At 39.4% G+C, this 72089-nt stretch overlaps 1 non-coding gene and 1 pseudogene across 1 annotated transcript; both read right to left on the bottom strand.

Moving 5' to 3' along the window:
- Positions 1 to 47075: 47075 nt before the first annotated feature.
- Positions 47076 to 47255, bottom strand: LOC141415799 (U2 spliceosomal RNA; annotated as a pseudogene).
- Positions 47256 to 59559: 12304 nt separating this feature from the next.
- LOC141415759 (U1 spliceosomal RNA) lies at positions 59560 to 59722 on the bottom strand. The gene has a single exon (XR_012440718.1). It is a non-coding gene; the product is annotated as a U1 spliceosomal RNA (small nuclear RNA).
- Positions 59723 to 72089: the final 12367 nt, after the last annotated feature.

Raw genomic sequence — 72089 nt, 5'->3', positions numbered from 1 at the left:
TACTATGTTTCAACTGAAAAGGAAGAAAGTATATTGTGCTGACATGTACTATGCACATAGGCCTGGGTCCTTGTGTCTGCACAGGACATGTATGGACTAGGTATTGTCATCATTGTTCCCTAAAAAACACAGTAAAACTAGGGTTTGTGTGGACATAACAGTGTGTTAGGTAATATGAGCAGTCAAGAGATGACTTCAAGTTCCTAGGTTGTGTGCAAACATTATACCACTGGGGTACAGGAGACTTGAATATTAGGAGGTTACACATCTGCAGGTGTCCTGAACCTAACTTGTGCTGGCATAGAAGAAAGGTGACTGCCATTTAAACTTGAGCTCAGTTCAACTGGCTTCACTCAGCTCTCCAAGTCAATGTTAGCCACTCTCCTTCATCACTGCAACTTTTCCCACAAATAGACAATGAGATTATTATCAAGAGGAGGATGGCTAGGAGTACAAAGCGATGAAATACCAAGTACCACAGAACCACATTTACAGTGCTTCTGTCTTTGAAATAACCCATTATCCAAGTCATGAGTCATTACACCAAGCCTACTTCTGCTGGGTGAGATCAGCCTTTCTTGTACATTGCCCTCAGCCATCCAATCAGAAACCTAACTATTGTTTTAGATAAAACAAAAAAACCCCACATAGTTGAATCTCAGAGTGTGTTTGTAGTGTCTCATAATTCTAGTAATCAACTTAAATTAAATACTACAATATTCAAAATTATGTGTAAAATTATATATGTAACTTCAATAAGATAAAGATGCAGGTAGATATTTCCTTTTTTATGAATGTATTATACACTGTCCCTAGGAAAACTTCTAAGATCTAAGTGAATTTGCAGCCTCGTTCACCTGGAATGTGTTTCTTTTGAATTCCATTATTTTCTCTCTCCTCTTGTAAGCATGTTTCAAGAACACCATGCCTACACAGCATTACCACTGAAATTTTCTCATGATTTCAGTCTTGTTTACTGTATTGTTGCCATTCTAGTCAAAGCTGTAGCTACTCACACTTTGTGTCTGAGTTAAAAGGAACTGGGTAAGCAATCCAAATATCCTTTTAGAATTCAATTAAAAAGAGAAGACACGGCATAAAGTGTGAACAACAGACAGAATGTTTTCATTTCATAAAATTGAAGCAGATGTATAAACTTAAGAACAAACTTTGATAAATCACACAAGCAATATTCTGGAAACAAAACGGTGAAGTTAAATTCCATCATGGGGTTGGAGGTCAGCATTGCTGACACATGTGGTCAGGTGACTGCTCTGTCCCTGATGAGGGCTGAAAGGAAAGGAAAGGTCTGAGAGGGGAGGAGAAGACAAGTGAGGAGAGGCTACAGGTGAGGGAACTACTGGTCTCATTGACAGAGCTCACCCTGCCAACCTCATAATCCAGAAATACCCCTACTTGGCCTAGAGGCCTTTCCACATACTGAGGTAACAGTGGAGAAGAGGTATAGAGATGCCATTCTTCATCCTCTTTCATACAAAAGAGTAGAAAAACTCCCTCAGAGTGAAGCAGCAAGTCATTCCCCACTGTCAAGAATCATTACAAAACCCCAATAGCACAGTTCTCACAGCCCCCCATGACTACCTCCCAGTAACACCAGCCAAAAGCTAATGGCTGCCTTCCCCATTTGATGAGTCTCAGAGATCTTGTTGGATTCTGGATGACTTGGAGATGACTGGGGCCAGGGGGCAGATGTCTCCGGTCTTCAAACAGGTGGATGTGAGAAGTCTCTATTTCATTACTGCAGGACATATTCACTGCAAAAGAAGAAAATAGTTGTGGTAAATAGTATTCCAAAGTTCTGATGGACCAAGCATTAGAAGTTCTAGGTACCCTAGGTTAACACTGAAAACATGGGTCAAGGCAGCAAAGGATTCTAGAAATTTAATAACAGTCAAGGAGGCAGTAGTCCAAATTCCTAAAAGCAAGTCCTTAACCAGGCAAATGGAAGAGACCCATTCATTATCTTGGAATATACGAAGAACAGGGATTTGCCAAACCTGTAACATGTGGTGGAATGTGTTAACTGTGAGATTATTGCAATTCAAAGTCCTTAACAAAACCAGTTTACCATCCTGCTTGGAAAATTAATGACTAGTATCCAAGCATCTGAAAATCCAGCAATAACCACACTCAAATGAAAATTCTGAATGTTCTAAATGTAGAGAGGGAACTACACGCTACGTAACATTAACACTGTATCTCAGAATGCTGCAAATCATGAAGTATTTTCATCTACAATATTCTCTCTCTCTCTCTCTCTCTCTCTCCCCACCTCCACAATATGTAGCTTTTCTAAAGGTTTCAGGAATTTTTTTCACATTACCTTTCAAAAAATTTAAATTTGGTTATAGACGTTCTCAGCAAAGAAACAATGGATTGGAAAAGCACTATGGAGATTCCTCAAAAAGCTAAAGATAGAACTGCCATATGATCCAGGGATACCACTCTTGGGCATCTACCCAAAAGAATGTAAGTTGGGATACAATAGAGACACCGGTACACAAATATTCATCACAGCACTATTCACAATAGCCAAGCTTGGAAACAACCCAGGTGCCCTACAACTGATGAATGGATTAAGAAAATTTGGTATGTATACACAATGGAGCCATGTGTATATATACACATTCAGCCATAAGGAATAATGACATGTGTGTCATTTGAAGGCAAATGGATGCAACTGTAGGACATCATGTAAATGAAGTAAACTATGCTCAGAGAGACAAAGGATGCATATTTTCTCTCATGTGTGGAAGACAAATCCAAAGATAAATATAGGTACAAAACCAAGCATAATCATATACAAACTAGATGTAGAACAAGTTATAACAGTGGAATGACTCTATGGAACTCGGGAAAAGAGGAAAAGGAAAGAGAATGATAGAGCATCAGTAATATTGTAAAACATTACATCTGTGAAGATAGAGGATATAAGGATGTGTACTGAAAGATTTTGAAAAGTGGAGAGTAGGAGGCAAAGGGGTAAGAAAGAGTAATAGAGGGGGTTAAATGGACCGAAGGAAAGCACACTCACAGCAGGGATACATTGAGATACCCCTTTGAACAGCAATGTAATATTAACAAAAGATAGGACTGTAAAATGGGTACAGTGTGGGGTTGGGTACTAGTGGAGGGGTACTAGTGGGAGCGGGGAGGGTGAAGGAAGGAGATTAAGGTGACGGTATATGGTTGATGGACTTCATATACCTGTATGAAATAGAACAAAGCAATCTCTTGCAAGTGCTTTAACTGGGGTGGGGAGGGGGTTGAGGGGAGAGATGATGGGGCCAATGTCAATAGTGAACAATATAAGCCTAATCAGAATTGCCACTATGAATGTCCCCTGTACAACAAATATATACTAATAAATTTTTTTAAAAAAGAAACAATGGATTGAGCATAGAAGGAGAACATCAGTGGATCAGAATTTAAGGTGTCAGTCAAAGAACTCCAGTCTACTTCGGAATTGGTTGAGCATGTCCGTCAGTCCTGTGATGGGCCAGGCGTGAGCTAAGACTTCACAGGCTGGGGCATGTGCAGAAGCATACACTCACTCCTGCAAAGAGGAAGACTCCATTACTCCTTCTGAACTCAAAGTTTTCATCAGCAGATCACATTCCTGTCCCTCAGAGGATGCTTCACGAAAATCCTCACATTAGATTCAGGAGTGTGAACAAAATCCACACACTGGGGAACACAGCAAATGCCCCTGTACTTATGGAAATCAAGTTTAACCCACTCAACCACATCTTAACACATGCATCCTGGAATCTAGTCCCAACAATCATATTATCCTTTTCCCAGTCACAGGACTGCGCAAGATGACATCCAGAAGAACATTCAAGAGGACTCTTGGATCTTTAGGATTCTAGTCCCCTGTTACTCAGTGTCTATGATCACTTTCCAGGGCCAGAGGCACTCAGCTAGGGCTGGGTCTTACTTTCTAGGACCCAGGTCCCCATACAGTCTTTGCATTTGAGGTTGGAGTCAGTGTGTGCTGCACCTGGAATCTCCAAACCTTAACCATCCTTTGTTTATGTCCTGCCTGCACTTCATAATTGTCTGAAACACTTAATTTTTTTCACAGATGTCCTGACATAACTACAAGTCTTTATACACTGAAACGGTAATCAACTTGATTCTAATCTCCACAGTGCTTTGTCATTAATAGCCCTGCCCAACACCACCTTAGCTGGAAAATTAAATCTCTTTGTACATTTTGAGGGAAGGAAGGTTAAACATCCTATAAAATATACACTAACTTAATAAATATATTGTGCTCAGATAAGAGTGGTGGAGCACATCTGTGATACCAGCACTCAGAAGGCTGATGTAGAACTATGGTGAGTTTCAGTTCACCCTGAACTACATATGAGATTATACCTCAAACAAAGCAAAATATATAAAAAGAAAGAGGGATACAGAGGCAAAAAAAGGAGAGGGGGGGGAGGAGAGGTGGGAGGGAAGGAGGAGAGGGATAGAGACAGAGATTATGCCACCTACCATACTGATCACTGTTAGAATTCTCAATCCTGGAATATATGGGTCAGCTTATAGTTTACATATGCTTTCAAAATTCTGTAAAGAGAAAACAGATGTCTTAGTATTAATCACATTATTCATAGTGGAAACCTAATTGTTTTCCATTGTTTTATAGGCTTTCGCTATGTTGCCCTGGCTGATAAAGAACTCTTGACTCAAGTGATCTTCCTCTCTCAGCCTCTCAAGTAGCTGGCTCTACAGTTATGTGCCACCATGCCCAGGTGAAAACAAATTACCTACTAATAAAGATGGGTGAGCCAAAGTTCATAGCAATTGGTTTGAGGGACATAGAAATAGGAAGAGGAAATACATTTCATGTATTTCTCAAACTTACAAATTTTCAAATATCTTTGAAAAACCTTCTCTGTTGTAATTTTCAATAATCAAATTCTTAGGAGAAAATGTTCTCTTGGGTGGTTGGTTCAATTTTCCAACAAAGTTTCTTGTTTGTTTGCTCATGGGTAAGGAGAAACTGACTTGTTCACTCTTACAACATCATAAGAAAGCTTTTTTAACCAACTGGATGGAAGTCACAGAGAGTGAGGTCACTATGTCCAAGTCACACCTGGACTCCCCTTCCTCAGGCCTTCCCTGGAGCAGCTCCATGTCTGGCTTAGACACAGCTCCTTCAGTTCATCAGATATTTTTCTCAGCAGCCTCCCTGTCAGCACCATCCTGTATTCACTCAACTCGAGCTTCTGGAAAATCTCTTTGTCTTTCCTTCTCCAGTCTGTCTACATGATGCTGCTCCTCCTTATCCAGTGGTTGACACAACCTCCAGGATCACTGCAGACGGTCTTCCTACAAGAGTCACGTAATCCTGGCACGGCAAGGGAATAGCTGACACACGTGCTCAGGAGGCTCCTGTCCATGACTTCTCATCTACTGCTGTGTCTTCTCATGTTTACTAATACGATACATTCATTGAACAATAAAAGTCAGGCTTTTTTGTCCCTTCTTTTTCAGTCTTACACCTCCACTTATTTAGTGCATTGCTACAGAAGTCAAAATCCTATCTCCAAATTCTTCTCCTTAAACATCCACATTAAATCATATCAGTAACTTAGAATTTAATAATTCTTTTTTCTATTATATTGGATTGCTTATCACTAAATTCCTTTAATCTCTCCACCTTCAACCATCTTACATACTGGCTGACTCTTCATTTTCAGGAAACAATATCAAACCTTACTTTATGTGGTAAGATAAGACTTGGAAAATTTGTACATCCACACCCACACACGGCATGCTAACCAGTCTTTCCATTTAGGGAGCTAGCCTTTCATGTCCAGTCTGCACAGTCCATTTCTTACCTGACTTTTATACCTTCCTTAGGAACATTGTTCAACAACAACCACTTCTATTTTAATTCCTCTTCTTCTCTTAATTCTGATCCGTTTTAAAGCATGGCTTATTTTCTGAAACTGTTGTGGAATGAAACAGAAGTTCTTCATTCACCCAATATCTTCACTGGGCCAGAGCACAGCACATTTTACCATGTGTACACATTCCCTGAACTTCTCTGTCAATTTCGGTCTTTCAAAAATACAATATATTTAGTTGGAGATCTGTGGCATTGTAATGAACTCCTCCTCCCTTTCTTAGTTTCCATCTCAGTTTTTCAATCAGTTTAATCTCCTGCCACACCATCTAGGTATTTCACCTCCTTCCACAACTAGTGTCCAATTTAGATTAGTGAAATAATACCTCACAAATCCACATTCCGTGACTCTTCTGGCCCTTTTTTTCAGTAGTATATCTAACCCCTGCCTCTCTCACAATACATGACTTAATTCATACCAACTATGCAGAAATCTCAAGTCTCCTTGTTTCTGAATTTCTACCCTAAATTTGGCCAAAATTCCCAGCTTATAGGAACATGAATTTCAAAATCCAATTCTTTTTCAGCACTAATTGTTAGCTTAACAGAGAATCCTCTCCTAAAAATTTGGACTGCTCCACTTCGGTGAAACCCTGGGTTTTCCCTCCACACTACTGCCTTCAGTGGGGCTGGTACAGTCTCTTATGCCCATGGGTGTTTTATAGTGTGATGCAGGAAATAAAACCTTTAGGTGGTATTTTTGGTCTGTAATGAATAATAACAGAGGGTCTTGCTTGTTGGTTTTCAAACAGGTGAAATCCTGTTTCCTATTGCTCATCCTTCTTATAGAACCCCAGACAGCATGTGATTTTATTCTAAACAAATTCATACTGTATTACCACTGTGTGTACAAGCTCAGATTAAAGGAAGTTTTGTCTCTTACATTGAATTGATTGAATTATGTCTCCATGATTCAATTATGCTGGTTTCACAATCAAGATTTCTCTGATATTCTTGCAACTTATCCCACAACAACCTCATTTGCTTCACAAGTTTTGTCTGTAAATGAAAGGTAAATGTGAGAAAAAGATAAGCTAAGATGGAAAATTTTATATCCTAGCTGATGCACAGGGAGGAATCCAGGTACATGAGCACTCAGGATGGAGGAATCAGTGGATCTTCATGGGAAGGATTAGCTGTAAAATTAATAACCATAAAAATGATCCTACAGTTTGCAGGGATGACCCACAACTGAGGACACTGAACATCAAATTTTGTGCATTCAGAACAACTTTTATAAGTGAAACTTGTCTTAGAATTAAGTTGTCCTGGAATTTTTTTTTTTGGAGGTACTGGGGTTTGAACCCAAGGCCTGATGCTTGCTAGGCAGTTGCTCTACACTTGAGCCACTCCAATTAAGAAGATAAATTCAACTATATTATATTGTAAGAACTTTGATAAAAATATCACAATGTGCCCACAGTACATAAAAAGCTTAGTAAAATGAAGAACAGGGGTAAAACAAGTCTTTTCTGGGGATGGGTACCAGTGGAGGGGGGTGGGCTCAAGGAAACTGTGAATGAGAGTGAATATGGTGCATGTAGTCAGTATTTATATATGAAAATAGAAGAATGAAACCTGTGGGAATTGCTCTAAGAAGGGAGAAAGAGGGAGAATGATAGAGAAGGCAAATCTAACCAATATCTTGTAAGCACATTTATAAACACCACTTTGCGTCCTCCTTTACAACTATTATATGCTAGGAGAAAGAAAATGTTCTTTAAGAAGAGTGATATTAAAAAAAGAATTAAGTTGTCCTGATGTTCTTCCATATCTAGGTATGAAGCAGGGTTTCTATGCAGAGTTCATTAGAAAAGGCATCGTGCGCGTTGACTATAGTGCCTCAATGACTGCACTGAAGTTTACACATTTATTCTCCTTGGTCTTCCACTGCTTTACCACAATTGCAGCACCATCACCACCAACCCTACATGGAAAAACTGGGGCGTTCTTTAATAACCTATGCCAGTGCCTGACAAATAGTGCTCAGTCAATGTATGTTACACGAGTGAGTCACAATTCTCTCCATTCCCTTTTCCGTGCTGTCTCAGGTAAGGGAACACACCAAATCAGTAGCAAACTTCGCTCCCAGCCATTGCTTACCCACTCTCTGCGCAGTCCAGTCAGTGGAGCCATGGTTGTGGGCCCTGTGGTCCTCAGACTTTGAGCAAATGGAGCACATCTGCTCTTTGATAATCTCACAGAAGTAGCTCCTCTCTGACTGCATATGGACTCCACACATCTGTTCTGCAGAGCACGGGTGATGGGAGGCTTTGGCACATTTGGCAAGAAACACCCGTGTCCTCAAGACAATGATGGTTTTGCACTCTGTGTGATGAGATGTTTCCTTGCACCCAGGGCATTGAGGAGGATGCTGGGCCTCTTCCCAGGAGACACAAAGGCAAGGCCTACAAAAGCTGTCCCCACAGCACAGAGTGACTGGGTCCAAAAATAATTCTTGCAGAAAAGCATGTGAATTTATTTGGGAAGATGCTGGAATCCATGTTTCTGAGGAGAGAACAAGAGAAACGATTTTCTAGCCTGCCTTTAAAGAAGCATTTTTAAACAGCAAACACCATCTTCGTACAAATATACTAGTTCCTGTAGCAGGCAGGCCATGGATTGCATATGACAGGGACACTGAGAAAGAAAAGTCTTAAGATCCTCACCTTAATTGGTCAACTATCCCTTTCCTACCCAGTTTCCAGCTCCCTAATCAGTCCAATTTTGTCATTTATGTCCTTCCCGCTAAGTGAACATGGGAATATCAGGTCTGGTCTGATCTTTAGGAACAGAAAGAGGGTAACAATCCACCTGCACATCACATTTTACCTGGGCCTGGTGTGGCGAGCCTGTATCCCCGCACTAGGGCGTCTGAAGCATTGAGCCTTAGTTCTTGGCCAGGCTAGGGCATATAAGGAGACTGTCTTAGCAACACCAGCAGCAGCAAACAATCTTAATTGTCCTTTTAAAAATGCTTTTTATATTTGCCATTTGACCCAATTTTATCCAAGGAGACAATAAAATAACACTGTGAGGAGCCCATGACAGGATTTCTTACTTCTGCAGTAAACATAAAGAAATGACAAATTCAACTTCTTCTGTACCTACTTTGTTATAATGCTTGTAACTGTCATTAGGGTTTCCCAATGTGCACCAGCTTCAAGAAAAATAAGTATTCTGAGGATGGCAGAGAAATGAAAGAACCGCGACTCTGACACAGTCACAGAAGTAGTAAATTAGCCAAATCGGGTTCCGACAATCAAGAGTAAGTGAATCAAACTGTACCCCTACTATGTACCATACAAGAATGTATCAAAGGCCTAAGTGCAAGACCTGGAACCATGTGACTCCTAAAAGCAAATCTACAGAAAATTCCTCAGAAGTATGTTCTAGGCATGATTTTTGGAATGAGACTTAAAGCAAAGGGAAGTAAACCATGTAGGCTGGCATAGTAGATCATATCTGTAATCCCAGGTGTTTGGGATTTGGTAGCAGAAGAACCAAGGTTCCATGCTGACACAGAGAATGTTAATTAAGACACTATCTCAAAAACAAAATAAAAACAAAAGCACTGGGTGTGTGCCTCAAGTCACGCAGGTGCCTATCAAGTCTGAGTCCTTAGGTTCAATCCCAGTAAAAACAATTTTAAAAGACAAAAGAAAAATAGACAAAATTATATCTAACTAGGAACTTGTGGCATAATAAAAGCTCTGAAGAGCCGGGCGCTAGTGGCTCAGGCCTGTAATCCTTGCTACTCAGTTGGAAGAGATCAGGAGGATCATGGTTCGAAGCCAGCCTGGGAAAGAGGTTGCAGAGACCCTATCTTGAAAATACTCAGCACACAAAAAGGACTGGCAGAGTGGCTCAAGGCTTAAAACCCCTGCCTACTAAGTAGGAAGCTCTGAATTCAAACAACAGTACCACCAAAAAAAAAGGCTATGAAGAGCCAATCTGAATAGGAGAAAATATTTGCAAACTATTCATCTAATGGTGGGTTAATATTCAGAATATGTAAAGAAAAAAAATGTAAGTACTCAACAGCAGAGGAAGTAAATTGGAAAATTTCCAGTAAAAACTGGAAATGATCTGAATAGAATTGTTCAAAAGACATACCAATGACCAAGGAGTTTATGAAAAACTGCTGAACATCTATATTTATTGGGAAAGTGAAAAGCAGATCCTCAGTAAGGTATCATCTCACTCTAGTAAAAAGGGACCCAAAAGACACAATAGCAAATGCTGGCCAGGATGCACAGGAAGGGACAGTCTTCTATACTCTTGCTGGGAATATAAAGCAGCACAGTCATTATGGAAAACAGCCTGTGGTTTCCTCAAAAACACCTCAGATGAAAAGACCATTTGCTCACCATCCTACAGGAGGGTATATATCCAAAGAATGTGGACCAGGAGATCAAAGAGATTCATGCAAGCTCGTGGTTTTTGGCACATTACTCACAACAGACAAGATAAGGAATCAATTTGGGCATCCATCAATGGACAAATAAAGAAAGTGTTTTATATTCATTGTGCTATATTACTCAGCCTATAAAAGAATAAAATTCTGTTAATCCTATCACTTGTAGCACATGGGTGGAACTGGAGGGAATTAGGTTTTATGACATAACTCAGACACAGAACCATGAATTCCAAGAGTTCTCATTCATATGTGAGACCAAAAACATTGATTTTACAGAAGTAGAATAGCATCACTTGAGATTAAGAAAAGTGTAGGATGGAGGTTGGGGGAGAAGGATGTGGAATAACAGCTGAGGAGTACAGTTACACAGGAAGAATAACTTCTAACATTCTATAAGACAGTAGTGTGATTGAAGTTCACAGTGATTTCTTATCATTTTTAATGCACCAGTAGAGAGCAGTTTGAAGGTTCACAAAATAAGTAATGATCAATTTTTATTGATGGAAATGTTAATTAACCTCACTTGACAATTACAGAGGTGGCTCACCTTTTATCACCATCCTGTAATATATGAAATTTGTTTAAAGAAAGAAATAGGAAGCTTCTGTTACCATAGATGTTGACTAACATTTTCTTTTCAGTATCTAGATACTGTCTGCTACACTACTCCATTGTCTATGATATCTTGAATCCTCAACAACCCAATAAATGATTTTCTATTTTTGCTTAAACTTAATTATCTGTTTATTTAGTTCTGGGGTTTGAACTCAGGGCCTCACACTTGCAAGGCTGGCACTCTACCACTTGAGCCACTCCACGAGCCCACCTACAAATTCATTGTCTAAAAATCACACATTTATGATTTGTCCACACTTTTTTTTTTGGCAGTACAGGAGTTTTGAACTCAGGGCCTCATGCTTGCTAGGCAGACAGTCTTACAGCTTGAGCCATTCTGCCAGCCCCTGTTCACATTTCTTTAAATTTTTCTCATGTTATATTAGTTTCTATAACTTTCTCTAGCTTCCAAAATCCAATAATAAAAATTTCAAGAAACTTTGTAAACTGAAAAGCCAACTCTAAATACTGAAAATTAACATTTTAACCAATTTTTCTAAAAATGAACATTCCTTATGTGACTCAACCTCAGGCATAATACCATTTCTCATAGACAAATGTATGGCTAAACTGATATATTTAAATTGCAGAATATGACTAACCTGATAAAAATGGTTAGATGACTATGTCAAAACAGTATGATTATTGTGTTTATTGCACTAGCCAAAAATTTCAAGCTCCTTGGTGGCAGTTATGTTCTGAACTTAGTAATATGTCACCTTACACAAAAATATTTGGGCAAAAATACTATTATCATGTTAACTCTTATAATAAATTGAAAGAAGAGACTAGTATGTATATGGTAAAGTTAATTTAATATAATGGAAGAATTTCCAAACCTAAATTCTTAATTTAGAACTCCCTAAGCAGTAGATAGATGAAAGAGAAGTTAGGTGAAATCCAAGTTACTTCAGAGGCTGAGGCAGGAGGATGACATATTCCAACCCAGCCTCAGAAAATAGGGAGATATATACATTTAAGACTATACAGTCGGAATTGCTTTTTATAAATAATACACTGACCTGTGAGTACTGCTCATGGGATTTTCAATTGTTAAATAAAAATCAGCTCAAGTCAGCCAGTTGAGATGCTCACCTAGTTGTTGTAGTCAAGGTCATATGTTTCCACGTCTAGCCATAAGCAAAGGCCTACAGAAGCTCTGGTGGAGATTGATCTTGGTCTCCTACTGCATGGTGTCTTATAGTCTCCTAAGGCCACACCTATTTCCTCAAAGTAGAGAAGGTACCTAGTCTTTTCAAGTGGTGATACACAGGGTTAGATTTGCCAGCGTGGAGGTCACACCTGATGTCCATGACCTAATTAAAATACTTTCACTTACTTAGTCAAATCAGCACAGCCAATTTCTAGCAGAAAACCATCTTTTCAAATAATTATGTAAACTATGAATTTGTTATTTGTGAAATAAATGAATGCCCCAAATAAGAACTCCCTACCTGTTTTCCAGTAATCACATTCCAATCTAAATTGCTATACTCCACGATTATGTTTGGTGAGTGGGCCTCATTCCTTTCTTGATATTTCTTTGGAAAATCACCCAATTGGCCACTGAATGCTTGTGCAAGGGCACCTGGTGCATCATATTCTGGGCGTCAATAGGAATAATCCCTCCTTAACCTGTGCAATCCTGTAGTTTACAAACAACATGAAATGCCTTAGACTTAGGGTGATACAATATGTTTTCTTAAGTTCAGTGGAAGAAATTCAATTTCAGTGTAGGCATTTTGTTGAATTTCTTACTCATGCTTTATGCTGATTCCAACTTGATGGGATTAAGGAACGCCTAGGAGATTAGAGCAGGACACTGGTGGCTCACGCCTGTGATCCTAGTTGATCGGGAGGCAGAGGATCGCAGTTTCAAGCCAGCCCTGGCAAATAGTTCAAGAGATGCTATCTCATAATACCCAACACAAAAAAGGGCTGGCCAAGTCCTCCACCTGCCTAGCAAGTGAAAGTAAAGCTTACCTCTGGGGTGTGTCTGTGAGGACACCTCCAGGGCAATTAAATTAGATCATGAGTGTTCTAACGTAATCAAGGGATTAATCCCTTGGTGGATTCATTTGATGGCATTATTGGAAGGTGGTAAACAGTAGGAAGTGGGGCGTCATTGGTAGAGGGCAAACTGTCCTTGTGGCCCGTACCTTGTGCTGAGGACTTCCCACATCCCAGTTTTCTCTGCTTCCTGGTGGCCATGGTTTGAGGTCTCTAGTGAGACATGTGTTCTCTGCCATGATGGACTGAACTGTCTGAGTCTGCGAACAACATCAGTCCTTCCTCCTTTTAAGCTGCTTATTTCAGGCATTCTGTCACAGTAATGGTGAATACAGAAAATTGGAATCAGAGAAGTGAGGTCATTGCTGTGACTCAACCTGACCACATGTTTTTTTGTAAGCTTTAGGGACTGCTTTGTGGGAGGATTTTGGGATAGTTGGAGGCATGGGGGAGAGAAGCCCTAGAATGTGGTTAGAAGAGCTCACTGGGAGGTTCTAGTGGGAGCTCAGAAGGCTAGATGCTAACCTGAATGTGACAGTGAAAGACTGGGCTCCTGTGAGTCACGTGGACGTGAGGACTCTCTTGATACTGGGCTAGAGACCATTCATGTTAGATCACGAGAAGCCTTCATGTGCATCCTAAGCCTATGAACAAGGCAAAATCAAGCATAATGGACTAGGGCCTGCAGCAGACGTGGCCTCAGTCCCTGCTGCTTGTGGAGCTGAGGAGCATGAAGGGCACCATCACTGACCCTGCGCTGCCTGCAGGGCTCCAGTGTTGGCACCAGGGCATGGGTAGGGCTTTGCCTGGCTGACCCTAGTGCTGCACCAGGGCACTGGTACCGTTTTAGGTCGGAAAATCCAGGTGAGATCTCTTTTACGCAAGGCATGAGGTGCTGGGTCTGCAGTGAGCAGGGCATGGAGAACTGGCTGGAGGGGCTCAATAGCTGGGTGACCACCTACTTCTTCCTCTTCTCTGCCTCCTACTTGCAGGTGATCAGTGACCCTGACCTGGGCCTGGAGGACAAAAGTAGCACTGTGCCCCTCCCCTCAACTCACAGCCCCCAGCCTTGAGCCCCTGACCGCAGTCTGCTCCTTTCCAGCCTCTGTCAGACGCCATCTAGTCCCAGCTGTTACCCCAAAGCCCTATGGGGGTGACCAGCCCATGGCTGCCTGGAGAGCTACTTCTTCTTCAGGCACAGGAAGAACTGGGCTGGCACAGTTTGATATTCTCAAGCACTTCCTGACTTGAACCAGCAACACTAAGGAGAAGGCCTGGAAACTGGGCATAAGGTGGCCAAAGTAACAAGATGGTGGGTGCCAACTGCTTCCTGACCCTGTGCAGTGCCCACCACTGCCCTGGACCTGCAGGAGGTGGAGAGCAAGTGCTTCACCCAGGAGGTGAGCAACAGCACCCTGTGGCTCAACAGATGGTGGCCTATTTTTTTCTGCCACCAGCCTGGCCTTCTCTGTCAGCCGGGAACCATGCCATTGCCTTTACCTGAGGAGAGATGCAAATGAAACCATGGCAACAAGCAGCTCAGGCAGAACCTGGACCGAGTCATGCACCTGTGAGCGCTGGGTCATGGTCATCTGGCCAACTTTGCAGACATCATCCCCTCATCTGTGTTCTGAAACTAGCTCTTATCAAAGTCAAGGAGAACAGGGGATACGTGGAAGAAGGGAAGATGAGGTCCAAAAAGCTGATGGCATTCATGATGGATGTAACACTATTTTTCTTCCCACCTTGGCTGGAATTCACCACTTCCATCAATTAGGTTTTAAAGCACAATACAGCATTTCTCATGACAAATTTTTTTTTTCGAAAAAGTGACCTGAAGTTCAAAGAATCTCTTCACACCTGTAATCGTGGATTTTTTCAGTCCAAGGAAAATTTCTGTAACAGAATAAAACCTGCCATCAAAAAGTGTTGCCAACTATCAGTCATACAACAATGGCTTGTGTTCATTGTAACCCAAAAGAATCTATGATTATGAAGGGGATAGTGTGCATAGGAACAGTACCACGCATTGTACTTAATTGTGCTACTATGCCTACATTATCATTGGAACTGTCAAAATGACACTTTTCTCATTGCTTTCTGACATTGGGTATTTTAGTGTATATTTTGTAGACCTTAAAACCCATGAGAGTCTCAAAGAAGCTAAGAATAAAAGCCTGCTGTGGATGCCTTTTCTGTCTCATTGATTGGGATTACCTAAATTCAACCTACTCTGTTTGCAAACTCCAACTACAGCAGCTATGTGACTTTGACATTTAGACTCTTGATCTATAACCCTTCCTCTTTTAATAAAACCATAACTTTTCTGTTGTGTTTGCCACTATATAAAGAAGAGCAAGATCTGGAAAAGTGTTTTAAGAAATAAATTAATACAAAGAGAGCAAGAAAGAATGGAAAAGTTACCTGATTGCTCTCAAACACCAAAATAAGAAACTCAAGGACTGGTGTTTGTGATTATTTCAAATTCCAATTACCATATGGGTTTATGTGTGTTTCTGTGTGGACTCAATAATTGTGTGTGGTCTGTGTGTGTGTGTGTGTGTGTGTGTGTGTGTGTGTGAGAGAGAGAGAGAGAGAGAGAGACAGAGTGAGACACAGAGAGAGAGAGGAAAGAGAGAAACAGCAGACATTGTTTTGTTGGCACACACAAACTATGTTCTCTTTTTGAGACATTTAGATTTAAGAGAAACTAATTTTTTAAAGTCCTTTATTACATTATATTTATACAGAACCTTCATTAGTCTTGATAAGGAAATTACCAAACCAGTTACTTTCTTGATCATCTATTAACGTCTGTATCCATGTCTGTTTCTGTCATCTCTTCATTTTTTATCAATCCAATGGAATCCAGTAGAGAGGACCTTAATGGGCTTTGCTCATAAACTCTGAGCAGTTTTGATTATGAGAGAGAAAAATCTGTTCTCTGAGTGAGATGGGATGGCAGGGAGCATCATGCTGCTTTAACAGGCACCTAACAAATTCTGAGTCAGAGAGACCATGGAGTTGCCAGCCTAGTCCAGAGTGTGTGTATGAAAGTGCGTGTGTGTGTGTGTATTTTCCTTTCACTTGATGCCCAATCTGAGTTCCTCTTGTGACCTCCTGTGTTTGAGATTGCACTTGAATTTCATCCTTAGATGTATCCCGGCAGCTTTTCAGATTCCAAGGTAAATAAATATCATTGTCATGATCCTCATAGTGATCCTCATAGTGATCAATATCAACTGGCCAGACAGGCTGCAACAGCCCCTTCCACTGCCTAAAGAAGATGTAGAAAGCCAGAAAAGGTTACCTCCCTGCTGGAAGCTCTGGCAACCTTACCTCTTCCCCCTTGCCCTGTGCTCTCTATCTTGCATGTTCTGATCCATGTTTGGATTCAGCTTTTTGTCCTTCCTTTTTTCCCAAGTCCTGACCCAGGTACTTCTGTCTATCCCCTGTGCTCTGCATTATTGAGGGCTTCCTTTCTCCTTTTTCATTTTATTCACCCCCTAAACCCTCTGACTAATACATACTTTACCCTCCTTTACTTTGCTCCAGTATCATGATCACAAACTCTAGTCACTAGTCTGAAAGAGCTTGAGAGATGCTTACAAAAAATCTTGAAGCCAACACCAGTGGCTGTAATCCTAGCTACTTGGGAAGCTGAAGTCAGGAGGATTGTGGTTGGAAGCCAGCCAAGGCAGATAGTTTGGGAGACCTCATCTCCAAAGTAACCAGAGCAAAATGGGCTGGAGGTTTGTCTCAAGGGTAGAGTGCCTGCTTTGTAAGCACAAAGCCCTGAGCTCAAACCTCAGTCCCACCAAAAACAAAACAAAACAAAAAAGCCCTATTTCCCAGGGTCTATTTCAAGCTATCACTGCAGGCTGTTGCTCACAACCCCTGGGACTGTGTGGCTTCTTCAGGTCTGAGTACACTGTTTAGGGTGTACTTTTTCACATCTGGGAGGGGAGCAGTAGTTGGGGAACCTTGGCCACCCACGCTATTCTGTCACCTGGGGAGCTGTGGGGGTGACACACTGCACTGCACTCTTTGGCGACTAGTGAACTCTGAGTCCCAGCTTCCTCTGTTGGTCTTCTTCCTGCTTCATTTCACTTTCTTGAAAAATGCAATTTATTTCAAATACATATAACTCCTGTCAGCATTATCTCAGAAGTAGGAGCAAGACAAGAACATTTCTTGCCAACAAGAAATGTTGCTGTATATCTGTTGGATACTCCTTCCAACAGATTCAGAATAAAAAAAGAAATTAGAGGTTCAATGGTTGTAAATATTGCCATTTTTCTGAAAAATTATTTAATTGAATGAAACATAAATAATTCACTAACATATTTAGAACCATGAGTTACTATACATTTTAAAAGAGTAGAAGAAAGAATTTTGAAATTTTTCAACTTAAATAAAAAATATTTGAGGAGATAGATATATTTAACTGACTTAAACATTCTTTTTATATTTTCATTATATTATTGTTGTACTGGGGATACATTGTAACATTTACAAATGTTCTTACAATACATCATACTTGGATTCACCCCCCTCCATCATTCTTTATCTCCCCAACCCCCATTCCTGTAATAGTTTCAACAGGTCTCATTTTTCCATTTACATTGTGAGTACATACAATACACATGTCAAAACATATCATTGCACCCCACTAAAACGTGGGGTGCAATCTATCAGTCAATCTATCAGTTAAGAAATTGAAAAGTATTTTAGGAACAATTTAAGTACTCAGAACTCAATGGTTTTCACTTGAAAAGATTCAATTTCTGTGATGCTACTATTCATGAAAAATGAAAACTGCTAGGAATACTCAGGGGCAAAATTATACAAAGGCACTAAAATCTCAAGTATACTTTAAAAAATATTAGTAAACTAACATAATTAAATCACTGTGATATTGGTGCATAAACTGAAGTCAAGGCAGATAGCTTCACAGACAGGTGTATTTATCTATGTCTGTGTCTTTCTGCATTTCTATTGATACTGAATATTAAGGGGCGATTCAGTACTACCCATACCCCCAAAATACTAATACCCAAAGTAACAAGACTTTGAGTCTATGAAGGAGTTCATTCAAATGAAATAGTAGAGTTCTTTTATTTTTATGCTATTTCTAGGGTTTTTTTTTTTTATTAGTCATGCTGGGGATTGAAACCAGGACTTTACAAATGCTGGGTAACTGGATCACCAGCCCTATTTTTAAATAGGACTCAGTACAAGGGTGCTGGTGGGCAATTCCATAGAGAAGCGGGAGGGTCACAGACTCATGGGGTTCCCCTACCACACTGCAGGGCAGCACATGAGAACAAAGCTTACTTCAGGAATCCTCAGTCTAGTCCATGTGCACCCCCTCCAGCCCCATGATCTACAGCCTTCATCGATGGAAGTCCCTTCTTCCCACCCTCTGCTCCTTTGTGTTTAGAAAAGAAGGGGAAAGAGGAGGACAAAGCCAGAGTAAAGAGGTCAGGGAAGAGAGTCCCTCCCTTTGGCAGGAATGCTCTGGACTTTTGCCTGGAGGTTTTCTAAACAACCACTTGGGAATCCACAGAACTCAGACAGAGTCTAAGTCCAAGGAGTTCCCCGAGGAAGAAGAGCTAGAGTCACTGTCCTTAGGGTCACGCTCTTGATCTTCATCTCCACTGCTGGAGTCTGTGGAGCTGCTCCCCTTGTCCTCTTCCACGTCCTCCTGCACAGTCCCTTTTGATCCCTGTGAGCCATCACTCTGGACCTAAAGGGTCTCTGACAAGTCTGCCCCTGGAGGCTGCAGACCCTGTTCTTCTCTGAGCTCTTCTTGCAGACCCTTGTCATTTGGGGGCTGCACATTTCTTTGTATGAACCTAGGATTCGGGCTTGCAGTCAGGTTCAAGTTCTTTGGCTTCAATGACTAACTCGGTCAATGTGCAGTACTTCCTCAACTTGTGAGAAATTTCTAACCACTTGAGTTTGCACATTTCTTCTGAAAAAAAGATGGTTAAAAATTACTTTCCCCCAGTCCAGACACGCCTGGGTTGTTTTGAATGCTCAGCTGTCATCGGGTGGGAGATTCTTCTCCATGCGTTCCATTAACCTCAGGATGTCGTTTCTGGACCAGCAGCCCTGGTTATGAAGCGATGCCATTCCCAGACTGGTCTTGGGTTTACTGATGAAGTCCCAGTTTCCTCACTCTCACTACTCTGCAGATAACTTATTTCTAAAAGGCCTGCAGTTGGTGTGATTTTGTATTTCTGAGGAAAAAGAGAAAGACAGTTATTCTCCTTCAATGGGATTAATGAGAAAAATCACAACTCACCAGCAGTATGTCCCTTGTGTAATTCACTTACTCTGAATTATGCAAATGGAACTTGTCTGCTCTTGAAACGAAGCCTAAGCTTGCCTTCTCCATGGTGGAAGTGCACCTTCACGTCCCCACTGCAGGCTAACTTCTACTGGATGTCCACAGGCCCCCTCAATAGAACTGAATAAAATAAACTCCAGACCACTCACGCTCTCAGAAGCTGCAGAGAATAAAAAGGTACTCAGGACAGACAGTAAGAGGAAAAGGAGTTTCCATTTGTAGTACCCTGAGTGTGGCCACTGTCTGTGAAGAGCCCAGATGGCCACCACCAAAGGTGCTGATGAGGACCCAGAAGTAGATGGGAACAAGCCAATGAGCTCCCAGACAGGCCTCCACTTCTAGTCTGTTCTAGATCTGGAATATGAAGCTTCACTAGACTGAGTTAATGATTCTTCAGGACCTCCTTATGGGCATAAGTGCTTTTGAATGTACCTTCCTGCCTCTGCTTGCAAATAACAAGTTTGCGTGAGAATTATATCCACAGTTTGTTTTGGCTACCTATTCTTCATATTTAAATCTCAGTGAAAGTTTTGCCTCTTTCAAAAGAAAAAAAAGTCTGTACAAGATATCTGATACCTGCAAGTACTTGAGCACACAGCAGATCCTATGCCTACTATTCTCTTACCAATTTTATCTTTTTTAGTGTAATGTCTGGAACATGATACAATCGATCACTCCGCAGATTTCCAGAACTCTTTCAATGTTCTCTTCATGTAATCTGCTGTCACTCCCACCTAAGCCAAGTGGCATATAAATTCATACAATTTCAATAAAACTAGTTCTTGCCTGAATAGAAGGTTTATAAGAAAAGTTTAACATGTTGGGTGCTGGTGGCTCATGCCTGTATCCTAGCCTCCAATCCTGAGATCAGGAGTGTCTCTGTTCAAGTCAGTCTAGGCAAAGTGTTTGAGAAACCCCCATCTCCAAAATAACTAGAGAAAAATGGACTGGACTTGAGGCTTAAGTGATAGAGTGCCTGCTTTGCAAGCATGAAGCCCCAAGTTCAAATCCTAGTCCCACCAAAAAAAGAAAAGTATAAAATGTGTCCCAATATAATAAAGTAGTCAAGACAATTAAATCCTAAGTAAAGTCATATTTCAGATACAAGAGGGAATGAGTAGTAGCCCAGATATTAGGTGCTATGCTATGGAACAGATTTTTGGAAAATTCTTTTATAAAAAAGGACATACAATCAAAAGTAAGCAAATAAGGTTTGCAATTCAAAAAAAACTTGAAATAAACCGAGTGCAGTAGCTGAGGAGCAAGCAGGCTTGAATTTATTGAGTCTTGAATTTCAAAAGTCAGAGAAAATGCTATTTCACCTGTGTCTTTAGAAAAATGAAAATTACACAGTTACTAAAGAAGAGAGTAACAAATACAAGTAACATTCATGTAAGAAAGTAGAAAAAAAGAACAAAGAAATTCCAAATCCATCAAGGGAAAAAGTTATTTGTCTTAAATCTTCAATGGTTTTGTAAATGATTATTGTCTCAAATGAAAGTAGTATAAGATTCTTTGCAACCCAAAAAGACAAAACTACAAAACTGACATTAGAAGAGAGGTGAGAAAGAGCAATCTGTCCCCTCTCATGTCAGACTTACTGTCTACACTGGAAGATATGTGCAACACATGTTCAAAAGACAACTCTTGTCAGCCAATAGATTGGCTTTTAACACAAATGATGGAATTAACTGAAATTTTTATTTCTAGATTAAATTGAATGCATTTCCAGTACTTCACTGATTTCACCAATGTCCTCTTCCAAGGCCATCATGAGATTATGGATTGGTGTTAGGCATTTTAAAGACAAAGCCACAGGCTAAGGTCTGGGACACACAGCATTTGCACACTCTACAATGTTATCACATAAAGTTTAAATGCCATGCCAGAAATTAACAGTATGTGATATTGTTAGAAATAAGACTCAAGACTCAGTCAGCAAGCAAAAAGGTTTCCTTCTGCAGAAGGGTGCACCACTGACACAGGTCTGTTGAGCACATACACTGAACCCCCTTCACCTATTGGTAGGAGTCAGGGTTCCAGTCTTTCTCATCACCTATGGATGAGGTAAAGGGCACACAGTCTTTCTCAATTAACTATAACACTTAACATTCTGGGAAGCCAGGGGCTAAGCAAGTGTAATGGGCTGCTGCTTTAAAGTGGATTTACCTGGGTTGTTATCTCTTTAAAGGAAAAGACAAATTACTCCTCACAGTATGTAGGACTGCCTTCCATAAATTCACGGTTTATTCTCTTTCTGTTCCTTGTATATCTAAATGGTCAGTTCAACATTTGAAAACAATGGTAGAGACTGAAATTCTGTAACTCAAGAGCAAACAAATATTCTTTATGATATTCATTCACTAGACTTATTACAAGTGTTTGTGAAAGTCTTCATCAACCTCCTAGATCCAGAAGTAAATCAAGAGAAAGAATTATGAGTTCACCTAGTCTGAACTCTGATTTACCTAAAGTTTCTTTGACAAATTAGGATTGAGACAGTGAAGGTAGGATGATTAGAGTTACCTGTATTAAGTGATGGTCCCGGAACACATTTTAAGATTTCTCTCTCTCTCCCCCTCCCTCTACATCTTAATGACTGTAACAGACACAGAGACATTTACTCTCCTCGTCAAATGTCACTGCGCCTCCCAACACTCATACGTGCTCTCCTAAGGCAATCATACTTGACTAGGTTTAATGCAAGATGGTTTGATTTGGTCAGTGTTGACGTCACCTCCCACCTCCTTTTTGCTCTTTACACTAGAGTGCAGAGATACAGTTATTAGAAGCACGATCACTTCATCTTTATTCCTGCTGTTTCCCCCTAACGATCAAACTCCCTTCTTCTTGGGAACTCTATTTGAATACTTTTCAAATATAGTTCACCTTTTTTTTTTGTTTTGTTTTGTTTTGTTTTATTTTTCTTTCATTTTTTTTCTCTCAACCAAGAGCTTTACAGGACAGCAAATGGACTTCTGTATTAAGGGTTTCCTGGGAAAACCTACACATTAAACTTTTACATCAATGTGAATAAAGATGCATATAATGCATTGAACATTATAAGCACTTCATGGTTTCCATAATTGATAAAAACTGCAGAGACATTTTGTTTAAGACCTATAGAATTTTACATAACACACAAAAGAATAAGAATTATTCAACACAAATCAATATATTAAAATATATTTTAAATATTATAGTATTGAAATAGCCAGGGAATAGCCTCGTTTACTTAGACAACAACCAAGTGACCTGAAAAGTAAATTTAAAGCATCTTTTTATAAGACAAAGTAGACAAAGCTTTCACTCACCAGTCAGAAGTTGAAGCATCTGTCAATATTGAGGTTTGCAGTACCCCAGTTCTGCAAAACTCGCCAGCTGCTGCTCCGGTCTTCTCTGGAGAAGAGTTCTTTGGACAAGAGAGCTCTTTATGTAACTAGACTCACTGAAGACCACACCTTCCTTCCTGCCTTATGAAACGAGTGGAAATGGCTGGTTGGATTAGACTAATTAGGACCATGAAAGATGGCAAACAGAACTAGATGAGATTTGGGGTAAGATGCAAGAAAGTTAACACAACACAGTTTGCTTAAAGAGATATTTTAACTCAAGCAATTATTTCATTAAATTGTTTTTTATTCTACAAAGCAATTATCTCCTTGCTTTCTTTTATATTTTTGGGAAAGAGTGTCTACGTAGTCTAGGCTGAACTCAAACTTGCAATCCTCTTGTCTCTGCCTCCTGAGTGCTGGGATGACAGACCTGAGTTGTCAAGCCAGGCTTGAAATTCGCTTTCTTATTCTAAGTTTCTAAGTTTTTGAAACTTTAAAATCTCTGATTTATTATTATATTTTAGATTTTTCATTTATCTTCAATAATCAATTAAATATTTTCATAACATGTTCAGCTCCATTATTCACAGCATTGAAAACACATTTCCAGACTGAAAGCAGAGATTCTCAGTGGTGTCATCACTAGCTCAAGTGTCCTTGTCCCATGTATCTGATCATGTGGTGATTACAGTGAACCCTATGTAACTCTTGGACCAGAAGTATATCACTCCCATTATTAATCTTATATAGAAATTACTAGAGGACACATTTTGTTCTAAGCTCTTATATTAGGTCCACAGGTTGAACATCAAAATGGGAGTCAGCCCTGTGAGTGAAAGTGCCCGAATCCCTGCACTGTGGAGGCTGGGACAGGAAGATCTGAAGCTGCAGAAACCCTAGGCTGCAGAGGGGGAGCCTATCTCAGAAAAAAGTGGAGCTGGAGGTAAGTTGGTGCCCGGCTAGCACACAGAAGACCTTGGGTTCTATTCCCAGCACTGAAAAAGAAAAAAGAGAACAAAATCAAAATCAAAATGGAGAGGCTGGGTATGTAGCCCAGAGGGTGAGTGCTTGAGGTCCTGGTTTAGAACCTGTGAAGGTGAAACTGAAAATAGTCTAAGGATTAAAAGGGAAAGGGACAAATTTCCCAAAAGACCAACTCCAATCAGCCTGATAGTGAAACTCCCTAGGCCTTAATCCTTCCACAGAAAGGCAAGCTAAGTACCCTGCTATTAACACATCCTGACTTTCTCCTGGTCCCCACATTACATAAGTAACTTTGAAATGATCCATCCCCTTTTTCTTTTGTTTCTGCTTTCTGTAGCCTTTTACTCCCTCTAACACCAGACTCTTCTGCTCCACTCATTGGAACCTACATTCTCTATCTTATGGAATGAAGTATTGCCCAATTCTGGAAACATTGTCCTGAAAACACAGGGGAGACTATTAGGGAGGAGGAAGGGAAGAGAAACGGGAGAGGAGTAAGAGGAAGTAATGGAAGGATGAATATGACCAAAGTACATTGTATGCATGTGTGGAAATGTCACAATGAAACCCTTAGTATGTACAATTAACATACAGCAATAAAAGGAAAAGAAAAAGAAAGCTCTTTCCAAGATTGGATTAAAGGAAACCAATGTCACTGATTCCCTCTCCACATCATAATGACATTTTCCTCCACCTTCAGTTCTCTCTATACTTTCTGCCTCTCTTTCAGAAAGATATTCCACTCTGATTTTCTAAGTTAAGAAAATTATGTATTTGTGCCCAGCATACTGGTTCACACCTGTAATTCCAGCACTTGGGAGGCTGAGGCAGGAAGATTGCAAGATTGGGATAGTCGGGACTATACATTGAGTGCCAGTCCAGCTTCCCAAGTGAGACTGTCTAGAAAAAAAAAAGATACAATGGAAGAAAGTGGTTGAGCTCCCAAATGAAACCAAAGACATGCTTGCAGATTTCTGGGTTTTGTTTGGTTTTATTTACTGTTGTGTTTTGGTTTGATACAGGGTCTCATCATGTAATCATAAAATCATAGAAATTTCAGACTTATGTTTTTAAAATTTGTATTGTATCTGTTAAGTAACATGTATAGAACATCACTGATTTGGACTGACCTCCTGCACTAGACTCTGGCATTCCAAACCAAAATTAAGTCATTCAAGCTAACGTGCCACATCTATAAACCAAAACCAAGTTGTTCAAATCAGAAGATAAAATAATGACAACCAATGCCCAAGCAGGCCAGTGTTTGCCAACACGCTTAGGACGTTCTCTATGCTTTAACCTTTATAAGGAGTAACGTAAAGTAATCCAAGTTAACCAATTTGCTTTTTGTCTTTTGCCATTTCCTTGTTTGGGCCTGTTTCCTGAAAGAAACAAAAACAAAAACAAAACTCTTCTCCCATAGCCAGCAGCATATCACCTCTGTATTTTTATATTTTATTTTATATTTTCACATGAGATAAAACTAATGAGTTGCAAATAAAAATAGTCAATTTGGTCAGTTAGCCAAATTGGCTATACTTTTGTCTTTTAACAGATCAAAAGGAGAAATGTAAACTAAATTCAACAGCATTTATTTGAACAATTTAAACAAAACAATAGGAAATGAAGCAAAGAAAAACAAGAGCCTCCTGTGATCAACTAAAGCTCAAATTGACTCTGTATTGGGTTGGTCTCTCAGGCCTTAGGCTTAGTGTGGGAGCTTAGTGCAAATCATCAGCCTCCCACAAATTTTATTTAACAGACAGCAGCTGGTTAAAATGACAGGTTGAACGCCTCTGGTACAACTGAGGGCATATGACACACTCCATATGTGCTGTTCTTGTTGCTTTATTTTTCCACACACCATTTTCTTCTCTCTACTACATTTGTGAAGCCACCTGAGTTCCTCAGATGGTCTGGGTCCCACACTGTGTCCTTTCAGCGATGGCCTCCCAGGGGCTGAGCATCATCCCTGCTCTCACAGCACTGAATACTTTCCCTTCTACAGTCTTATCCCCTTTGTTTTAACTAGACATATGCTATGTTCTTCATATATTTTTGGTTTTATTTCTAGGAAGAACTAAACTTCTGCCAAAACCCCCACAATTAACAGGTAAGTGAGCAACCAACCTCTTCTAGGGATGAGAGCAAGAAAGCCCTGTGGGTTTATGTAACTGACGAGCTTTCCAGTGCACTCACTTGATTTACCTTATCAGTTTTAGTCCCAGATTATAATAATTCTAACAGTCAGAAGTGACAAATATGGAAAGCAGATGTAATAAGTATTTACAAAAGCATCATTAAGATGAAAAATTCTTACTATGATAGCTGATAAAATTCACAAATAGATACACATCCCCTCCACTTCCAAAATCACAGGCACAGTTAGAATGTCCCCGGAAGTGGATTGTGCCTGTATGGACCAGTACATTCAGACGAATAAGAGTGTTAGCTATAAAAGTCTCTTTGAGAGAGGAGGACAATAAGATTGGTAACAAGATAATATTTAGGGCATGGTGGCTGTTGCCTACTGAAATTTTAGTGTCCATAGAAAGAGCTCAGGAGCGTTAGGGGAAACTGAAAGAAGGGTCAGATAGAAGGCCTGGAGGCGGGCATCATACAATCTGAGCTCACTTGGAGAGGCAGCTCACCAAAGCATTGTTGATAGATGTCCTTTCTTGGCTAATAAATGCTGTGAGAGGAGAGAGATGTTTGGGATCTAGACAGCAAAAAGAATGGCAAGTTTTTTGCAGGGTGCCAGTGGCTCCACCTGTAATCCTAGCTACTCAGGAGGTGGAGATCGGGAGGGTCGTGGTTTGAAGCCAACCCTGGCAAATAGTTTGGGAGACCCTGTTTCGAAAAAACCCATCACAAAAAAGGGCTGGTGGAGTGGCTCAAGGCATAGGCCCTGAGTTCAAACCACAGTACCGCAAAAAAAAAAAAAAAGGATGGCAAGTTTCTGATAAGTTCTGATAAGTATTGTCATTGAACACAACCTCTTAAGTTTGTTTTCATTTGTTTGTTTTGTTTTGTTGGCAGCACTGAGGTTTGAACTCAGAGCCTCTTGTTTGCTCGGCAGGGACTCTATGAGTTGAGCCACGCCCCAGCCCTTTTTCTTTCAGTTACTTTTGGAATAGGGTGTCTTGTGCATCTTAGTTGCTGACCTAATGATCCACAGAGACTTTTACTTACACTGATTGTCCGTGAGAAATGAGCTCTCAGGTTTGTGGATTTGAACACATCATAATAATGCAATTTCATTCATTATTTATACTTTGAATATACCACTGAGATGTTTTCTTTCTTTTCAACAGGTAAAACTGTGTCATTTATTATAGAAATGTGCACTCTCTCACCTGTATTAGTCTTTAAAATCATAAGCATTTGTTAATATCTATATTACATTCAAAAAGTATAGTTGATGGCGAATATATAGATGAGTGTGATACAAGAACAAAACAAAAATCAATGCATATTGTATCATGGTAAAATGGTAACAGACAGTAAGAAGTACATGTCTGCATTTGCTTTTTCTTCTCTCTCATTGCCTGGAGGATGACTTTAACATAATTAACACAAAGAAAATAAATCATGTATGACCACAGTTATAACGCACAGACACACACACACACACACACACACACACACGTGCTCACCTGGACTTATGCTAGTAGAATCTCTAGTCTCTCTGCTTCCCAATACTCAGATGGATGTTCCCAGAAATAATTAAAATTGATTAGGTTTAAAAAATCTTTGTGTCATTTTTTCAATCATTTTTTTCATGGCAACTTTAAACTCTGAACATTTAAAACATTGAATTAAAGTATCTATCTTTAATAGCGTAATAACTCCTCTCAATGTGACAATTCTCTGAGCTATTTGGTAATTAAATCACTCAACTGCTTGTTAAGTTCCCATTATGTCCTATTGGACATTCCCAATAGGAATGTGGTGGTGAATGTGAGACAATTCTTTCTTATTTTGGCATTTATTATTATTATGAACAAAAATAACTAGCTGCTATTCTGTATTTACTAAAACAAAATTCAGTGCTTGTCCTGAGAAAATTCTATACAAAATATATGTCTACTTCTTCCCCTTTAGGGAAAATCAATTAGTAGAATGTATTATATCAATAAGATAGATTCTCTCATTTGTGGTGCCTAGAGGGAAAACCCCAAAGAAACCCAACATTGTAAGGGCAAAAAGGGAACTACTTGGGAGCTGTAAGTGGAAGAAAAGGAGAAGGGGACTGGTATAAGAAAAGGTAACAGGGTGGATGAACATGATCAATGAATATTATATGCATGAATGAAAATGTCATAATAAAATCCCTTACTTTGTATAATCTAATACACTCTAACAAAAAAAGATATAGGAGTTAAGAAAAGAAGATGGAGAGGATTTCAAACTGTCGTATGCATTGTAGATAACCAGGTATAGATGTACAAACTCTTGTGCTCCTGCATTAGATCTTAAATTGAAATCACATAGCCACATTTCTGTAATCATAGAAAATCCACACAACCCGCAATCATGGCATGTATTATAGATAATGGGCCACTAAGGATGATTTTAGCTAAAAGAAACTTGATCAAGCAAAATCTTCCGTTTTATCCCATCTTTTTAAATAACAAAATAAAGTTATATCCAAGTAGAAACTCGACTTTGAGTACAGTACTGCTGACTTGCTTCAGCTGAGAAGGGCTCCCTGAGATATGCAGTTCCCAGGCATACATTCAGGTTCTCAGTCCAGAATCTGATTGTATATGGGCAGTGGAGGGGAATAGGCCTGACAGGAAAATCGAAGGAGCCAGGAGGGTACCTCCAGACATCCAGATAAGGGAACTCTTGGCAACATTCAAAAAACTCTCAAAATCAAGAAACACACCTACCCGGCCCAGCGCGCAGAGGCTTCAGTGTATAGAAGGAAGCAATGGGGAGGAAGCCAAAAGATCATAATGATCATTCATCTGCTTACATAAAAAAAGAAATATGTCCTAAAAGATTCAATCACAGAGGGCTTCTTCTTCATCCCAGAATCCCTAAATATCCCTAGAGCCCAGTCCCAAGAGTCGTCCATGTCCAGCTCCCAATAATCCATGTCCAGTTTCCTAGGGGTTAAGCGCTGGGCTCCCCACGCAGCTAACCAGTTGCATCCTTCAGAATTCAAAGACGCATCTTTATGGTCACATCTAAGCGACAGATTGATATTGTGATTGTTTCATTATTGAAGGAAATCTTCACTGTGGGAAGAAGAGAATATTCCAGTCAAAATCTGTTTTGTAGTTCATATGAGACGAGAGTGTCTACATAGAGACTTAGAGGAAAAAAAATAGACAAACTTTAGTGGCCCAGCTCTCGATGGAAAATTCAGATTCACAGGCTACTTGTGAATCTTTGGGGAAAAACACCTAACCACAAGGAGAGAAAATTCCTAAAACTTCAGAGATTGAAAGCTATCTTTTGATCATTTTTCATGACACCTGAAAACCTGGAGACATGTGCATTGTTCACAGGTCCTTCGCAATATAAGTTACCTCCATTACATCTTCTCAGGGGAAAAAATACACATTAGACATAAAACAAATGGGATCACTTTACCAGGGATATAATGATATTCTAGTTAAGAGAGCCTTATTTTTAGGAGGATCCCAAGATCTGGGTCAGCCTAGACTACAAAGTGAGATCCTGCCTACAAAAAAAATGGAGGAGGGGTCGCAGCTGAGGGAGGAGGACTAGAGGAGCTCAGCCAGGACCAGTCCCTGCATCCCAGCCCATCCCAGCTCCAGCAGGGCACAGAAAGGAACCAGGCCAATGTGCTACAGGACAGTGTGGAGCCCCTGGTAGCTGAGATAAGGATGTTCTGTTTCACAAGGGATGTGGAGCCTGATGTTGTCATGTTCCTGATGGTCCCCGTAGCCACTCACTGTGAGCATAAGAGCTGCATGTTGTCGGTTCACTATGGACACAGACCTTCCTCAGCATCACAGATGGCAACATGCCAGTGTCCCAGCTGCTAGCGGTGAGATACAGGCCTCCCTGCCTGGCCATCCAGGGATGAGGACCTCCTTCCCAAAAGATGCCACTATGGTAAAGACACCAGACCCTCACCCTCTCTTGTACAGGCTGAAAAAATCATCCCCTCCGAAATAACTTTTCCTTCCCGAGCTTCCATCTCCAATTCAATATTCAATTAACAGCAAGCTGGCCCCCTTCTCCCTGGGGGTCTCATGCACTAAAGGTCTTGGGATGAGCTGTGAATTTATGGGCCTTCTGAATCCCTCAGTTGCCATGGACCTTGGACCACTTCTTCCTCTGCCAGAATGCCCACTGCAAGAGTCATAGCCTTAGTGGGGTTGTGAAGAGTGGATGGTTCCCAACTCTTTCTTCCTCTGCCCCTCCACCCCCACAGGCATCACAAAAATCTTCTGTACACCCTTCTCTGCCTTTACTTTTTAATTTGCTCACCCTTTAATGAGGTATTTATTGATGGACTAAAGGAGAATGGAAATATATATATATATATATGTTTGTGTCTATATGCATATATACATATATATTTAAATAGCTTATTAGGAATTATTTTCTGTTATATACCTAACGAGTTGCTTTAAAAAATTCTTCTTTAAAGTAATTGTAGATTCGCATGCAATTGTAAGAAATAAAACCTCTTGCATGATTACAATACCTCAATCAGGACATTAATACTTACAGTCTGCCAAATTTATACATAATTTTATCATACATGTGTGAGTTGCTCTTTAGAGGTAGTTTAGTGCCTAAATATTTTTAAAAGTACTACACGGTAATGAGTTTATTTGAAATAGAACTGAATGAAGATGATTATAATTGCATGTAAAAAAAGAAAATCTTATTCTTAATCTGCCCAACCCATTTGCAATGGCAATTTTAAATCATCTCAGCTGTGGGTGCAGCTCCATGGTAACGCACATGCTTAGCATGCTCAAGCCCTGCTTCCATCCCCAGAAGCAACAGGAAGAAACCCAGGTTAGGAGAAAGTCTTTCATTTTACGTTGAAACAGAAAACAAAAAAATAATCTTTAATCCTAGCTACTCAGGAGGCAAAGATCATGAGGATCTCAGTTTGAAGCCAGCCCGGGAAAATAGTTCACAAGACCCTATCTCAAAAAAACTCTTTACAAAAAAGGGATGGTGGAGTGGCTCAAGGCATAGCGCCTGAGTTCAAGCCCTAGTACTGCAAAAAGGAAAGGAAAGGAAAGCAAGGAAGGCAGGAAGAAAGGAAGGATCTTTACCCAAATGATGAAAGCCAACTATAATAATTTAAGACAAGTAAAACTTACAGGGCATTCTATTTTTAACTTGTCAACATTAGTTTTCAGTTTAAAAAATCAGATAACAAATTTGTATGAAACACCTCCTTAACAAAAGCTTTGATGTGGAAGTGAAAATGAAAGTGAAAAATAACTTAAGTTTTCTCTGCCTCTGGTTGAAAACAGCTTGCAAACTGAAGGTGTTTTACCTACACTCTTTTAGGCAAGAAAAGAAAACAACCCCAAGGAAATATTTTCAAGATCAGATCAATAATCCTTTCACTACAGTGAACTGCAGTTGTAATTAAAATGCATTGATTAAATGATAGAATGCCTGCCTAGCAAGCCCCCCCCCCCCAAGGCCCTGAGTTCAAACCCCAGTACCACCATAAAATAAAAAGGCATTGATTTAATATCCATTATTATGACTCTGTGAACAGTTGACAGTACATGTGATGTTTTTAAGGCTGTATGAGCTTTTTCTTTTAAAGAGTGTTTTCCCCATTTTCTAAGTAATTTATGACAGGGCTGGATCGTGTTTATTAGTATGCCAGCTTTCATTTATTTTTCTTCCACATTCTTATAGGGACTATACTAAGTGCAATTATAAATGCCTAGTTAGAAACTGTTCCCCTGTGCTAGATGAAAGATTAATAAAGAATGCCCATAGAAGACCAGTGCTGAAGGGCACAGTACAGCAGTGCTGTCCATCACTGGCCAATACTCACCTAGGAACTGGTTGAGCCTATCTACCAGTCCAGAGATGGGTTCAATCACTCAACTGAAAATTCTTTATCAAAACCATTTTATGACATTGTGGAACTCCACAATCAGGATAGGGTTATTCTATTCTTAAAGAACCTCTTTCTTTCTTGGTCTACTTCTCTCACCTATCACTGGGTAAAAACTATTCCATGTAACCTCAGTGTGTTGACTTGTAATCTACCTAAACTCAGCAACAAATACATCCTTCAGACATAGGGAAAGAAGGTGAATTTTTATAAGGAACAAAAATCATATTCAGTAAGACAAAACACATATGGAGAAAGGTCACAGTATCTTTATAAATATTTTATTCACTTTATCAGAAATGATTTGCATTGAAGACCAAACTTACCTTACCAATGTGTATTCTAAGTCCTGTAAAGAAAAAAAAAACTTAAACTTCATCAGAATTGACTATTCTACCCTCCCAACTTTTGAGTTTGAGAAATTCAGAAAAATACCGACCACAGTCACCATGAGCCTTCTTATAAGTTAATTTCCTTTTCTAAGAACAATCCCAAGTAAAACCTACTGCCAGATTCTAAATTCTTGCTAAATTCAGAACCAGTGGGTGAGAGAAGAGTGAGGATAAGGATAGTGACTGTGCATTGCTATAAACCACAAGTTGTCTGCAAAGGGGTCTTTGCAGCCCCAGGGTGGCATGTCTCAGGAGCAACTCAAACTAAGGACATTCAGACAGAAGAAGGACATAAACATTAGCTATTTCCAAATCTCCTCATATTGCTCAACTGGAGACAAACATGGAATAATTGTTCATGAACACTTACTTTCTGGGATTTAGATAAGCAGTCTACAAAAGGAGAAATGTGTGGAGATATATATTCTGAAAATTTTCCTGTCATGATGCAATGCAGTTTGCTTGTTCAAAGAAGTTAGGAGTTAGGCTGTGACTATACTATGTTCTACTAGAAAAAGCCCCACAGAGAAAAATATCTTTGGTGCCTAATATTGCGGCTAAGGTGTGAACTTCAGATAATTAAAAACTTTTCACTCATGTTCTCAGATCTTACCTTGAGGAGCTCCACATATGGTTTTTGGCATGTTTTTATCACCTCATTATATATTTTTCTAAGGTGTTTCTGCTGTTGAAGCATTTTAGCTTTGCTTTTCCTAAGTTACTATAAAATCACTTTCATTCCTATGTAAGTGTCTCTAAATGTCGTTTTTCTTCCTCCTGAGACCTGGGTGCAGCATCCCTGGTAATCTCTCAGGTGCACAAACCACTGTGGGAATTCCTACACCACACTACCAGCTAACTTTACCTCCTCCATGCCAATCTTGTCTTCCACTTTACTCTTGGCTTCTATCAATAAGCTACTCACATAAAATCATGTCCTCCTACTCATCAGAAACCATAGATTCATTCCTGCCTCCACTCATTTTCCATTCTTTATTAACTACATGAAGAGCCATACCTGTCCCCCTCCTGAAAAAAAGAAAACACTTTCATCTACCTCATGAGTTCCTCAAATATCTGGAAATGATCATTGATAATTTCTTTACATATTTTCTTCAAATCTGAAAGATTACATGTAAGCCATTGGAACTTGTGGATGATTCATAAATAATTCTACACAATCTTCTGATCTCTGTGTTAATAAATGGGTCAAATGGGTTAATAAATGGGTCAAATGGGTTAATAAATGATGTATCAAATCTCCCTACTACACAGCCCAACCACACTCCCTAAGCAGCAATGTAGCATTGATTTTCATAACTAGAAGCCAGGAGAAAAGATCTTCCCAAAAATCTTTACCATCATGATGTCAACATGTCCACTTTTTCTGTCTCAGACTGATTCAGGAAATACATTCTCATACTTACAACCCATTGGTTGATTATTTTCCTCTCCTTTTTTAGATTTCTCTTGTTTTGTTGGATCTTTTCCCATGAAGATCTCATTTGCTTTAAGAGCTTCTCTTGCAAGAGAATGAAATTTGAACACCAGAGAAGCAAGCAGATTCAGATTTCAGGTCCACAACGGTGGAGAAAAATACTTTAGTGAGAATGGATCATATCTGCATATTTGAAAAGAGTAATTTTCAATTTTAGGAGATTTCAGACTGTAGGACCACAAAAGGCAATCAAACGATTCTTCTAGGAAAATTGACAAACAGGGTAAGTTTCTATACAGTGTGGCAATTTGCTTCAGAATTTGGATCTACTGATACTTCTTTCCTGTATATTGCAAAGAAATTTAGCTTGCTTTTTTTCCAATGTTAGTAAGTTTATATCCTATATAGAAGTCTTTTGAACTTGAAGTTTTCAGCCAGAAACTTCCTGATCTTGAGTTCTTTGCACTACTTTGAGTATGATACTGAATAATCAAATTGTTATAGTGACCATAACTTCCTGGAACCCTTGTGAAATGCAGAGTCCATTTTGAAAGGAATGAAAATGAGAAGAATTGATTCTTCTACCTTGGAAAGATAAAGGTCTAAGTAAAAATTAACTCATAAAAATTAACTCATAGAGCAGAATGGGCCTTATTTTACATATAACAGAAAGAGGGAACTGAAGCACAGAGAGCACTCCCAGTCTGTTGAAAGCATCACTGGATGCCTCACAGCTGGCATCCATCTCTTCTTCTTTTGTATAAAAAGAACCTCAGTTGGTGTGGTGGAGTGCCTAAAAGTATAGGCTGTGAGTTCAACCACCAGTACTGCAAAATAAAATAAAATAAAAAGAACCTCAGTTCTGCTGAGGTGTGATGTTCCCCAAGTAGCTTGAGCCCATTTCTAGTTGTACAGGATGGGTCCTTAATACTGTGAAAATACATCATAATGGTCATTGCCTATGATTGGTTTAGAAAAGGGTTTGTGACTGCTCTTTTGCTTTTATTCATTTAAGTGTCTCCTTTGATTTTTTTGTTGTTTGTTTAAATCTGTCAGAATCTTTCACTCCAAAACAATTTGTAAATACATAAGGTTAATGATTAAGCTTAACACTTTAAAATTAGATTAAATTTTAGTCATAATCTACTGATATGAGTATACAAATCTGTTGAGCTCACCTTCCTATCTATACCCCTATAATCAAGCAAACAACAAATTACAACTAATTGCTTCATTTATTCAGATTTTAAAACTACTATCAAGCACCTTTCATACTGAAAAAATATAATTATCATAATCAACCTCAGAAAAGAATGTTTTTAAGATTTTATTTTAGGAACTGGGTGTGGTAACACACCACTCTATATGGAACACAGCTATATGGAAGGTGCAGGTAGAGGATGGAGTCAAAGGTTGGCACAAGCAAAAACATGAGACCCTATTCAAAATAAGTAAAACAGAAAAGTGACTTAGTGGCAGAGCACGTGACTAGCAAGCATGAGGGCTCAAGTTCAAACCCCAGTACTGCCAATTTTTTTTTTAATGAATGCGTTTTGCCTAAAAAATAAATGGGTCCTCATTTGATACTAAATGAATACAAACGTGTTGTTTAACAACAGGAATAATACATTGTTATGTGATTTTGTCACTGTGTGAACATCACAAAGTGTACTCAACAAACCTGATGGTGTAGGTTAACCTACCTGCCCCTTGATGCAGTCATGAGACTTACTAAACATAACTGTGAGGCTTCTGCTGGCAAAACATGGCATGCTACTCTAAAATAGACATTTGTAGATGTGTCAGAAGTTTTTCAGCTCCATTTAATCTTATGGGACCACTATCATATATGGGGTTCATTGTTGACCAAAGTATCATTAATACAATGCATGACTATGTAGATATTCCTCTAAATTTGGCTATTTCTTTATGGTCACCAGTGTCAGTATTCTGAATGTCCAATCATTTCCTGGCTTGTTTAAACAATAAATACAAAACTACAAGGTATCTGACAAACTACTTTCTGAGTCCTAATACATATAGACAAATATGAATGGCATGAATTATTGAGCTAATTAATCTTCAGAGTAATTGCAAAGTGTATACCAAGACAACAAAATAGCAATCCATTATTTACAGATGACTTTAGTCATAGAAAAGATCAGTCTGATGGTAAGATGAAACTCAGATGTTTTACTTGTTTGGATTTGGGGAAGTAGCAGGAGCTCCTCCTTTCCTAAACTGTGGACTCATCTATGTCTGTAGTCTCACCAGTGCTTGCTGCAGAAGTCATTATGGGAGATCTGCTCAGGCATCAGGGCCTCTCAGCCTGGCAGAGGCAGCCTTCAGAAGCCAGTCCCAAAGCCTCTGCTCTGAGGGAGAAGGAGCTTAGCAACTTCTGCATCTTCTTCCCTTCAGTCTCTGAAAACCACACCATTTCTTCAAAGTGATGGCATTTCTTGGAGCTTGGGACAGATGTTTGTGTGGAAGATTAGATTTCTCCAAAACAGGTAAAGATTTAACACCTGTCATAAAGGATCACTAATTTTATAAGAAATGAAGTTACAAAAGCCAACTTTATATCTAATTTTTGGAGCACTTTTTTTTGTTTATAAAATGGTAGTAAGAGGATGCCATCAATTTATGCTTTTAGTAAATACTCTAGGAAATATGCAAATCATTTACCTGAGATTGGATTTATTCTATTCTATCATGCATAGTTACTTACTATCATATTTTAATGTAAGAACCCCTTTGATCCTATTCCATGAAGAGATTCCCCTAGCCCTCACACTCATCAAACCTCCCAAGGCCTCCAGCAAGAGCAAGAAACAGGTTTCTCTGTTTGGTACTGCCAATCCCATCTCAGGGATGCAGGAAAGAAAGGCCCAGAAACTCAGCTTAGAGGTTCTCATGAGGCCACTTAACTTATAACTTCATAGCAAAATGCAAACCATAGCAGTGGGAAAATGAGAAATAGTATTTTAAAAAGGAAAAACTCATATTCCTTCCAGTTTGGCTAAAACTTGATTAAATCTGGGTGCCTTTCTCTCAGGCATACTTCACAACAAAATTCTGCTGCAGGAATGTAGAGGTGTTAGAAAGAAAGAGACTTATTACCTGATCACTAAGTCTTCCAAAACATGTCTGCACACATTTCAAAGATGTGATGTGGCATGTACATCTACATTCCAAAGTACAGATATGTCTTCCGAAATATATATATGTTTATGATTTATGTTTTTATTTATTTTATCGCTTTTATATTTATTTACATGTGTATACATTATTTCGGTTACCCTATCCCCCACTCTAGGCAGAACCTGTTCCACCCTCTTGTTCTCCGATTTTGTTGAAGAAAAGACATAAGAGATAATAAGAAAAACAGCATTTTTGCTATTTGAGATAAAAATAGCTATACAAAGAGATTCCAACTGTTGCTTTCATGCACAAGTGTATTACAACCCACATTGTCTCATCTCTACCAGACCTCTTCACTACTTCCTGGTCCCCTTCTCATAGTGGCCTCTGCCAGGTTATGATTACTATATTCGCTCCTATACAGTGAGCACATCAACCACATTCAAGTTTTAGGTTTCCTTCCCTTTCCCTGTTCCTCCAGTGTACATTCTCCCCTTAGTGTGTGACCATGTCCAATAATATTACTGCATTTATTTCAGGTCTATAATCCGCATATGAGGGAGAACATGTGATTTTTGGTCTTCTGAGCCTGGCTAACTTTGCTTAAGATGATGTTCTCCAGTTCCTTCCATTTACTTGAGAATAACAAGATTTCATTCTTCTTCATGGCTAAGAAAAATTCCATTGTGGATAAATGCCACATTTTCTTAATTCATTAGTTGATAGTGGGGCATCTTGGCTGTTTCCACTACTTGGCTATTGTGAATAAAGCTGCAATAAACATGGGTGTGCAGCTGCCTTTGGAATAACCTGAATCACATTCAGGAATCACTTTCTCAGGACTTAGGCCTGGTCTGTTTGTTTTGTTTTTTTTATCCTCCTCTCTGACACAGTATTCCCCCCTTTGATGCTCAGACCCACTTAGGGTCAAAGAGCATCATCTTTATTTAGGGGTTTGTATTTTTATAATATTATTACCTGTGTGGCCATTTTTTATAATGGCCTTTATAATAGTTTTGATAAACCACAGCACCAGGAAAACTAGGCAGGGCAATATTAAACATGTTTTTAGAATTAGGCCCATTGTTCCTATCAAGGTTTTGAATCCACCTAAGGCAGAAAACCATCCTTAAAACAGGTCATTGAGATCTTATCCTCTCTAAGTCTGGATGGGGTCATGGGCAAGTTTTGTCTGTGATCTTTTTTATAACCTTTTTTTCTTATCATTAATTTGTAAGTAGTAGTTGTTTAGGTTAAATTTTTTACAAACTTCTTTTTTAGAAGCAAGCAAACAGTCTAAAGCCAAGCGGTTCTGATAGATGGCATGGCGCATCTTAGTGCTTTGTTTTGTTAGCAAATTGAGGACTCTTGCAGTTTTATTAGTTATAATTTTAACATCAGCCTGTAGCCTGATGATATGGTTGAGCATATATATAGGGGTGCAATAGCCATAGGACCGTCTTTTGCCCAGGTGGCAGGACCATAGTACTGGATGATTTACTCAGGAGGCCATTTGTCATATTTTTTAATTGCCAATTTGTAAGGCATTCCGTTTTTGTCTACTTAATCTTTTATATATATAGGGACTCTGATGTTGGTCCCCTGACAAACATAGCATGAAGCAACATTCAGCGTCTGGGCTATAGACTCAGCCAGTGAGAGAAACAAGTTTTTAACTTTGTCAGAGATGTAAAATTCACTCCTCATCTCCTTACAAAAGGAGTGAAAAACTTGGTATGAGGAACTCTCATGGGTAACAGTTACTAATTTGAGGTGTATCAGACTCTCAGGGTCAAGACCCTTTTTATCTATTTTTACACTAATTACTCTTCCCTGCATTTAATCAGATGGCTTAAGTACAGTGACATTTACAGGGTTATGGGTGTTGTTAGGAGCAGCTTTCCCCTTGTGAAGGAGGGCTTCGTATTTTGTCCTTTGTTAAACCAGATCAGTTACAATAAATAGTGATTATGCATCCTGCCCAAAAGTGATAGAAGAGAGCAAATAGTCAGCAGGGCAGTTTCTGCCAAGCCTGTGGTAAAGACTAGGGTGAGAACTACAGCAGCAGATATAGACAAGGGGTGACAATGCATTACAGTGAGATAACTGGGATGAAAAACAACCCATTTGTCCTGTTGGAGAGTTGACTCCTCAAGCTTCTGCTGTTCATAAACTAGTCAGCTTCCAGTGGTGACTGGCGCAGGGCTGTCGTTCCATTGTTCTTGGTCCCCTGTTGTTTCCTGGGAAGCAGAGTCCTGCCAGGGATGGTGAATCCAGAGGGTGATCCTACATGGTGAAGCCGGATCAGGGATACACTCCCACTCAAGAGAAGCTGGCTTGACTCAACTGTGGTGGATCCAAGGAGCAATCACTGCTACTTCAACTATGGTGAGAGTAGAAAAGATAACAACAAAAGGGCCCCTCCAATGGGGTTTTAATGGTTGGATTTTTTTTTTAACTGAGTAGAATTACTATGTCTTTTTATTTTTAACTGAATATAATTACTATGGCAACAATATACTGTCAGTATATATGTCGGGAAAACTCATTGTTTAAAAAAGTTTAAACCACCATCTTTAAGTATCAAAGGACATGTTTAGAGCCAGTAAAAATACTTACTTTGTCTCTATTTAAGTAGAAGACCCTGTCTAAAAATATGAGTTTGTGTCTGGAAGGGCTTTAATGCCAAATACTCATACATGCATAAGAACCATTTCTTTAATCCTCTCAGCCTTGGTTATTGTTGAGAGGTCTGGTCTAATGGAGAGTGACTCCATTAGAACTTTGATGGTATTCCCCGTTTTTGTCTCCAAATTGCTTGTCTCTGAGCAGATTCTGAAGATTTGTCTTCCATCCAAGTACTAACCAGGCCAACACTGCTTAGCTTTTGAAATCAGGCATGTTCAGGGTGAAATGGCCATAGACTGAAGATCTTTCTTGATTGGTCATCGTCAGGATTTGCTTTTTCCGGGATTCTGTTTGTTTGTTTGGTCTTGGTCTCACTTGGTGGGGGGATAGGGGGGCGGGGATAACGGGGTCAGTGCCAACTAGACCCTTTTGGCCAAATTTAAGCAACAAAGAGGCTTAGAAGGAATGGCTCTTAGGCACTGGGTTTCTAGACAAGGACAATACAAAACAAAATCTAACAAAAGCAGATGTCTAAAAACTAACCTAGTTGACAAATAAGTAGTTATTAGAGTCATTTTTATATGGACTTGATTGTCAATGTCCCAGAAGGATCAGAACTGTAATGACAAAAACTTAAAAGAGCCCTGGTTAAAATTTTGATGGACAACTTAGCAACTGACAGAACAGTATATCAGTACCACTAACTTTTTGTTGCTGTGTTTATCTAAATTTTGTATTTTAGAAGGCTTTATATATTTGAAAAATATAAATATATTTAATTTATAGGAACCAGCATCACAACTCTAGAGGTTATTTATACATATTAGTTTAGTTGTTCTTGAGGTGAAACCTTAGATTTTTATCAGTTATAGGGAGAAAGAACAGTTTTCAGCAAACCCAAATACCCCAGTCACAGACACATATAGGGTACCAACTGTATTAGAGTCACCCAGTTCAACAGTTGTTTAACCATGAGGTCCACTAGAAAGTTTTATATAAACTGTTAGAAAATAAGAGGTATGGAAAAGGCAGAGAGATGGCTCAAACACCAGTAGATGGTTTATTGTTTAGGCAGGATCCCTTGGAGGGGGACCCCAGAAAGAGAGCTAGAGCCCATTACCATACACAGGCTTGGGCTAGATATAGGGGGCTAGTGGAAAACTACCAGGAATGTCACTAAGGGATATTGTTACTGGGCAATCAAGAAAGATAAGTTGTAGTTAGGTCACTGTCTGTCCAACTGTCCTTGGCTTCTATCTAGGGAGATAAAGGTAAGCCATCTGCAAGGGGGAGGAAGTCTAGTCTTAACATGTCTGTCTTCATTGTTAACCCCAACATAAACCAACTCTTAAATGAACATGACTCAGTTATCTTAGTAGTTAAAACCCTGACAAAAATCACCAGAGAACACAGGTAAATATTTATGAGGACTAAGTGTGGAGTTAGGAAACACAGTGGCCACGAATCAGATGTTGATAAGGAATCACATCCCAGATTGTTGACATTAACAGATGGCTCATGACATACAGCAGGATCCCACCAACCTGTAGTCAATGGAGCCCCCCCTAAAATAACAGGCCCAATCTGGCCATCCAAGGGCAAAAATTCCCCCCATCCAACATGTGGAAGTAGTAGGACTAACATCTCCACTCTGTTGAGTCCAATAACAACTGGAGGTCTTGACTTCCAGTGTAGTGCTCCTTTTTTAGTTTTTTTTCTGTTATCCTATCTGTAGGGTGCAATTTGGCTTTACATAAGTAAATCTGTCTCAACCCTTATACCAATGCAGCAGTACTTCCTGTGTTCAGCTGTCTCTTGTTTTTCTGTGTTTAATAAACTCTTGTCTTGCCAAACTTGTGGATTAGCCATTGCACCAAAAATTCCCTGACAGTTATCTTGACAAAACAAAAACCATTTTAAGACTTTTTTTTTTAACCTCTGGTCTAAGCCAGAGTGTTAACCCCTGCCCGAATGCCTGTATCTTAGTGAGACCTTATTGAAATAAGTTTGATAACCTGTTTTCTTAAAAAGTAGCAGCAGAACAGAGTAATAATTTTTATATTGGCTCTATAATAAGAACTGTTCTCAAGATGTTTACTATTTATATGTAAAAAAGCCTAAGCAGTTTATAACAGAGATCTTTAAAATAAATACCCTGATTTTTTTTTTGTTACCTTGAGTATCATATTAACCTTATAGCAGTAGTTTAAGAACCATTTTGAAGATGCTTACATATACACACACACTGTAAGTACACCATTAGATGAATACATAATCTGACCAGCCATTAGCAAGGGAAACATAAGCATCTCATGACTGTCTCAATAAGAGACCAAACTTATTGCACCAATTTTGGAATAGCTTTTTTACCAGCAACAGTCAAAGTGTCAAAGTTGCTTCTTTTTTTTTTCTCCTCACCCTTTCAGGTAGGTTCTCCCCATTTATGCTCCCTAGAAGTAAAGGTGCCAGCAAGTTCAGTATTTCTGGCATATTTTAATAATCTTAAATTATTTTTTATTTACTTTTTATTTTTAAGACATAAAAACTCAACTGAAGGAGTGTATTAAACCTTTCATCCTTTTCTGTCTCTAAACATTTTATTACATTTTATTTTTTGCTCTTCCTTCCTTCTTGTTTTCTTCTCTCTCTCTCTCTCTCCCTCTCTCTCTCTCTTCACTTCATGAAGACCTCATCCTAATTTTGTTTTCATTCCTCCACTTCTCTCTCTCTACATTCACAAGCCTTCTGCAACATTCCTTTTCTTTCAAGTCAGACCAGATCTTATGTATCAGTGTAAGTCCATCCTTTATGTGTTAGTTTTTGTAAGATCTCAGTTAGTTCTGATCCTCAGTCCTCCTTTAGAATGACCAATAAATTGCCACCTGAATTTAAATAAACAACAGAGTCTGGTTTTTGAAGACCAGTTTTAGCCTCTCAGCTTTTCCCAATCTCCTGGGTGTTGGGGCTTTTTTTTTTTTTTTTTACAATTAGTCTGTAAACTTCATTAATCACAGTTTTATCTAGTGACCCTTCCAGGGGCCATCCAACACCAAAAGCAAGCCAGTCTACTTCACAAATGACCTTTTGCTTGTTAGGAGTTAACTTAATTCCATAGTCTCCATTAAATCCTTTTCTGAAGTTTTTGATCATACACTCCAAGGGAGTGTTTTTACTCTGATTTCCACACATCAACTCGAGTTCCATTACCAGCCTGCCCAACAGACACTGAGCAGGAAGGGTGCTCCTCACTCACTTCTCAGCTGGGCTGCGTCTCAGCTCACATTTTCATATACTCTCATACAGCACCATACTTCCATCCTGCTCCCTGAACCTGAGAGATATGGTTTTACCCCAAAAAAGGTAGTTACTAGGGTGTCCCATTGGGAGGTGATCAAGCTCCCCTTCTGTCTCCTGGAGCAGGACTTTATTTAAACCTGGGTTCTTACAAGTCTGATGAGCAGTGCGCCCTTCCCCTCACTGGTTCCTGGGCCTCACTGGGTTCCATTGTGCATCCAAGGCCCTCACCCCAACTCACCATGAGGATGAATTCCCCTCTGGATCAAGCTTTCCATTGGCACCTGGTGGGATCTCCTCCTGGCAGTCTGGGGGGACATACCCTGGTAACAAGGGAGGTGCTAACTCACCATCTCTGCAATCCCAGATAATGAGCCCCCAAGAAATGTGGGAGTTTGCTAGCTGAGATACGGGACTCTTGACACAATTAGCAGAAAGCAACATTTTATTGTGCCAGCACAGACCCAGCAGATTCATGTCCAAAGGCTGAGCCCCAAGAACAAAAGGGTCTCACCTTATATATCCTAGCAAGCAGGTTACAGAAGCAAAAAGCAAAGTCTAATATATATGGTTATATTTAATTTTATAGGCTAATTTACCCTAGTGCTACATGACTTTCCCCTCCCTGGTGCTACATGACCTTTCTCATGTTCAGATTTCTCAGGTTTTTTCTCTCTTCTATGCCATTCTTACCTCCCTGCTACTTTCTCAGGACTCAGGCCTGGTTTGTTTGTTTGTTTGTTTGTTTGTTTTCTGATCCTCCTCCCTGCTACAGCATTGCTGGATCACATGGCAGATCTATGTTTAGATTTTTAAGAAGCCTCCATATTGTTTTCCATAGTGGTTGTACTAGCTTGCATTCCCACCAACAGTGTATGAGGATTCCTTTTTCCCCACATCCTCACCAACATTTGTTGTTGGTGGCATTCTTGATGTTAGCAATTCTAACAGCTATGAGTGGAATCTTAGTGTGGTTTTGATTTGCATTGAATTGCTAAGTAAAAAGGAAAAACAATTCATGCTCATTCCCTTTATAGCTGTCTCTGTGTGTATTAGTAATGATTAGAATAATTCCCTCTTGAATTTTAACCTGAAAATATACATTGCATAGATTTTATATTCCTTTAATGTTCAGGCTCATGTGAGCATGTGCTTTTTAAGATTGGATCTGGAAGCCTTTTTTCTCAAGAGGATTTCAGAGAAGCCAGATCTCTAAAACCAATATTGTCCTTAAGAAGCTGGTTTCCCTTGTTAGGCAGGCCATATCTATTTATGTCAATAACTCAGGGAAGCAAATCTGTGTGGCACACAGGAGAAAAGGGGCTCTTCTGTGAAGTTGACAAGAACCTGCTGTGTGTACCTGCTGAGCAACAAAGGGTAGGTATTGTCCCCAAAGTAGTAGCATCCCAAATCAGAGAGAGGTGAGGACTTAAGATAATCAAATGGCTGAGAATGGAGATGATGAAGGTGGTGAATTTTCCATGCAAACTTAAGATATGTTGTTTCTAGGTGTCTATGTTGTTGACCAATTTGACACTGATCATATTCATGTTGAGTAAATAAATAAATACAAAACAAGAACTATTTGTAAAAGGCAAAAGATTTATACAATCTGAAGAGAAATCAGAGTATTAAGAACTGTATTTGTGCTAATTGTACAGCAGGTAATTTTAGTTAGGTGAATCACTCCTATAAAGGATTTTAATATTGATTTTTTTACCCATGCTGTTAATTGCTAAATGTAATAGTCTGATCATGATAGTGAAAAATGAGTGTTTGAATAAAAAGAAGGTTCTAGCCTGATGCTAAGGGCCAGTGGAATAGATTTTTCCCCTTGGTGAATTTAAGGGCAGAATGTACTAGCTGATTAGGAGAGGAAAGATTTCACACTGACATGTGCATTGTAGAAAATCAGGTGTGCCCATGATGTGCAAACCACATTCCTTCATTAGACAATAAAAATAGAACAGGTACCTGTAATTCAGAACTCTAGAAATCTCACAAAGCAGGTGAAAAAGCATAGAATATACCCTGCCTAGTGCTGATATCCCAGAAAATAGTTTAAACAGTGGGCCCTAAGAAATACTTTTAATTTAATGAATATAGACCAAAATTTTGCATTACACTCTATCTTCATATTTAATAACAAATAAGGTTACTTAACCTCATTAACTTAAAGATAGTCGAGTACTGTTAATTTGCTTCAGTTGAGAAGGGCTCTCTCAGAGATGGAATTTTCAAGCACAAGACCTACAGGGGTATTATGTGAGGACAGTGGAAAAGAAAGGCCTGAGAGAGAAATCTCAGGAGCCAGTGGGTATCTCCATATAAGAGAACTCTTGGGAACATTAAAAAATCCTCGTTTCCACTCATGAAAATCAAGAAACACACCAACCTATATAGTGAGAAAGCAATGTGGAGGGGCTCAAGAGATTGTAATGATCATCACCCTTCATGTAGAAAAAAAGAAATAAATCCTCAGATTCAACCAGTGGCCTGCTGTCTTTATCTAGTAATTTATACAAACTCCCAGAGCCCAGTCCCAAGAGTCATTCACATCCAGCACCCAGTAATGCTTTCCAGAGGTGAAGCTCCGGTCTCCCCATGCAGTAAAGAAATTACATCTGTCAGAATTCAGAGATGCTTCATTACAGTCATGTCCAAACATCACATTCTTCACATCATCATACAGCATGATATTGTGATTGTTTGTTTAATTGTTGGATCTCTGCTGTGGAAAAAAGAGAATATTCCAGTCAAATCTGTTTTTTAATTCATATGAGATGAGACTCTACCTTAGGCACTAACAGGAAAAACATAGGCAAAGATTAGTGGGAGAGTTCCAGCAGTACAATACCAGATTCAAGGGCTACCAGCAAATCTTCAGAAGAAAAACAATGCCCAACTACATGAAAACAAGTCCTAGAATTCACAGATTTTAAACAGAAGGGAGGCCACTCCCACTTCAGTCTGGTTACTTTTCTGAGCTCAAACTCCAGTACTGCAAGCAACAGCAACAACAACAACAACAACAAAAAACAATCTGGAAATCTGTGTATTGCAGTCAAGTCCATAGCAATAGAAGCCGGTTACACAGCCCCTTCTCTTCTTAGGTGGGAAAGATGGGTAAAGGCCATTCTTAAATGTAGTAGCAGGTTCCTACCTTGCTAGAAATGTCACAATATGCCTGTTAAGTCAACCAATTCACTTACCTTGCAGAGAAAATCTGCACATGCCTTCTTGGAAGAAATTTCCCTCTAAGACTTTTTTGGAGTTCATGCCAAGTTTTCTTTTCCTTGCTAGACTAACCACAATTTTTTTTGTTTGTTTTTGGCAGTACTGGGGTTTGAACTCAGGGCCTCATGCTTGCTAGGGATGCATTTTTACTGCTTGAGCCACTCTGCCAGCCCTTTTTTTGTGCTGGGTGTTTTGAGATAGGGTGTTGCAAACTATTTGCCCGTGATGGCTTCAAACCCCAATACTCCTGATCTCTGCCTCCTGCATAGCTAGGATTATGGAATTCTACAAAAGCCTCATTAATTCTTGGCTTCTGGCTTCTGCCTGGGCCCCACCATGCTTCCCTTTGTATTTCTGTTCCCTAACTTGTAACAAACTCACTTTACACCCAGTTGTCCTGCCATGAATTCTTTCTGATGGCATATGAAGACTTTGGAAGTCTTCTGATCACAGACTGCACCAGCACCATTTACATTTTTGGCAAAGCCAGCGAAGGAGGTAAAAAGAATGAAACCCTTTAGGACCCAATCATGAGGCAGTAGGCTGTCAATCTCTACAAGGATCGCCATGAACCACCCAGATTTCCTTGAGGAACTGTAATTGTACTGGACAATAATTCAGACACCTTGTGTCCAAATGAGTCCCAGGGGAAAGAAATAGGAGAGACAATTTCCCCTTGTAGGTAGGGTCTGCTGCCCCTTGTCAGCTCGAAGCAGATACTGAAGATGAACCGCTCTCCTTCAACAGCCCCCAAAATAGAACTTTTTTGCAATATTGTCTCTTAGGGGGATTGAGGCAGGCTAAAGTAGGGAAAGATTGGGGCTTACAGTAAAAAATATTACATCTTAGGTTAACCATGCTTTGACTCAGGAACACCCTCACCTGGCTGGGAACCGCCCATGTCCCCTCCCTAGTCATTGATTATTGGATGCAAATCACCTGGTTCTCCCCTTCCCATAAGTTATTGTAGGTTTTAAAAACACATGAAGGGCAGAAACACACTCTCTTGGCTTCCAGCTTCCACCTGGGCCCTACCATGCTTCCCTTTGTGTTTCTCTTCCCTGATTTTTAATAAGCTCTCTTTATATGTCTCCCCCAAAAGCCTCATCAGCCACAAAATTGTTTTATTATTGTTCATAAATCCTTCACTTCATAGTGTATAGTTGTAGTTATGTAAGTTTGCACATGTATTTTTAATTAAGTAATCGATATAATTAAAATGTACAAATTAATTTTTTTTTGTCTCAAGCCCCTATTCCATCTCCCTGTTCCAAAAATCCATTTAATATATTGTCCTCAGATAGAAGACGTATCAGATATTAAACTGGTAAGAACAGATACTACACTTGATCTTAGCCAAAAGGCCGAGAAGTGATTACAAATTAAAATTTAAAATTCAATTTGAAACTTTGTTGGAAAATGTTTTTAAAATTAAATGCTAGGAATCCTAACCCCATTTTTTTTGTGGTGCTGGGAATTGAATCCAAGGCCTTGTTTGTGCTAAACATTCACTTTTGCACTGAGCTATATCCCTAGCCTTCCAAGTACCATAATTATCTGCACTTAATTTGGAATTGGAGTGTCCTGAATTAACAACTCAGTTCTGTAGGACTCTGAACAATTGACACCTATCTGAGACTGGTTTCATGCCATAAACTCTTCTTCTGGGTGTTTCCATTTTTTAAATCATTTATTACATTATCATTTTACTAGGGAACTGATGGGCCCTTATTAACTCACTTCTGTAAGGGGGAAGATTCGGTAAGTCCATCCTTCTGATGCTAACATCAGTATTTTATTCATGATAATATGTTTATGATATTAGGCCTTAAAATGCAAGTAACTGTCTTCTACCAACTTCTGCAGTGAGCCCTTGGGTACAACTCTGAGTCACAAGGGAAAACAAAACAACTTTTTTTTTTTTTTTTGTGGTACTCAGGGCCTTCCCCTTGAGCCACTACCAGCCCTTTTTTGTGATGGGTTTTTTCGAGATAGGGTCTTGCAAAGAATTTGCCTGGGCTGGCTTTGAATCTCAATCCTCCTGATTTTTGCCTCCTGAGTAGCTAGGATTATAGGCATGAGCCAGTGGTGCCCAGCACAAAGCAACTTCTAATGAATGGAATGAGAGGAGCATATATTCTATAAAACACACAACACAAATGCACATACAAGGTGTAGTAGCTTAATAAATTTTATTCATTTTTTTAGAAATACCTTCATCTCTTTCTTGGTGCTCAATGGTGTCCCAGTTTGAAATGAAAGCCAAAGTTACCTGTATCTCCCAAATTCTGCAAAGAAACAAAGAAAAGAAGCTTAGACTTCTACAGGAATTGCCTTATTGTGCTAATCCAGCCTTTGGGTTTAGGAAAACTCACAAAGTACCAACTACTATCACCCCAATCCTCTTTGTAAATTCATTTCCAATCTCTAAAACTTACTGACAGAATCTATTTTTTTTTTGGCACTATTGGGTTTGCAGTGAGAAGGGGGAAGTAGCTGTTGGCTTTTTCCAGATTACTAAGCATTGCCCGATGCAAATAAAACTTGAATATTTCCAAGTCTGTGGTTCCTTTCTAGTTTTTACAGAAGTGAACTGGATATGAAGGTTTTTAGAAGGGAATATTCCTGGGGAATCTACTTTCACAATTCCAGGTGTGTGTTTATGTTTAGGTGAGGAGTTACAATTCACCATTATTATTTCCAGGTAGGAATAACCCCTCCCCAACAAATAAGGAGATAAATACTTCTTTGGTACTAAATAAATAATGATATTCTTTAAAAGTCTGAATACCAGCTAATATGCAGTTTTCTAGGCACATCCTCAGCTCTTACCTGGAGCAGCTCTATCTGGTTTATAGCACATTTCCATCCATTCCTCAGACATTTCTTTTAGCTATTTCTTCTTTTGCAACATTTTGGCTTCATTTCCCTCAAACTGCTGTAAAACCTCTTGACTTTCCTTTTTCATCTGTCTAAATACTGTTTTTGTTCTTCATGGAGAACTGGATGCGGCATCCTGATCTCATCTCACCCCTGCTCATCTCTGTCCATGGATGCACATAGCACTGCAGGAACATGGATTTCCCAAGTACACAGCCAGGCCACCTTATCCTGCTTCACTTAAATGCCATCTGTCTCTCTGACTCCTGTCCCCTTACCAATCAGCTACCTGCATCCTGATTCATGCCTTCCTCCTTCTCAGACTCCACAAATTCATTCCACTTCTTCCTTCATTTATTTTCCACTGCTTAACAACTAGATGAAAAGCCAAATAAGCCCTTCTTCAATATTCATACAGTTTATAAATGCCTGAAAAACTGGAGTGAAGACTTTCAGATACAATTGCTTTAATATATATCCACTCAAATATATCACAATTGAAACTTGTGATGGATTACTAAATCATTATATGTAATATACTGTGATCTTTGTTACTAAATTCTTGTCTACTCTCAAACCTCCTTACTTCACAATCTGAACAAACACTGGGAACAGAAATGCTGTATACCATATTCAGGATTCAAAGCTGTCACTCAAGAAAGAGCTTAGTAAAATATTTTGGACTATGATGTAGTCAATGGTAGAGACCAACCTTGAACTCTGGGTTCAATCCCCAGCACCAGAAAAAACATAGCCCTAAACACCCACAGAGTTTTCAGCCTTCTTATGACTACCATCCTGCTATTTAGGCCTCACGCATTTTAAGAGCATTAATCCTCATTCCATTGCATGACTTCACCCCAATATTCATCTATTCGTTCTTTTACTTCCCCTCATCTCAGTGTTGCCCCTTTTCTCCAGCTTTTTGTCATTAATTTTATCCCAATCAAAATCTGATATTATTGCCTACCTCCCATGCCACCACTTTTCCCTATCATAGGCACAATTTGATTTTTAATGTTTTTATTCATTTATAATAGTTATAGGGGGATTTCATTGTGACATTTCCATATATGCATGCAATGCACCCCAACTTGGTTCACCCTCTCATGGTTCTCCCTCTTCCACCTTCCCCTTCTCAAAATGACATCAACAGGTTTCAATGTTCCATATTCATACATGTGTTGAAAATACATCAGCCATATTCACTCCCCTTTACCCTGTTCATTTACCCTCCCCCTGTTGCTATTACCCTCCCCTTAATATGATCCATTTTACATTCCTGTCCTTCACTGTTTTAGTGTCTGTTGGTTGTTCAGTGGGGTTTTACCTGTAAATATACTGTACTTTAGTCAGTCTAACCCCTGTATTTATTGTTTTCCTCACTCTTTTCCCCCTACACTGTATTGTTCGACAATTTTCTGTAACTTTTGGTTATGTCTTTTTCCTACACAGATGTGATGTATTTTAACATTATTCACTCTTTATCATTCCCTTTTTCCCTTCTTCCCCTAGTCTCCTCTAATAGTCCCACTGTTGAAAACACATTCTGTATGTTTGTTTCTATGTGTGTGTTTGTGTGTGTATACATATATATGTACATATGATGTTTGTATTTGTATTTGCATCTGTCTTCCACATACATATGAGTTTTGTCTTTCGGAACCTGGCTAACTTCACTTAACATGATACTCTTCAGTTCCATCCATTTAACTGCAAGTGACAAAATATCATTCTTTTTATGGCTGAATAATATTACATTGTGCATATATGGGTATATATATAACATTTTGTTAATCCATTATCAATTGTAGGGCATCTGGGTTGTTTCCATAGCTTGGCTATTGTAAATAATACTGCAATAAACATGGGTGTGCAAGAGTCTTCATTGTATCCTGACTTACATTTCTGGATCACATGGTAGATCTATTTTTAATTTTTTGAGGAGCCTCCATATTGTTTTCCATAGTGGTTGTACTAATTTACATTCCCACCAGCAGTGTATGAGGGTTCCTTTTTCCCCTGATTCCTCACCAACACATGTTGTTGGTGGTGTTTTTGATGCTAGCTATTCTAAGAGGAGTGAGGTGGAATCTTAGCATGGTTTTGATTTGCATCTCTTTTATGGCATAGACACAATTCTTAAATTACTGTTGACACCTCCCATCATATCCCCTTGTCATGGTTGTATTAAACATTAGGAAATGCCATCAGTTCCCAATTAATTTGCAGTTCCTTTAAATTATAGAACTAAAATTATTTTATAGAATTTATAAAATTTCTCTTATCCAGAAATTTCTGCCCCAAATACCTATATATTGAGTTTTTAATTTTTTTTTATTTATTTTTTTGAGACAGGGTCTTACTATTTTGTTTAGGCTGGCCTTGAACTCCCTATGTAGTCCAGGCTGACCTTAATTCCCAGAGTACTGGGATTACAGACTTGTCCCTCCACTCCTGGCTGCATATATTTTAATCCTATCTGAGAAACAACTCCTAAATTCCCAAGAAATCCTAATATTGAAAAGCCAAATTGTTTTCATTAATAATAAACACACCACAGAATATCATGTCATATGAAGATTTAAGTTCAAGTTCTTAATGGAAATATTTCTAGCATGTCTGTCTCAGGTTTGTTGTCACAGAAATAAGTCTCATTTGTACCATCAATAGGAAGACTATTCCACTTTCCTCATCTAAATTTGTCTGATTTTTCTGGATCATTTCCCATAAAGATGGAATTTGCTTTAACAGTTTTATCTGCAAATGTATTATGAATCTGAGCATCAGAGAACCAAATTCTTATACTTCAGACCCTTACTGGCAGAGAGAAGTAACAAATGCTAATAGAAGCATGCCAGGGAGAGTTTCGCAGCCCACCCTCAGTAATTGTGAATTCTGAGATGCAAAACTGTACAACCACAGCGTGGAATGTCATATTTGCCTAGAGAAAGAGATAACGAACTTGTGATGCAATGAATCTAATTTTCAGAGAAACGTACTGCCTTACAATGTAGGAGTTATCTTAAGATGGTCTGGTTTTCTGAGTCTAATGAAAGCACCTGTTTTCTCTAATGTACTGTTTTCCTGCTTGTTTTTGCTTTATTATTAAACATATTTTCAATACAAAACTATTAACATTTTGAATTTTTATATAAATTTTCATATTTTACCCTGCTTGGTTTGTATTGTTTTAGTTGTTTTTTTGTGGTGTGGGGATCAAATGCAGGGCCTCATGCATGCTAGGCAACCCTTCTACCACGGCTACACCCCAGCCCTGTAGTTTTAATTATAATTATAGCAAATAAATTATTTAAGAATCTAAACAATCTATTAAAATGTTACCAGAAAGGAGCTCCTTAAGGAAAGTATCTATAGCTGTTCTTAAGGACAAAAGGTTGTTTAAAGTTGTATCATATTTCAGAAACTGGGAAAGCAGAAAATGACTTCTACTGAGATCACACATTCTCAATGCTTTTGCAATAGCCTGTAATAGGAGAACATCTCCACAAGGTGGCAGCAGTATATAAAGTCCAGCCTCTGAAATTAAAGAAACAAGCTTCTGCTTATGCAAGGATAAAATGGGCCTTCAGAATTCACTGCAGTGTATCAAATAAAGCTATTTGACCTAATAATAGGTCCTTATGACTTATTGTCTTGGATGATGAGACATCCAAGTGGCTTGACGTATTCTGCCTTTTAATATATCTAAAGAAATTAGTACTACATATTGACCGAGTTGACCTGTGAAGGTGCTTTTATTCTTTTTTCAGAAATGTGTCTTTAAAAAAATTTGAAACTTTCAAAATTGGTGTACACTAATTGTTTTATTAAAAAGCAACAGATCACCCACTGGCTTAAATGTAAAATTATGATTTTCTTTTCTTCTTTTTTTGCTGGTGTGGTGGCCCACACCTGTAATACCAGCATTTGGGAGGCTAGGGCAGGAGGATGGAGAGTTCCAGGCCACCTTGGATACACAGAGAGACCCTGTGGCATCTAACCTGGGACCTCGTGTATGCTAGGTAAAAACTCTCACACTGAGCTAACCCAGCTTTGTATACCTATGTATTTTTTAAGAATTAAAGATTATTCTGAAAAAAATACATGTTTTACTTACTAGGGCTGCCTGCAAAATGTTAGCAGCAGTAGTTCAACTTGTTCATGTTCCTCAAGCTCTCACAAAACCCGCCAGTGACAAGGGAACCCTAGTGGTGTCCAAGGCAGAGCAGTGTGATGAAGTGTGCTCATGAACTTGATATTTGTTAGGCCATTAACATTCTGAGGTACGGATCATTGTAAAGAAACTACTCAGCCTGGACACTGATGGCTCACGCCTGTAATCAGAGCTATTCAGGAGGCAGAGACCAGGAGGATCTAGGTTCTAAATCAGCCCAGGCAAAGAGTTCCAGAGAACCTATCTCAAAAATATCCAACACAAAACAAGGTTGATTGGAGTTGTTTAAGCAATAGAATGTACGCTTAGCAAACATGAGACCTTGAGTTCAGACCCAGTCCACCAAAAAAAAAAAAAAAGGAACTACTCAGAAAGATTTTATTCCATCTTTATTTATTCACAGTCTTGAGAGATTTAGCAAATCCCTTGCTGGCCAGTTGAAGAAATTGGAGAAAGAGAAGAATTCTGTCATGGCTCTCTCTTTTTAATTTTTTTCTGATATAGTACAGTTTACTAGAACAAACATAAAATAGAATGAGTTAATATTGTTTTCTTTAAATGATGGGCCACTAATAGTTTTACTTAAAAGGCAATAAGAGAAATTATACTTTTTTGTTTCATCCCATACAAGCTTGTCCTAGAAACCTAACTGAGGGTGACAAGAGATGTAGAAAAGACAAAGACAGAAGACAAAAACACACATAAAGCTGGGGTCAGGTAGGCTTGTGTACTCAGATGGAGACACACCAGTCCCCCCTACCTCCAGTGTGTTTATTATATACAGTGGCAAAATGAGGTGGAGAGGCAGGTCTCAGGGGAGGGGGTGTGACACCATGATCCTTGGAAACAGGAGGAACCTGTGACAGCTTCTCTCCATATGTAAACATTAAAGGAAAAAACTGCTATACTGCATCTTGCCCACTTCTGCAGCAGAGGCTGTGCCAATCAAGCATGCAACTTTATTGGGCATAACTATACTTGCTCCCTTCTGCAGTTTGGGGCTGTGCCAAACTCAAACCCGTAGCTTGTTCAATACACCTGTCAGCTCCCCACATGTCCCCCTTCTTTTTTTAAATTTCTTAATGTTGGAGATTAAGCCTGTCCCCTTAATCCAAGGCATTGTCTTTGCACCATGCAACATTTGACTAACAAAAAGAAAACAGGTGAACAACACCAGAAAGAGTACTTTTAGCAACTTAAATGGATTAAAACCCTTGAATTAATCCAGGATAGTTTTTTGCAATAGTAGCTGGAGAAACAACATTAACATAAGCCTTTTGCATGGCCAATATTTGTTCTCTTACCAGCCATAAGTCCACAGTATTGTTTGCTTCCTTCTCTTGCACCCATAAGATGAGCTTACCTGAAAAGTTGTAGTCACTATATTGAGGCACCAAATGTCCTGAGGTATGACCTCCCATGTGCACTGTAAAGATAGATACAGGGAGGCTCTATCAAGTGATAGGATGCACCATTGGCGGGTTGTGCATGAAAGTCCAGTATGCACCATGTTGGACAATACCCATCTGTATTGTAATTTTGACCAATGTCCCCAGCAATGTGCTGTGGGATTCCCAGCCATTCCCAGGATGCCAGTTACCATCATCACCATGTCCATTAGTTTCTTCATTTGATCCCAGGTGGGAGGCTCACTGTCCTGTATCTGTCTCACCAGTGGCCGTTTTCTTGGCTGCCTTCTGGTCAGTGGAGGAGTCAGCCTCAGCAGCTCCCTGTCCCAGGGTGAGTCTTCCAGTCTCAGTCTCCTCATCTTCAGGACCAGGGGATCCATGAGGCTTGAAAAACCATGATGAAATCCACAAACACAAACATGCCCTCAACCCCACATCAGGAAGGACTAGGGCCATGCCATTTGCCAGTCAACACATTTTTCCAAGGAACCCAAGGCCTATAAGTTGGCTCTTGTGACTGCCAATACCCTGTTCTGGGCAGTTCAAAAAATTTAAAGTATATAAAGCTTTATGCAATTGGCTAGCTGGGGGAAGGACCTCATCTCCCCCTTTTAATTTTTTAATTGCACTTTGAGAGCATCATGTGCATGTTATACTATGGCTTGCCCTTGAGGATTATAAGGAATACCGGTAATGTGATGTATCTGATAGCCTCACAGAAATGCTGAAAAGCAGCTGAAATATATGCAGGGCCATTGTTGGTTTTGGGCTGTTGGGGTTTACCCATGGCTGCAAAGGCAGCCAAACAATGAGCCATGCTATGCTTTACCAGTGTGCACAGAGGCATAAATATAACCTGAATAAGTGTTCACTGACTCTTGAACATAGCACTGCCGGCCAAAGGAGGGAACGTGAGTGACAGCCATCTGCCACAAGATTCCAGGCCAAAGGCCCTGGGGGTTAACCCCCTCAGGTGCTTGTGGCAAACATGTGACACAAGGATGACATGATTTAATGATTTGTCAAGACTGCTCCCTGGTAAGGTGAAATTGCCTGCACAAGGCTGAAGCATTTTGATGGTACAAAGCATGACTTAGCTGGGCAGCTTCTATAGGTGCAGCAGTTTGCATGGGCAAGCCCAAAGCAAGCCGAGAGACTAGGTTATCTGCCCAGGCATTACCATCAGCGAGTGGGCCAGGAAGGTTAGAATGTGAATGCAAATGGCTCACAAAACAAGGATAAAGTCAAGTTTCCACCAGACTATGCAACTGAAAGAAAAGATTAAATAACTCTTCGCTTCTAGTATGACCAATATAAGCAGTTTCAATGTGGCGTAAAACACCCACCACATCGTGTATAGATTAATAGGTTATTGCAGGGAGTCCCTTAGGACCATAATGAGAGCATACAGCTCTGCCCTTTGAGTGGAGGCAAAAACAGTATCTTCAACCTTATGGCAATCTTTGGTGTAATAGGCAGCAGCACCACACCCAGAAGCAACAGTGAAAATTGTGACAGCCACTGATAGAGGGGAGGATAGAATAATTTTTGGAAAAACAAAAGCATGAAGGGAGGCAAACTATAAAAGTTTTGAATGCAGGAGATGTTCCCCAATCTGTCCTAGAAAATTAGCCAGTGCAAATTGCCCTAAGTCTGAAAATTGCCATAACCAATGCTGTTGATCCTTTGAAAATGGGACAATATTACTGGGCTCATGCCCCAGCAATTCACAACAACCAGTGCCTCCCATCAGCCTAGCTATCAGTTCATGATATGGTGTGAGAACCTTCCAACACCCCCTGCAATTGCCAGAGTGCTCCCATTGGCATTGATGGAGAGTGTAAAATCAGTAATTGAACAGGCTGCTGTGGATCCCAGCGCTGAATCTGGGTTGTAGTAATTGCTCTCTCTACTTTAATCAATGCCTGTTGGTGTCTTCCATAAGTTCTCAAAGTGAGGAAGGATTAGAGTTGCCCTTGAGCAGTTGAAAAAGAGAGGTAAGGTGTCAGTGGTAAGTTTTAGAGAGGGTCTGAGCCAATTGGTATCTCCCAGCAGTTTTTGTAAATCATTTAAAGTTTTTAAACTATCCTTCCTGATCTCCACCTTTTGAGGACAGATCAAGCATCTGTTGATTACTTGACCTAAATATTGAAAGGGAGGCATTATTTGTACCTTTTCTGGGGCAATGCACAATCCCCAGGCCCCAAGGTCCTTTGTAACATCTGCCAGGATTAGTAAAATGTAGACTCACTGGGATAACTTATCAGAATATCAGACATAAGCTTCTGGATCCTTGTGACATGTAGGTTCTATTGCTGCAGCAACACATTCCTGACACATAGTGGGACTGTTAGCCATGCCTGGGGGCAGCACTGTCCAATGAAATTGGTGCCCAGGGCCCTGATGATTTGGTGTGGTAAAGTGAAAGCAAATTTTTTTCTGTCCTTTGGATGGAGAGGAATGGCAAAAAAAGCATCTCTAAGATCAAGAATGCAAAGACAATAATTTAGTGGAATAGCTGTGGGTAAGGGAAGGCCAGGTTGGGGTGCTCCCATTGGCTGCATTACAGTAATGGAGGCTCTTATAGCCTCCATCTTCCTGACTTCTTTCTAATCAAAAAAATTGGAGTATTCCATGGGCTGTGGGTAGGCTCAATATGTCCTGCCTTTAATTGTTCCTTGACCAGAGCTGTGGCTGCAGCCAATTTCTCCCTTGTCAAGGGCCACTGGTCCACCCAGGCTGGATTTGTTGAGAGCCAAGTGATCTGGGCTGCATGTTTGAAAGGGGAGTGATTAATTTGTTGGACCAGGGCCCCTACTGAAAAAGCTGTGCCACCTGATATCCTAGCCCTGTCCTTCCTAGATTCTGTACAGGATGTAACCCACCCTGTTGATGTTTTCCCAATCCCCTAAGTGGATTATAGCCTTGTTGAAACATTTGGTGAGAGGCCACAGTCTTAGGACTGCAGAGTGTAACTCCCATACCCTCTAATACATCTCTTCTCCACAGATTGACCAGAAGATTGTCTAGGACATAAGGAGCAAAAAGCCCTCAGTGTCCCTATTCATCCCTCCAATGGATCTGCTGAGCATCTGGAGGGGCCATGAGTGGCCCCTACCCCTTGCAGATCTGCAGCAGAGGGTTGGCAAGGCCAACTTTTTGGCCAATGTCTAGCAGAAACTACAGAGACGTCAGCACCAGTATCCAAAAGTCCCCAAAACGTTTTCCATTTAAGAACAAAGTGATTTCCATCTTTTCTTTTGTTACTTGCTGTACCCAATAGGTATGATTAGAGGAACCAAATCCTCCAGCTCTCCATGGAGTGTGAGTTAACACCTTGCCTTTCTTCACGTTTGGGAGAATAACCAGCTGAACTATTTTTATCTCTGGAGATACTGCTACAAAGACACCTGGTGCCTGGGTTGTTATCTTAATTTCCCCAGTATAGTCTTCATTAATCACACCTGGATAAACCTGTAATCCTCTTATGGTTGTGCTACTTTTCCCTAATATTAAACCCACGGTGCCCTGGCACAAAGGGCCATAGACACCCATAGGGATAATTTGCACTCCCAAATCAGTTGTTAATACATATTGAGAGGTGGGACTGAGGTCCAATCCTGTGATTCCTGGGGTGGTGAGGATGAGGTTTTCAATGATGGGTATTGGTGAGGAGCCTGCATGATGATTGCCCCCACTGTTTGACGGGGTTGGGCGGGACCTGCTGGAAGTTTCCCTGCCCTATAAGAGGTTGCCCATCGATATCTGTTTTGGAGTGACATTCATTTGCCCAATGCTTTCCCCTTTGACACCAAGGACATATCTGGGGGTTCAAGCTCTGGGTGCATTGGCACCAGTTAGTTGCCCAGTGACAGGCCCTAAAATACCTAGCTGTGGTTGGGGCTTACTCTGACACTCCCTAGCAAAATGTCCCTCTTTTCCACAGGAAAAACATGCTCCTTTTTTTCTTCCCCCAGGGTGGAACACTTCCTTTAAGGCAGCAGCTAAAACTATACGCTGGATGTGACTCAGCCCAACATCTACAAAGATTCTTATCATTTCCTGTCTATATGACTGAAGGGCTGCTTTACAAACCTTATTAGCCTTCTCAAAAGCTAGCTGTTTTACCAGTATGTTTCTGGCTTCAGCATCGGCCACTATCCTGCCTACATTTTTCAGTCAGGGTGCCACAAACTCTTGATATGGCTCATCAGAACCTTGGAGAATGCTAGTTAATTCCAAAGTCTTTTCACCTTTCATGGGTAGTTCTTGCCATGCCCTTGTGCCTGCGATGGCAATCTGCTGATATGCCTGAAGGGGATATTGTAATTGATTATCCACGCCTTAAAAGCGTCCTCTTCCCATGAGTATATCTGCAGTGATATGCAGACCATGGGCCAAATTATCGTTTATCTGCCCCTGGCATAACTCTACAAAACCTGTTTTCCACAGCAAATAACACCTGGAGAGAGGCATGCTTTAGCCAGCCCTGTCCAGTCATCTGGAGGCTTAGCAGTATCTCCTACCACATTCTGTAATAGCCCAGCACAAATGGTGCTGTAGAGCCACACATTGTACAGGCTTGTTTTACCTCCTTTAAAGTTTTAAACGGAATCTTCATGAAATCTCTGTTGCATGCCAGGGTCATTAGGGTCTGTCCTCTCAAGCACAGGGTAAAATTTAAAACCAGCTGTATCCTCTTCTTGACTTCAGACCACCTGTAAGGCAGCCTGCAGAGGACTCTCAGCAAGAATAGGAAAATTCTTGGCCCATGGAAGGATCCCCAAATGCATGGTTCCCAGTGCTTGATGTGCCAGAACTTCCTCCTGACCCTCCCCATCTGACTACACTGAATCAGAATCTCCAGACTGAACTTTACTTTTAAGGTGGGGCTGACAGTTCAGTGCTTCCACAGCCCACAGAATCTTGTTACTGCTTCTCACACTCCATATGAGTGAGTCCCACTTCCTGGCTTTGCTTCTTACTTCTATGCTCTACCGTAAGTCCTCCACTGCTCTATCTTAAGTCTCTCCAGCTCTACCATAAATCGCTACTGTACTCTATAGTACAATTTCTACCTTAGAGTTCTCCTACCATATAATGCTTAATTCTTAATTCTTAGACCTTATAATGCTTAATTCTTAAACCTTATGATTCTTAATTCTTACACCTTATGATTTTTAATTCCTCTGCCTTATTGTTCTTTTTTTTTAATAGGGGAGAGTGCAAATGCAGTTCCCCAATACTACAAATTATGCAGTCGAGTTTCCCACATTTGGGGAAATCGCAGGGGTCAGCACATCCGGAGTGCAATGGTAAGCCTCACCCTGGGAAAACCACCTTCATGATCATGGTATCCTCCATGCCAGGTAAGTATTGCCTTATAGTCCTTAACATAGCTTTTTTAAAGCCTAGAGTTCTCGTTCCTTAGACTCACCCTGTCCTATGGTTTTATACATGGCTGTAGTCAACTCACTCTTCACTCCCACCTTACTTGTTTCTCTTATGTGCATGCTTCTTGGAGAGTGTCTTCTTGCCTCAGGCTTCGAGTTCCCCTGTAGTTAAATAAATCGCTTGCCCAGGAGTCACCTTGCTTTCAGATCCCTGTTCAGGTGCCACCTCTCACGTCCCACAAGAGCTTGTCCTAGAAACCTTCACTGAGGCCCATGGGAGATGTAGAAAAGACAACAGACAAAAGACAAAACATGCATAAATCTGGGGCCAGGCAGGCTGTGTGCTTGGATGGAGACACACCAGGCCCTCCTCCATCTCCAGTGTGTTTATTATATACAGTAGCAACTAGGAAGAGAGGCATTTCTCAGGGGAGGAAGTGTGACACTATGATCTACAGGAACAGTAAGAACCTGTGACATCTTCTCTCCAAACATAAACATTAAAGGAAAAAACATATGTACGGCATCTTGCCCACTTCTGCAGCTGAGGCTGTGCCAATCAAATGTACAATTTTACTGGGCATAACTGTACTTGCTCTCTTCTGCAGTTTGGGGCTGTGACAAACTCAAACATGCAGCTTATCCAATACACCTGTTGGCTCTCCACACTTTATCTTTTGTTTTGTTTTGGTTGAGGTAGGGTCTCACTTTAAAGCTCAGATGTCCTAGAATTTGATGTTGTAGCCCAGGCTGGCCTTGAACTTGCGATTTTACTGCCTCAATCAGGTTCTGGGAGGTGTTGGCTGTGCATCACCACCCCCAGCTCTAAATATTTTATCTTAAATTCATTTGATGGTTATTATAAGATATGGGTTTTTATGTTTTTATGTACTTTTTAAATACTAGTCAATTTTTCATTGGATGTAGAATAAGATAGCCTCGGATTTTTATTGACATTGCTGCATTTATTAATACTATTTTTTCATTTATTAATACTTGTAACATTTATTTGTTCAATAGGCTTAAACAATTGTATTTGTAAAAATTAACAATTATGAAATATCAGAGGATGTTGTTTTCTTTCAGTCCCACTGAAATTGCCTTCCTATAGAATCATACCTTAATTTATAGATCCATATATTAGTTGTCCACATAAAATAAATTATTTCTACTGGTAGGAATGAATAGGGATTCATTAGTGCATGCTTATTTCCTGTTGGGTATGTGGTCAGTGTTTTGAGCGGGCATGGAATGTAAAAATATTTTGTGGTCCTTCCTCAGAAAAACTTGGATGCCTCATTTTTACTCCCATTAGCCCTACTAATTAATACTTGAATATGCAATGGCATATTTGAGACATACAGAACTTTTTTTGTTAAAATGTAAAATGTAGGTAGATTATAACAGTTGTCTATAAAATACTTTTTATTAAAACTAACTTCTCATGAAGAAGGTTTTAAAGTTATTAATTTTAAGTCAAAGAAATGTTTTGGTAAGTTAATAATAGCAATAAGATTTCAAAATTCTACAGCCCAGATGAACCAATGACAAATTTGGAATTAAAAATATCCACTTCCCTAAAACAAGCACTGGATAAACTTAAACTGTCATCAAGGAATGAAGAAGATAAGAAAGGTAAGATTTTATTTTATTTCATTGTGATTTTTTTTGTATAGGAGTAAGCAGTCATTCAAGAGATAACAATAGCTTCCTGAATGTAAGTATGAAAAAGTAGCACCTTGTAGTAAAGAGCTTATTTTTCCATAAATGCTAATACCATAGAATCAATGAGTGATTCATTCCAATAAGTCTTTATTGAAAATACAATCTGTTAAAAATTTTCTTCTATGGTATATTAATTTTAAGTCAAATTTCTTTGATAATTGAAAATGTTTCTTAACATTAAATATATTTAATATTTTCTGGCCTCTGCTGGGTACCAGGAGACAAAAACACTCTTTCAGGATTTATCTTTTACAGAGTTAAGCTGTTGAATAAAACATTGCCATATGCAATAGAAATGTGTTATGTATCACTTTGAAGATTCGGGCAAAACCTCATTACAGTAGTTGGCTTTTTAAAAGACTTACCTTATAGAAAAGTTACTTTATAAGAATGTCACTAATGTGAATTTATTTATTTTTAAAAATTTATTATTAGGTTATATTTGTTGTATGGGGGGATTTGTTGTGGCAATTCAAATAGGCTTATATTGTATATTGGTCAGATCATAACCACCATCTCTTCCCCTTGACCCCCTCCTCATCTCACTTAAAGCAATTGCAAGAGGTTTCTTTGTTCTATTTCATATAAGTATATGAAATCCATCCACCATATACCCTCACCTTAATTCTCCTTCCTTCACCCTCCTCCTCTCACAACTACCCACACACACATAAGCACTGTAGCTATTTTTTGATCCTGTCTTTCATTATTAATATTTAAGTCAATGTTCAGAGGGATTTCTCAATTTATTCCCGCTATGAATATACTCTACTTTTGTCTGTTCAATCCCTTCCATTAGTCTCTCTTACCCTTTACCGCCCACCCCCCATTTTTCAACAGCTTTCCATACACATCCTTATATCCTCTACCATCACAGGTGTTATGTTTTATGATATTATTGATGCTCTATCATTCTCTTTTCCTATCCCTCCATCCCCAAGTTTCATAGAGATCACTATTACAAACATGTTCTACATATGAGTTTGTATATGATCATCTTTGCTTTTGTGTCTATGTTTATCTGTTGAATATATCTTCAACATATGACAGAAAGCATGTGGCCTTTGTCTTTCAGAGCATGGCTTACTTCACTTAACATGATTGCATCCATTTACCTTCAAATCCCATGTCATTATTCCTTATGGCTGAGTAAAACTGCATCGTGTATGTATACCACATTTTCTTGATCCATTCATCAGTTTTAGGGCAACTGTGTTGTTTTCATAGCTTGGCTGTTGTGAACAGTGCTGAGATGAATATAGGTGTAGAAGTGTCTTTATTATATCCTGTCTTATGTTCCTTTGGGTAGATGCCCAGGAACAATATCACTGGATCATATTGCAGTTCTATCTTTTGCTTTTTGAGGAATCTCAAAAAATAACAGTGGTACAAATTTGTATTCCCACAAACAGTGCATAAACGTTCCTGTTTCGCTGCGTCCTCACTAACATTTGTTGTTATTTTTGCCCTTGAATATGGCCATTCTAACTGGGGTGAGATGAAATCTTCATGTAGTTTTGATTTGCATCTGTTTTATGGCCAGGGAAGTTAAGCATGTCTTAAGGTATTTATTGGCCATTTGTACCTCTTCCTTTGAGAATTTTCTGTTTCATTCATGTGCTCATTTTTTCATGGGGATACTGGTTGTTTGGAGGTTGAGTTTTTTTAGTTCCCTGAAGATTCTGGCTGTTAGTCACCTACAAAGATTTTCTCCCATTCTGTGGGCTGCCTCTTGAGTCTCATGACTTTCTTTTGCTGTGCAGAAGCTTTTTAGTTTGATGCAGTCCCATTTATTCATTTTTTCTCTTAGATGTTGAGCTCTTTGAGTTCTACTTAGGAAGTCATTCCCTATGCCCATATATTCCAGTGTATTTCCTATGACTTCCTGTAGTTGTTTCAAAGTTTCAGGCCTCACATTAAGGTCTTTGTTGAGTTTGGTACATGGTGAGGAACAGAGATCTAGTGTCTGTCTTCTACATGTAGGTATCCAGTTTACCAAGCAACATTTGTTGAAGAGTCTGTCTTTTCTCCATCAAGTGTTTTGTCTATAGTTGTGTGAGTTTATTTATATATGGGTCTTCTGTTCTGATTCATTAGTCTTCATGTCTGTTTTTGCACCAATACCATGCTGTTTTTATTGTTATGGCTCTGTAGTGTAGCTTAAAATAGAGTATTGTGATACATCCAGAGTTGGACTTTTTGCTCAGAATTGCTTTGCCTGTTCAAGGTCTTTTGTGTTTCCATATGTATTTTAGGGTTGCTCTTTCTATCTCTGTGAAGAATGTTATTGGGATTTTGATGGGGATTGCTTTGAACATGTAGATTACTTTTGGTAGTATGGCCATTTTCACAATGTTGAGTCTACCAATCCAAGAGCATGGGAGATCTTTCCATCTTCTGATGTCTTCTTCAATATCTCTCTTCAGTGGTTTATAAAGGTCTTTAGTTTCCTTCGTTAAATTTATTCCAAGGAGTTTATTCTTTTTGAGGCTATTGTAAATGGTATTGTTTCCCTGATTTCTTTCTCATCTGTTCATTGTTGGTATATAAGAAAGCTACTGATTTCTGTATATTAATTTTTTTTTTTTATTCATATGTGCATACAAGGCTTGGTTCATTTCTCCCCCCTGCCCCCACCCCCTCCCTTACCACCCACTCCACCCCCTCCTGCTCCCCTCCTCAATACCCAGCAGAGACTATTTTGCCCTTATCTCTAATTTTGTTGTAGAGAGAGTATAAGCAATAATAGGAAGGAACAAGGGGTTTTGCTGGTTGAGATAAGGATAGCTATACAGGGCATTGACTCACATTGATTTCCTGTGTGTGGGTGTTACCTTCTAGGTTAATTCTTTTTGATCTAACCTTTTCTCTAGTTCCTGGTCCCCTTTTCCTATTGGCCTCAGTTGCTTTAAGGTATCTGCTTTAGTTTCTCTGCGTTAAGGGCAACAAATGCTAGCTAGTTTTTTAGGTGTCTTACCTATCCTCACCCCTCCCTTGTGTGCTCTCGCTTTTATCATGTGCTCATAGTCCAATCCCCTTGTTGTGTTTGCCCTTGATCTAATGTCCACATATGAGGGAGAACATACGATTTTTGGTCTTTTGAGCCAGGCTAACCTCACTCAGAATGATGTTCTCCAATTCCATCCATTTACCAGCGAATGATAACATTTCGTTCTTCTTCATGGCTGCATAAAATTCCATTGTGTATAGATACCACATTTTCTTAATCCATTCGTCAGTGCTGGGACATCTTGGCTGTTTCCATAACTTGGCTATTGTGAATACTGCCGCAATAAACATGGATGTGCAGGTGCCTCTGGAGTAACAGTCTTTTGGGTATATCCCCAAGAGTGGTATTGCTGGATCAAATGGTAGATCGATGTCCATCTTTTTAAGTAGCCTCCAAATTTTTTTCCAGAGTGGTTGTACTAGTCTACATTCCCACCAACAGTGTAAAAGGGTTCCTTTTTCCCCACATCCTCGCCAACACCTGTTGTTGGTGGTGTTGCTGATGATGGCTATTCTAACAGGGGTGAGGTGGAATCTTAGTGTGGTTTTAATTTGCATTTCCTTTATTGCTAGAGATGGTGAGCATTTTTTCATGGGTTTTCTGGCCATTTGAATTTCTTCTTTTGAGAAAGTTCTGTTTAGTTCACATGCCCATTTCTTTATTGGTTCATTAGTTTTGGGAGAATTTAGTTTTTTAAGTTCCCTGTATATTCTGGTTATCAGTCCTTTGTCTGATGTATAATTGGCAAATATTTTCTCCCACTCTGTGGGTGTTCTCTTCAGTTTAGAGACCATTTCTTTTGATGAACAGAAGCTTTTTAGTTTTATGAGGTCCCATTTATCTATGCTATCTCTTAGTTGCTGTGCTGCTGGGGTTTCATTGAGAAAGTTTTTACCTATACCTACTAACTCCAGAGTATTTCCTACTCTTTCTTGTATCAACTTAAGAGTTTGGGGTCTGATATTAAGATCCTTGATCCATTTTGAGTTAATCTTGGTATAGGGTGATATACATGGATCTAGTTTCAGTTTTTTGCAGACTGCTAACCAGTTTTCCCAGCAGTTTTTGTTGAAGAGGCTGCTATTTCTCCATCGTATATTTTTAGCTCCTTTGTCAAAGATAAGTTGCTCATAGTTGTGTGGCTTCATATCTGGATCCTCTATTCTGTTCCACTGGTCTTCATGTCTGTTTTTGTGCCAGTACCATGCTGTTTTTATTGTTATTGCTTTGTAATATAGTTTGAAGTCAGGTATTGTGATACCTCCTGCATTGTTCTTTTGACTGAGTATTGCCTTGGCTATTCGTGGCCTCTTGTGTTTCCATATAAATTTAACAGTAGATTTTTCAATCTCTTTAATGAATGTCATTGGAATTTTGATGGGAATTGCATTAAACATGTAGATTACTTTGGGGAGTATAGACATTTTTACTATGTTGATTCTACCAATCCATGAGCATGGGAGATCTCTCCACTTTCTATAGTCTTCCTCAATCTCTTTCTTCAGAAGTGTATAGTTTTCCTTGTAGAGGTCTTTCACATCTTTTGTTAGGTTTACACCTAGGTATTTGATTTTTTTTTTGAGGCTATTGTAAATGGAATTGTTTTCATACATTCTTTTTCAGTTTGCTCATTGTTAGTGTATAGAAATGCTAATGATTTTTCTATGTTGATTTTATATCCTGCTACTTTGCTATAGCTATTGATGATGTCTAGAAGCTTCTGAGTAGAGTTTTTTGGGTCTTTAAGGTATAGGATCATGTCGTCTGCAAATAGGGATATTTTGACAGTTTCTTTACCTATTTGTATTCCTTTTATTCCTTCTTCTTGCCTAATTGCTCTGGCTAGGAATTCCAGTACTATGTTGAATAGGAGTGGAGATAGTGGGCATCCTTGTCTGGTTCCTGATTTTAGAGGGAACGGTTTTAATTTTTCTCCGTTAAGTATAATGCTGGCTGTAGGTTTGTCATATATAGCTTTTATAATGTTGAGGAACTTTCCTTCTATTCCTAGTTTTCTTAGAGCTTTTATCATGAAATGATGTTGGATCTTATCAAAGGCTTTTTCTGCGTCTATTGAGATGATCAAGTGGTTTTTGTCTTTGCTTCTGTTAATGTGGTTTATTACGTTTATTGATTTTCGTATGTTGAACCACCCCTGCATCCCTGGGATGAAGCCTACCTGGTCGTGGTGGATAATCTTTTTGATGTGTTGCTGAATTCGGTTTGCCATTATTTTGTTGAGGATTTTTGCATCAATGTTCATTAAGGAGATTGGCCTATAGTTCTCCTTTTTGGAGGTGTCTTTGCCTGGTTTTGGGATAAGTGTAATACTGGCTTCATAAAATGTGTTTGGCAGTTTTCCTTCCCTTTCTATTTCATGGAACAGTTTAAGGAGGGTTGGTATCAGTTCTTCTTTAAAGGTCTGATAGAATTCAGCAGAGAATCCATCAGGTCCTGGACTTTTCTTTTTGGGGAGACTCTTGATTGCTGCTTCAATTTCATTTTGTGTTATAGGTCTATTCAGGTGATTAATTTCCTCTTGGTTCAGTTTTGGATGATCATATGTATCTAGAAATCTGTCCATTTCTTTTAGATTTTCAAATTTATTTGAATATAGGTTCTCAAAGTAGTCTCTGATGATTTCCTGGATTTCCATGGTGTTTGTTGTTATCTCCCCTTTTGCATTCCTGATTCTACTAATTTGGGTTTTTTCTCTCCTCATTTTAGTCAGGTTTGCCAGGGGTCTATCGATCTTGTTTATTTTTTCAAAGAACCAACTTTTTGTTTCATTAATTCTTTGTATGGTTTTTTTGGTTTCTATTTCGTTGATTTCAGCTCTTATTTTTATTATTTCTCTCCTTCTATTTGTTTTGGGATTTGCTTGTTCTTGTTTTTCTAGGAGTTTGAGATGTATCATTAGGTCATTGATTTGGGATCTTTCAATCTTTTTAATATATGCACTCATGGCTATAAACTTTCCTCTCAAGACTGCCTTAGCTGTGTCCCATAGGTTCCGGTAGGTTGTGTTTTCATTTTCATTGACTTCTAGGAACTTTTTAATTTCCTCTTTTATTGCATCGATGATCCATTCTTCATTAAGTAATGAGTTATTTAGTTTCCAGCTGTTTGCATGTTTTTTGTCTTTACTTTTGTTGTTGAGTTCTACTTTTACTGCATTGTGGTCAGATAGTATGCACGGTATTATTTCTATTTTCTTATATTTGCTGAGGCTTGCTTTGTGCCCTAGGATATGATCTATTTTGGAGAAGGTTCCATGGGCTGCTGAGAAGAATGTATATTGTGTAGAGGTTGGATGAAATGTTCTGTAGACATCTACTAGGTCCACTTGATCTATTGCATATTTTAGATCTTGGATTTCTTTATTGAGTTTTTGTTTGGATGACCTATCTATTGATGATAATGGAGTGTTAAAGTCTCCCACAACCACTGTGTTGGCGTTTATATATGCTTTTAGGTCTTTTAGGGTATGTTTGATGAAATTGGGTGCGTTGACATTGGGTGCGTACAGATTGATGATTATTATTTCCTTTTGGTCTATTTCCCCTTTTATTAGTATGGAATGTCCTTCTTTGTCTCGTTTGATCAATGTAGGTTTGAAGTCTACTTTGTCAGAGATAAGTATTGCTACTCCTGCTTGTTTTCGGGGGCCATTAGCTTGGTAAATCTTCTTCCAGCCTTTCATCCTAAGCATATGCTTATTTCTGTCGGTGAGATGAGTCTCCTGTAAGCAACAAATTGTTGGATCTTCTTTTTTAATCCATTTTGTCAAACGGTGTCTTTTGATGGGTGAATTAAGTCCATTGACATTAAGTGTTAGTACTGATAGGTATGTGGTGATTCCTGCCATTTAGTTATCTTAGTTGTTTGAAGGTTTGATTGTGTGTACCTAACTTGATGTTACTCTCTACTGTCTTGCTTTTTCTTATCCTGTGGTTTGGTGCTGCCTGCCTTTTCATGGTTAAGTTGGGTGTCACTTTCTGTGTGCAGGATCCCTTGCAGAATCTTTTGTAATGGTGGCTTTGTGGTCACATATTGTTTTAGTTTCTGCTTATCATGGAAGACTTTTATTGCTCCATCTATTTTGAATGATAGTTTTGCTGGGTCGAGTATCCTGGGGTTGAAGTTATTTTCATTCAGTGCCCGGAAGATCTCACCCCACGCTCTTCTTGCTTTTAATGTTTCTGTTGAGAAGTCTGCTGTGATTTTGATGGGTTTACCTTTGTATGTTACTTGTTTTTTCTCTCTTGCAGCCTTCAATATTCTTTCCTTAGTTTCTGAACTTGTTGTTTTAATGATGATATGTCGTGGAGTAGTTCTATTTTGATCTGGTCTGTTTGGTGTCCTGGAGGCCTCTTGCATTTGTATGGGAATATCTTTCTCTAGATTTGGGAAATTTTCCGTTATTATTTTGTTGAATATATTACGCATTCCCTTCGCTTGCACCTCTTCTCCTTCTTCGATGCCCATGATTCTCAAGTTTGGTCTTTTGATGGAGTCGGTGAGTTCTTGCATTTTCTTTTCACAGGTCTTGAGTTGTTTAATTAATAGTTCTTCGGTTTTTCCTTTAATTACCATTTCATCTTCAAGTTCTGAGATTCTGTCTTCTGTTTGTTCTATTCTGCTGGATTGGCTTTCCGTTTTGTTTTGCAGTTCTGTTTCGTTCTTTTTTCTGAGGTTTTCCATATCCTGGCTGTTTTCTTCTTTATTGTTGTCTATTTTTGTCCTGAGTTCATTTATCCATTTATTCATTGTGTTCTCTCTTTCACTTTGGTGTTTATACAGTGCTTCTATGGTTTCCTTTATTTCTTCTTTTGCTTTTTCAAATTCTCTATTTTTATTGTCTTGGAATTTCTTGAGTGTCTCCTGTACATTTTGGTTGACCCTATCCAGTATCATCTCTATAAAATTCTCATTGAGTACTTGTAGTATGTCTTCTTTTAAATTATTCTTGTAGGCTTCATTGGGTCCTTTGGCATAGTTTATCTTCATTTTGTTGGAGTCTGGCTCTGAGTTTCTGTTCTCTTCATTCCCCTCTGGTTCCTGTACTAATTTTTTGCTGTGGGGAAACTGGTTTCCTTGTTTTTTCTGTCTTCCTGTCATTGTCCTTGGTGTTGTTACTGTCCCTGTACTGTGTGTAATTAAGTATTTTCTAGCTTGTAATAATAACAATGGTAATATTGAGAACGGAAGAGTGAGCTGAGATGGAAAGCAAGAAGTTAAAGAAAAGGGGAAAACAAATATACAGACAAGAGGGAGAAAGCAGAACAAGGTATCAGACAAGAGAGTTTCAAAGGTATAAACAGGGAGTGTTAGTGTACTAATCGACAGTAAACTGAACAGACAATAGAGAGACAGAGAGAGGATTGAAAATCAAAGATAAAAAAATAAAAAATAAGTATATGAAAGTAATATCTATTTATAAAAATGAATTAAAATAAAATGGAAAATAGGAAATTAAAAAAAAAAAAAACCAAAAAACTTCCAAGTTTATATGCAATGCAATTTCAGTCTTAATAATTTGGATGTCCGTCTTAATCTCCAGTCCTGGAGTTGGTGCCTCAGATGTTGTTCTGTAGTTGTCTCATCAAAGGGGATGCATAAAGTAGAACAAAACTACACTCACACACACACAGAAGAAAAAATAAAAAAAAAGCCCCACCAAGTGTCCCCAGTTCAAATGCAATAGTTTCAGTAAGTTTTTCGGCTTGCAGGTGTAATTCGGTTGTTCTCTCATCAAAGGTAGGGAGAAAAAGAAAAAAAAGCGTCTGGAGGCAGTTCTGAGAGTGGTATCTGCAACTGTGGCTTGCCTGCCTGCTGCTCTCAGCCTGTAGCTGGCGGCGTTATTTATGCAGATCTCTGGGGTGAGCTTAGCACTCACCTGGTCCCACAGGCTTTGTTTGCTCAGAGTTCTCCTGTGCGGGGGAGGGGGGCCTCTGCTACAGGCTTTTCCCTTTCCAAGCACTGGGAAAGGCGACACAGCCCCGCGTTGTCAGGCCTGCGTGTTTATTTACAGTTCACGTGGGAAGTGGGTCTTCCCTCCTCTCACAAGCGTCCCGCTCCTGGTTGCTCGCGCGCCCCGCTCCCGCCAGAGCCTCTCCGGCCCGCCCGGCTCGTTTATTTACAGTCCCGGGAAGGATTCCCTTCCCCCAATCTTCAGCGCTCAGGGCGCCCCACCCTCTTTCCAGCGTGTCTTAACTGTTCTTATTGCTTAGTACTCAGTTTCTCTTTTTTTCCCGGGTGGAGGTCAGTCTGTCCAGGGGGCTATGCTGCTCTGGCCCAGGCTTGTCTGTGGGGGAACCGCGGTACCGCGAAGCTCACCTGGTCCGCGTCTTCCCAAGCCGTATGGGCGCCGGCCACTGGCGGCCCCGGGGGCCTCCTCGGTTCTCCGTTTAACGTGAAGTGGAGATTCTCTGCGCCGGCTGGAGATGTGGAGGAGTCAAAGTTATGCCTTTTCTCGGTGATTATGCCTGCAAAGTGTGTCTCCAGCGTCTCTCCAAGATTTCACTATAGGAGGCTCGCTTTCTGCTTCCTACCTCTAGCCGCCATCTTGGAATCTCTCTGTATATTAATTTTGTATCCTGTTACTTTGTCAAAAAAGTTTATGATTTCTAATAGTTTTTTGACTACCATGAATTTATATTTTAATGTTTTAATTTGATATTTCCCTTTGTTTCAGGAGAAGACAATGATGAAATTTAATTCATTTTTCCCCTTCATTTTAAAAGATGACAGTGATGAAATTAAGAATGAGACCTCATGTAAAAATGGAGAGTGTTCCAAGGTATATTTTAAAACTTACCACGTTATGAAGTACCATTTTAATTTCCAAGCAGAGGAGTGCAGTTTAATCTCAGTTTCACTCCCTGAGTACCTATTGTAGGTGGGGCTCTATGCTGAAGACTAGGGCTACAAACATGGATAAGAAACTGGGAAAAGACTAGAGTCTGATAAAATTGTAGCAATATATCTAATTTAGTCGACATTTGCTGTACCTTACTATGTGCTAGACGTTGTTTTAGAGACTGGAGATAATAATATCAAATAAAAAAGTCTCTGTTCTTTTTTTGTTTTGTTTTTATTTGCTGTCAAAAAGAATATTTGTTTATTTATTCATATGTGCATACATTGTTTGGGCCATTTCTCCCCCCCCCTGCCCTGTACTCCCTCCCTCTCCCCCCTACCCCCAAAGTCTTTGTTCTTATAGACCAGATTTTCTAGTATGGGCAAGAAAACAAACAGGCAATTAAATATTATGAATTCAGCAGACAGGGAGCAAATAAAGCTGACTAAGGACCTACGGGGGTCAGGTTGAGAGCTATTTAAGTAAGATAGTGAAGTTTTTTTGATGCAGTGACTCTACAGGAGAATTCTGGGTAGTGTAGGATGAGTTGTTGACCTGGGGTAAGAGCTGTAGGTAGAGGGAGCAACAAGGGTGAAGTCTTTAAACCTCAGCTAGTGAGGGAGTACCAGGTCAGTGGAGCTTGGGCAAGAGTGAAAGTGATGCTTGAAGAAATAGACAAGGTTGTGGAGATTTTGTAAACCATGATGGGGGATTTATCTTTCTTCTAAGTGTGATAGAAAGCCATTACCTGTTT

Source organism: Castor canadensis, chromosome 1, assembly GCF_047511655.1.
Source record: "Castor canadensis chromosome 1, mCasCan1.hap1v2, whole genome shotgun sequence".
Classification (NCBI taxonomy): Eukaryota; Metazoa; Chordata; class Mammalia; order Rodentia; family Castoridae; genus Castor; species Castor canadensis.
This window is presented reverse-complemented; position numbering and strand designations above follow the sequence as displayed.